The 72089-nt window shown below is 39.4% G+C and overlaps 1 long non-coding RNA gene across 2 annotated transcripts; it reads left to right on the forward strand.

Moving 5' to 3' along the window:
• The first annotated feature begins 15573 nt into the window (after positions 1-15573).
• Positions 15574-37954, forward strand: LOC139084532 (uncharacterized). Of its 2 annotated transcripts, none has more exons than XR_011541978.1 (4): positions 15574-15672; positions 34342-34486; positions 36400-36540; positions 36677-37954. It is a non-coding gene; the product is annotated as an uncharacterized lncRNA (long non-coding RNA). The 2 variants fall into 2 exon arrangements; XR_011541979.1 differs by lacking the exon at positions 15574-15672 and adding an exon at positions 25862-26130.
• Positions 37955-72089: the final 34135 nt, after the last annotated feature.

A 72089-nucleotide genomic window follows, 5' to 3' on the forward strand; every position in this document is an offset into this window, starting at 1 on the left:
TTTTATTTAGCAGTACCTTGGGCAACTGTATTTTTTCCCCCAACTTACCTCCTGAATCTCAGTGGGCATTGAGGAGGTGAGGAAGAGCAGCTCCATGAATAGGAAATGGAGATATGGATAGACACACTTGAGTTACAATTTTCCTCCACAGTTTTTCTGTGGGTCAAAGTAGAATGTCCACCAGCCTCTGAGTGAGTCCATGTCAGGCATGGTCTTTGCAGAGTTCCTGCCATACACTAAGTGCTCAGTAAATGTTTATTGAATGAATAAATTCTGTCTCTTCCTGGTGAGCCCTCACTGTATTCTCAGGTTATGGACTCCTTATGGCTAAGCTGAAATCTGAGGTGACCCCAACTTTTCCCTTCAAGTCCCTGATACTAAATATCACAGCTGCACTACGTTCTCGGTGAAGTCTTTCCTAAGAGCTCCAAGATAGAATTTGTCACTCTACTACTCCACCCTTGGTTTACACACTTCCTTATATTATTTGTATCACTTTTTACCACTTAAAAAATAACTTTGTATGCTAGACTACAAGCTCATCGAAAACAAGTGCTGTATTTTATTCATCTTCATATTTCCAAACCCCTGGCACAAATCCTAGAGCAGAGTAGGTATTTAATAAATATTTGTTTACTTAATGAAAATGAATGATGAACAGTTTCAGTAGGCGTTTTAGTTGTACAGTGTGGAAAGGATCATTGTTATGGATGATAAAGCCCCAAAACTAGACAAAGTGGACGACTGTGAACCAGGACTGAAATCTCAGGAGGCAGAAGAGTTACCTGTGTGTTGGTTGACAGTGGCGACAAAGGTGATACGTAGAGAGAATTGGCTTTAAAAGAAGAGAGGCAGAAAAAAACCAGAGAGGCAAAATGAGACCAAGGCATATACTGAACCATCATTCCTTCCCTAAGGAATGTCAAAGAACATACACTGGAAGGAAGGTTGTGGAGGGATCATGAGAGAGACTGCCCAACGTCCTCCATCTTCTCAAAATCAAAATTTCTATGTTTTTACTCATCTTCATCTCCTTCCTTCTTGTGTCAACAGAAGATGGGCTGCTCTTTCTTTTCAAGGGCGATTTCTCCCTGTGCGGCGTTATCTTGTTCTCTCCGGTCTTCTCGTTCCATTGATTACGTACCTTCTTTCTTCCACTTCAATCTTCTGTTCTATTCTCGCTCCTTCTGCTTCCAACAAATATGCCTGAGTCTTCCTTACTCTAAAATTAGCCCTTCCTTTGACCTTGCTACCTCCTCTGAGCTTCATTGTTAATTTTTGGTTTTCCCTCATTGTTAATCAGGTTGTCTACATTCCTGCCCCCATTTCTTCACCACTTAACTTACCTAGTTTGGTGGTATTGCTGTGCTGAAACTGCTTAGCCACCATCAATGATCTCTTAATAAAAAAATGCAGTATAATTTCTTAGCCCTCAATCTACAAAACCTCTCTGAAGCATTTCACACTGACTTCTTGCCAAAATGACCATCAGCATTTCTATCTAGCAATACTTTCTATATTAATTAGTTGGTTAATTAAACAAATATTTGAGTGGCTGCTGTGTACCAGTACCATCCAAAGAGAAAAAAGTGGTGAGGAAAAACAGACTAGGTCCTTGGCCCTGGTGGAGGTTAGAGTTTAATTGAGGAGCAAGACAGTTAATGAGTCACATAAGTGACTTAACATTGCAGTTGTGAAAAAGGCCACCAAGGGATCCTTCAATGGGGGAATGTGACATTATCAGGGAGGTCAGGCAGGATTGCTCCTGTGGAAGGTCATTTAAGTTGAGATCTGAGGGGTGTGCAGGAAATAACCAGGCTAAGGGAAAAATAGAAGAGAGTATAAGCAAAGGGAGTAACGTGTTCAAATTGCCTGTTGTAGGAAGAAGTGTGAAGAGTATGAGACTGAAATAAGCCATCTTGGTTGGAGTGGAGAGCACTGGGGGGTGACTAAGTGGGTGCCGGGAGGGAGATGCAACAGGAACTGGGTCCCCAGGGCTTTATAAACCATGTTAAGGAGTGAAGCAATGGAAAGATGTTAAAAAACTTTAAGCAGGTAGATGGCCAAGTCGGATTCATGTTTTGCAAAGGTTGTTCTGGCTGCAGCATAATACATTGGTTGGGGGGATTCCCAGGGCTTACCAGCTGGTTGAGAGGCTGCTATATAGTGCAGGCAAGAGATGATGGTAGCTTGTAGCAAAGAAGTGGCAGTGAAGGATTAAATAAAATAATTGATCTAACAGAGCTTGGTACACAAAGACAGTCAAGAAAAATTAATGTTCCTTCTAGTTATTGGTAAATATCTTCAGTAGTCAGACTATGCTGTGGCACATTTGTGGACCATTTGTCATACAACTGCACAACGGCATTCTTTTTTCCCCCCTTGACATTTCCTGTCTTATCTGATTTGCTGACCTCAGCATGCTCCCCTGTCCTGTCGTTCTCACAGCATTTATCATACCACACTACATTTACTGGTTTACTTGTTTGTCTCCTCCAATAAAATGTAGGCTCCTTAAATATGGGCAACGTGTTACACCAGTGGTTCTCAAACGTAATGTGCATAGGAGTCATCTGGGGATTTTGTTAAAATGCATATTCTGACTCAATAGGTATAAAGTGGGGTCTGAAATGATTAATTTTTTTTTTTGAGGAAGATTAGCCCTGAGCTAACTACTGCCAATCCTCCTGTTTTTGCTGAGGAAGACTGGCCCTGAGCTAACATCTGTGCCCATCTTCCTCTACTTTATATGTGGGACGCCTACCACAGCATGGCTTTTGCCAAGCAGTGCCAAGTCCACACCCGGGATCCAAACCGGCAAACCCTGGGCCGCTGAGAAGCGGAACGTGTGCACCTAACTGCTGTGCCACTGGGCCTGCCCCTCTCCTCTTTCATATTTAATTTTATTTATTTGAACCTTCTTTCTTTTTTTCTTAGTGAGTTTGGCTTAGGGTTTGTCAATTTTGCTTATCTTCTCAAAGAATCAGCTCTTAGTTTCATTGATCCTTTCTACTGTTTTTTTAGCCTCTATTTCCTTTATTTCTGCTCTAATTTTTTATTTTTTCCCTCCTTCTGCTGACTTTTGGCTTTTTTCTTCTTTTTCTAGTTCTGTTGGGTGTAGTTTAAGTTCACTTACATGAGATTTTTCTTGTTTATTGAGGTGGGCCTGTATTTCTGTAAATTTCCCTCTTAGAACTGTGTTTCCCGCATCCCATAAGCATTCGTATGCTGTATTTTCATTTTCATTTGTTTCCAGGTATTTTTTAAATTTCTCCTTTGATTTCTTCATTGATCCAGTGGTTGTTCAGTCTCCAAGTATTTGTGACTTTCCCTGCTTTTTTCTTGTAGTTTATTTCAGTTTCATAGCATTGTGGTTGAAAAAGATGCTTGATAAGATTTCAATCTTCTCAAATTTCTTGAGGCTTACCTTGTTTCCCAAGATATGGCCTATCTTTGAGAGTGGTCCATGTGCACTTGAGAAGAATGTATATTCTACTGATTTTTGGAAGGAATGTTCTTTATATCTCTATTAAGTCCATCTGGTCTAATACTTCATTTAAGGCCACTATTTCCTTATTGACTTTCTGTCTGGATGATTTATCCATTGATGTAAGTGGGCTGTTGAAGTCCCCTACTATTATTGTGTTGCTGTGATTTCTCCCTTTAAGTCTGTTAATAGTTGCTATGTATACTTTGGTGCTCCTGTTTTAGGGGCATATTTATTCATAAGTGTTTTGTCCTCTTGGTGGAACGTCCCTTGTATCACTTCATACTGCCCCTCTTTGTCTCTCATTGTCTTTTTTTTATCTTGAATTCTGCTTTGTCTGATATAAGTATGGCAATACCTGCTTTCTTTTGCTTGCCATTTGCTTGGAGTATTGTCTTCCATCTCTTCACTCTGAACCTATATATGTCTTTAGAGCTGAGATCTGATTCCTGGAGGCAGAATATTGTTGGGTCTTGTTTTTTAATCCATCTAGCCCTCTGGGTCTTTTGATTGGAGAATTCAATCCACTTACCTTTAGAGTGATTATTGATATGTGAGGGCTTAACACTGCCATTTTATCTCTTTTTTCCCAGTTGTTCTGTATTTCTCTTGTTTCTCTTCCCTTGTATTTCTGACTGCCATTTCAGTTTGTTGGTTTTCTGCAATGGCTTTCTCTTTATTTATGATTTTTGTCTCTGCTCTGATTTTTTGTTTAGTGATTTGGTATGTTGTTGTTACCATGAAGTTTGCATAAAAGATTTCATAGATGAGATAGTCCGTTTTCTGATAACCTCTTATCTCCATTAGCCTAAGTAGGTTCCATCCCTTTTCCTTTTCCTTTTCTGAGTTATTATTGTCACAAATTATTCTGTTTTCTGTTGTGAGTTTGTGACTCAATGGAAGTGTTTATAGTTATTTTTGATGTTTTCCTTCCCTTTATCTTTTATGTTATAATTAAGTGTTTGCTAGCCTGTTCTGATAGAGAACTGCAATTTTCTGCTTTAACCTGTCTATTTATCTCCTGGCTCAAAGTTTTGTAAACCTTTGCCTTTTTGTTTCAGCTATGAGGGCTTCCTTGATCATTTCTTGTAAGAGAGGTCTAGTGGCAATGAACTCCCTCAGCTTTTGTTTATCTGGGAAAGGTTTTATTTCTCTGTCGTCTCTGAAGGATAGTTTTGCTGGATAAAGTATTGTTGGCCGAAAGTTTTTTTCTTTCAGTATTTTGAACATATCATTACATTCTCTCCTAGATTATAAGGTTTTTGCTGAGAAATCATTGGAAAGCCTGATAGGGGTTCTTTTGTAAATTGTTCTCTTCTACCTTGGTGCCCTTAATGTTTTTTCTTTGTCATTGATTTTTGCCAGTTTTACTATTGTATAACTTGCAGATGGTCTTTTTGCATTGATGTAATTAGGAGTTTTGTTGGCTTCATGTACTTGTAAGTTCAGTTCTTTATCCAAGTTAAGGAAGTTCTCAGCTATTATTTCTTTGAACAAGCTCTCTGCTCCTTTCTCTCTCTCTTGTCACCTGGAATACCTATAATCCTTATGTTGCTTTTCCTAATTGAGTTAGATCTTTCTCAAAGAATTTCTTCATTTCTAAAAAATCTTAGATCTCTCTCCTCCTCCACCTGAAGCATTTCTATATTTCTATCCTCTAGATCACTAATTCTGTTCTCCATAATTTGAGCTCTATTTTTTTTAAGGATTCTAGATTACTTTTTATTTCATTAATTGTGTTCGTCATCTCCAGAATTTCTGTTTGTTTTTTTTTCAGAGTTTCAATCTTTTTGGTGAAGTATTCCTTAGGCTCATTAATTTTATTCCTGAGCTCATTGAACTGTCTTTCTGAGTTTTCTTGTAACTCGTTGAGTGTCTTTATGACAACTATTTTCAATTCCTTGTAATTTAGATTATAAATTTCTGTGAGTTCAGGATTGGCTTCTGGAAGCTTGTCATTTTGCTTATGCTCTGCAGTATTACTGCAGTTTTTCATGGTGTTTGATGAACTTATCCTTTGCTAGTGCATTTTGGTAATATCAGGTCACAGATTCTACCTGTCATTGCTGGGGAGAAGCAAGAGCTGTGTTTCTGATCCCTTCCCATCTGCTGGAAGTTGTGTGGGTTCAGCTGCTCTGTGCTTGTGCAGGTTGGCCACAGCCACTTGTTAGATAGCTCTCATGGTGGTGGGGCCTCTTTTGTGAGTGGGTGGTTGCTCAGACTTGGCCCAGCACTGTGCTTGCTGGTGGTTTGGCTGAGCTGCTGTGCTTGGTGGGCAGGGCACATCTGTGGGGGCTGAGCTGCAGCCACTTGGTGGGGAGCATTCTCAGTGACGGGGCCACTGGGACACTGAGGGTGCTCCTACAGGCTGGGCTACCCCTCCAAAGGCATTCATGCATGCACTGGGCTGCCCCTGCTTCCTTGTGTAGTCATGCCAGCTGCTGTGTGAGGATCTGCAACCTGGATCACTGCTGCCGGGGTGGGAGAGAGGTGTGCTCCCCAAATTCCACTGCTTCCCAGGCATCCAGTCCCCTCACCTTCAGATATATAGCTGCATGGCTCTCTCAGGTGTCCTGTTGTGCTGTGTGGGTATGCTCTGTTGGTTAATGAGTCTGTTTAGTTGTGATTTAGAGGAGGAGAGACAAAGGGAACCAGTCACTCTGTCATGTTGCTGATGTCACTCTTATGTTTGCTTCTGTTTAAATCTTGCTCCACTTGCCATCCCCAAACCCAGAACCTCCAGACTATACATATCTTAGGGGGAAGGGAGTCTAAATCTTTTATTCTCTAATTACTGTGTGTGTGTAATAGGACCAGGTAAGTATTCATAGAACAAATGAATCAGTGAATGTAGATGAATGAGCAAAACTTTGTGGAAAGAGATAGGGCCACAGCTTCCCATCTTGAATGCTCATATATGAGATAGCTCAGGGGAGATTTTAACTATCACATATTTTCCAGAATCTAGACACGTTAGTGGGTGACTGGGCAATTTAGATAGAGAAGAGAAAGTGTCAAGTGTCAAGTGTCAATCAATGATGTGAAGGATTGTGCTCTTTGGATATTTAAAGTAAGAAGATGGAGCAAAGTATGTCATAGTGTCACACCTCTGTCCTCTTGGTTGTTCCTCTTCCTACTCAAGAAATATAATCACCATGAATCATCTTGACACCTGTTTTTGTGAAAATACTCCATGTGAATGTAAAAACTAGTGTTCCAGAGGATGATTAAGTCTTTTAATCGGCAGTCATCTAACTGAAGGTCAGGGAACTTGGAAGTCTCCTGAGTAAAGTGACTTTGTTTCTCACGATATAGTGTCCCAGGTTCCAGAATGAGGTAACTGCAAGCTAAATGCAAACTTAATCTCAGAACACGGTGACATACATATTGTATATAAACTCAGAGTTTGCTTTAAATTAACAAAGAATTCTATCTAAGCTAATTTTTGTTTTGCTTTATAAATAAAAAATTGATGGTCCAAATTTTAAAAAGGAAAAATAGTCTACCACTGGCTTATTTCATGACTGTGTTCATGAAAAATAGGCTACAATTTGCCCATTTGCAACTTAGACATGTGTAATTGTTGATACGTGAGCATGGGAAAGTATTTTTTGCTTCAGTAGATCAAACAGTGTTTTCTTTATATTATTAATTTATCTGTCATTTAAAAAAATAAATGAAAGGTAAATTTTCTCAAGGGTAGATTTGTTACAGTTTCTGAATTAGTGGGATCTAACCTGAAGGTTTGTCCACATTTGTCCACCATCTACCTTTTCCAGTTTGGGTTTCCATGCTCATATCACTAACCAGATGAACTAGGTGAGATCAAATCTGTATGCAAATAATATAATTTATAAACATCTAATAAGGCTCCTTTGCCTTTGTCTCCAGAGACAGTATTCAAGGAAAAATTGAGAGTGGGTAAATATTTCATTTGTCTTTGAAATAGAAAAGAGTATTTACTTCCTTCTCTCCACTAGGACCAAAAAAAAAAAAAAAAAAGTTGAGTCATAGCAATCAAGACTCGCCAATGTTTTGAGAAATACATCTATCAAAACATTAAACTGAGCAGAGTTCAGAGCCTTGAGAAATGCTGAAGAGGTGGCAGGCGGGAGGCTGGCTAGATGACAAGGGGATGGAGATTTATGTTGTGTAAACCAAAAATGGTACTTTGGGCAGAGTTTCTTCTGAAAGGGTTATTTTAGGATTCCAGGTAAGTCAATCTTTGATACTCCTTTCTGTCCAGCTCACCGCATCCTCCTCCTCAATTGTCTTTCATTTTTATGAGGTGCTATTTAATAAATTGTTGTGATAAGGATCTTTTCCGTCTCTTGGCACATGCACTCTCTCCTGTACCACTCCCTCCTGCTCCTCCACCCACAACTTCCTGCCCTAACTTCTCTCTCTGCTGGTGATCTCAGTCCTTCTAGCTCTCTTTCCCACTCACTTTTTGTCTCCCGCAGCCTGGCCCTGCTCATCACTAGGGCCTCATGAACAGGTGGAATCTTTAGCAATCATGAGAGTGACAGGTGCTACTCTGTACATGACATGGGACCTCATGTGTTCCTTCTCAATGTGGTAATTTCCCCCCATCACCTAAGGGAACTGTTCTTTCAAAGTGTTTGAGCATTTTAAAACATACCAACAAAATGCTGACATCACCAGCAAGGGAAAATTGCCATCTTAATTCTGATAGAATTTTAGGAGTATGTTTATCATAGAGAAAGACAAGTCTTTTTTCATCTATCTATTGGTTGATCTCTTCCTTACTCTTCTCACCCCCAACATCTCTGCTCGCCTTTACTCACTTCCTTCAAACTTTGTGATTTGACTTTCAAACTCTAGTTTTCAGTGAGGGAAATAAATAAATAAAAAGCTTGTTTATTATTCTGTCATTATTGCTTTATCATCATGGCATGAAATACTGAATAATGAGGATGCAGACACCCATTTTATGGGCCTTATTGCAATCTTCCCTGTATAATTAATATCTATCATTAGATGGAAGTCATATCATTTGCAATTTGATGCAGCTTTCTTTAGGATTTCTTGATGACTCCAAGGTAGTTTATGTGCTAGTGCACCTGTTGCTTGTAATCAGGTTTTATTAGATAAATAGACATCTAGCCTTTCTGCATGCTCTCCTTCACTACTCATCTTCTCGAAGGGCCACTTGCAGTGGTGAAAAGCAGCCTTTATTATAGTTCCTTTGCATAATAAGGCTGTCTCTCCCTTCTTCTAGCTCTTTGCCTCCCACCAGAAGGAAATATTGCATCTGTCTCACTGTAAGGGCATTCTGGCTGGATGGCCTTGTTACAAAGCACAGAAGTTGGAGGCATATAAATCTAACACATATCCATGAAAAGACCTTGTCTCAGGCTAGGCTCAGGGCACTCTGCTTGAGCTCTGTTTTATCCTATTCTTGGAAACAAGAGCTGTTGCTAACATTAAAAATACAGCTTCTTATAATAGTTTCTTATCTCTTCCCTTAATTGCACAGACAAGCCAGAGAGAAATTGGGTCACACATTCAGGGTTTAGTCTACACGGGAACATGCTCTTTTTCTTTGTCTTAGGCTCCGAGGTAGCTAAGGTTGTTGCTAATCTCATATAACATGACAACGCCGCCACTTGAATCCCAGGGCCCTCGGAGGTACTTGTCATTGCTCACAGTGGGCGAGAGGAGCCTGTGAGCGCACACAGAAATGAATGCCAATCCATCACCACTACTGAACTGGCAATTCCAATGTCATGCCCTCCTGATGGTGGGTCAATGGCTCTGGCCTCAAGGATGAAGGATGGCTCATTCCTTCATTTGGCAGAGCTCTCCCCTGACCTGGAACACTGAGGATGAGTAAGCTCATTGCAAGACTCAGAAGGCCTGGATACCAAAAGCCTTACCACCACCCACACAGTTCATTGCACAATTTCCTTATTTATACAACTCCAGAACCCTCTGTCTTTTCCTCTGGAGCTGCAGTGTTTCACTAATGCAACAGGTAAGAGGAATGAGACAACATGCTAATGGACACTTGTGTGAATATCAATTGTTTGTATGATCTATGTGTGGAGGAGCCAGAAATTCCAGTGACCAATCCTCCTTTCGCAGATAGTTTCTTTTTCTTTTCTCTCTCTCTTCAAAAATTCCATTTTATTTTTTTTAGGATTGGCACCTGAGCTAACAACTGTTGCCAATCTTTTTTTCCTGCTTTATGTCCCCAACTTCCCCCCGTACTATCTTAGTTGTACATCTTAGTTGCAGGTCCTTCTAGTTGTGGCATGTGGGACGCTGCCTCAACGTGGCCTGACAAGTGGTGCCATGTCCACACCCAGGATCCGAACTGGCGAAACCCTGGGCTGCCGCAGTGGAGCACGTGAACTTAACCACTCGGCCAAGGGGCTGACCCCCAAAATTACATTTTTCACCTTGCATACCTAAGGAAATTTCTCACTCGTTTTTGTTAGAATAGGAACAGAGATTTGTTAAAGGTGTTTCTGGGGAGCTAGTCCATTAAGTGGTTAAGAGTGCTGAAGTCAGACTGCTGGGGTCTTAATCTCTTCTTTTGCATGCTTTGACTTGTGGACAAGTTACTTAACTTCCCTGAACTGGATTTTCCTCATCTATAGAATGGGAATGATCATGGTACTCACCTCATAAAGTTATTCTTGTGAGTGACTCATGTGAAACACTACGTGTGATGCTGTAGAAAGCAAGAGCTTTGGGGACAGACAGACTTGGGGTTAAATCCTGGATCTGCCTTCAGCAAACTTCTGAAATGTTAGGCAAAAATATTTAACCTCTCTGAGCCTCAATTTTTTCTTAAAAATGGGGTAACGTTTCCTATTAGAATAGGTTTTGGTAAAGATTTTATGAGTTAATATCTATAACATATGTGCCTTATCACAGGTGCTCGATAAATATTAGGTTTCTCTTCTCATGTTAAATTATTAGAAACAACATGGTAGAACTTTAATAGGTTTGAAACTTGACTCTACAATTTAATAGCAATGTGGCCTCAACTTGGACAAATTACATCTATTTCTGAGTTTCAGGTTCCTCATCTATAAAATGATCAGATTGCTGTGAAAACTAAATAAACACAAAACACACTATAGTTATATGAAGCTCATGGCTCATAGTCAATATAAGGTCTCTCCTTCTTCCTTTGGGTTACTAGAAGTCAAATATTTGAAAAAATAAAGTAAAGCATGCACTCACTCCTATGTTCATTGCAGCATTATTTACAACAGCCAAGATATGGAAGCAACATAAGTGTCATCAATAGATGAATGGACAAAGAAGACACGGTATATATACACAATGGACTATTACTCAGCCATAAAAAAGAATGAAATCTTGACATTTGTGACGTGGATGGACCTAGAGAGTATTATGCTGAATGAAATAAGTCAGAGAAAGACAAATACTGTATGATTTCTCTTATATGTAGAATCTAAAAAACAAAACAAATGAACAAACGAAACAAAACAGAAACAGACTCATAGATATAGGAAACAAACTGGTGGTTACCATGGTGGAGAGAGTTTGGGGGACTGGTGAAATAGGTGAAGGGGATTAAGGGGTGCAAATTTCAAGTTGTAAAGTGAATGACACATGGGAGTGTAATGTACAGCATAGAGAATACAGTTAATATTCTAATAACTTTGTATGGTGACAGATGGTACCTGGACTTATGGTGATTATTTCATAATGTACATAGATAGTGAATCACTATAATGAACACCTGAAGCTAACAGGATATTGCATGTCAATTATACTTCAATAAAAAAATCAAACAGCAACAACAACAACATTTTGAACTCTGATAATAGGAGAAGTTTAGATAAAAAGGACTATTACTTCCTATCTCAGATAAACGAACATCAACCAAACCATATATGTATAGACCTTCAAGTCTACTGCATGTAGAGAGGATTATTTGTAAAATGCAGCGGGTGAGCATAAGGATATGATTAGGAGTTGAAAGTCCTTTTGTGATAAGCTTTCAAGAAGAATCTAGGGACAGCTGCTGGTTTGACTCTTGTGGATTTCAAAGTTAGGCAACAACTAGCATCTCTTCTCTTGGGTATGTGACAGTTTCAGAGAAATCTGACTTACAGGGATGGAATGACATCTTTCTAGGCTTATAAGTGGTCAAAGGGAGTCAAGCAGCCCCACCCCTCCTTTGGCATGCCTTGGTACTGAAAATTTCCACTTTACATGGAACTTGAGACCTTATCATGAAACCTTGCATTTGAGACTCTGTTCTTTTAAGAAAATGTTAGAAGAAATTACAGAGGGAGCTTGCACAGCTGGTGACTGTTAGCGAGCAAACCAAACCAAGAAAAGCAGGCCAACATAAATTCTCACCAGAAAACAGAGGGTGTGAGTGCCCTCTGGCCAAAAGAAATTCAGTCAATCTAAAGCAGGGGAGCTGAGGGACTGAGATGAATTCTGTTAAACTCTTATGGCTTCTCACTTCAACTTTATGAAGAAAATTTAATCAACAAAGACCCTCTACGTTGTGTCCTGGGTCCTCATTGTGGGGTTCTGAATACTTTTAATGAACTTACAATATTTTCTAGAGTCACAGACCAACAACTCGTTGATATGCACTTCCCTATTCTGTATTCCTTATGAAAATAATGGAGGGGCTGGCCCCGTGGCCGAGTGGTTAAGTTTGCGCGCTCTGCTTCGGCAGCCCTAGGTTTTGCCGGTTTGGATCCTGGGTGCGGACATGGCACCACTCATCAAGCCATGCTGAGGCAGTGTCCTACGTGCCACAACTAGAGGGACCCACAACTAAAAAATATACAACTATGTACTGGGGGAGCTTTGGGGAGAAAAAGTAAAAATAAAATCTTTAGGAAAAAAGAAAAAAAAGAAAATAATGGAATCTTGAAGTTGTCCTATTGCAGAGAGAAGGGAAGGCTCCAGACCCAATGGGCTTTTGGAATCAAGATGCACGGGCTTTGAAAACGAGTTTAGAACTAGACACAGCTATACTTTGTACTATGATCTGTACTTGTGGTGGTAGTTTTGGAGGGTAAAAATGTCGGGAAGCGATAGACATATCTTAAACAGAAGTGTGATTGTTTACATAATAAAAGTAATCAGCTCATTTTCGAAAATGTAGAATGTGAGGAAATGAAAGATCTTCTGAGGGACCGACCTGGTGGTGCAGCAGTCAAGTGTGCACATTCTGCTTTGGTGGCCCCGTGTTTGCCGGTTTGGATCCTGGGTGTGGACATGGCACTGCTTGTCAAGCCACGCTGTGGCAGGCGTCCCACATATAAAGTAGAGGAGGATGGGCACGGATGTTAGCTCAGGGCCAGTCCTCCTCAGCAAAAAGAGGAGGATTGGTGGCAGATGTTAGCTCAGGGCTAATCTTCCTCAAAAAAACCCACAAAAAACAAAAAACAAAAAACAAAAAAACTCCTGATATGGCACCATTTAGTCTATCATTGTTAGCATTTTGGTTCTCTTTCCTCTGGTATCCTTTTTGGAGGCTGGGGGAGCCCATTTACTTCTTTTTTCTAGTTATGATCATACTAATTATACATCTTTGAATTCTGTATTTTTTATTATATAGGTTTCACTGTATATACACATTAAAAATCACTCCTCATTCCCCGCCCTCCCCTCAGCCTCTGACAATACCATTCTTCTTTTTGTCTCTATGAATTTGACTACTCTAGGTATCTCATATAAATGGAATCACATGGTATTTGTCTTTTTGTGACTGACTGACTTCACTTAGCATGATGTCTTCAAGTTTCATTCATGCTGTAGCATGTGTCAGAATTGTCTTTTACTTTTTTTTTTTTTTTTTGCTGGGGAAGATTCACCCCGAGCTAACGTCTGTTTCCAATCTTCCTCTTTTTGCTTGAGGAAGATTTGCCCTGAGTGACTATCTATGCCAACCTTCCTCTATTTTGTCTGTGGGCTGTCAATGAGTGGTGAAGTTCTATGGCTGGGGACCAAACCCGGGCTGCCAATGTGGAGTGCACCAAACTTAACCACTAGGCCATGGGGCTGGCCTGTTCCTTTTTTCTTGAGGAAGATTAGCCCTGAGCGATCATCTGCCGCCAATCCTCTTCTTTTTTGCTGAGGAAGGCTGGCCCTGAGCTAACAGCTGTGTCTGTCTTCCTCTACTTTATATGTTGGATGCCTACCACAGCATGGCTTGACAAGTGGTGCATAGATCTGCACCTGGGATCCAAACCAGTGAACCCCGGGCCGCCTAAGTGGAGTGTGCGAACTTAACCACTGCGCCGCTGGGCCAGCCCCCCAGCCCCTTCTTTTTTTAAAAGGCTGAATAATATTCCATTGTATGTATATACGACATTTTGCTTATCCATTCATCCATTAATAGACACTTGGGTTGCTTCCATATTTTAGCTATTGTGAATAATACTGCTATGAACATGGGTGTACAAATATCTCTTTGAGACTCGTTTTCCAATCTTTTGAGTATATACCCAGAAGTAGAATTGCTGGATCATATAGTAAATCTATTTTTATTTTTTTGAGGAACTGCCATCCTCTTTTTCTCAGCAGCTGTACCATTTTACATTCCCACCAACAGTGCACAAAGGTTCCAATTTCTGCAATCCTCACTAAAACTTGCAGTTTTCTATTTTTTTCATAGTAGCCATCCTAATGGTGTGAGGTGGTTCTGGTGCTTTTTGAACTGCAGCACAGCTTTTACAGGGAGGCCCAGCTAAGGTTCGCGGAAGTGTCAGCTCAGAGATTCTCACAGTAGTAACATTTCAGCTGTCTGGGTCTGAAAGGCCTGCCTTTAACATGATTGGGGAATGGGTAGAGGAAGGAGTGAGGGACTGACAGCACTGTACGACTCAACTGCACTGACTACTGAGCACACTGACGTTGAAGAGGGAACGCGAACGAATGCCAAGGGAAGAGAAACAGTCCTTTCCAGCTGCCCCCTGCGAAATTCTCATAGATCATTCTTTGTCCTTACCGCAGTGAAATTAAGCACTTAGTTGGGTGACTTAGTCTGTTTTTTTTTCTTTCTCTTTCAACTGCAGGATTCCCAAGGGCAGGAGCTGGGTCTGTCTGGCTCACCAGTGTTCCGCTAGCACAGCAATCAGCACAAAGTAGATGCTTAATAATGATCTGATAAACATACGCACAAGAGCATGCCTCTTGTTTCTTTCTTCATGGAAGCTTTAAGGACATATGTCATAGAGGAGAAATGATCATAAAAATGACACTTTAAAAAATAGACTCTAGGGGCTGGCCCCGTGGCCGAGTGGTTAAGTTTGCGCGCTCCGCTGCAGGCGGCCCAGTGTTTCGTTGGTTCGAATCCTGGGCGCGGACATGGCACTGCTCATCAGACCACGCTGAGGCAGCATCCCACATGCCACAACTAGAAGGACCCACAACGAAGAATATACAACTATGTACTGGGGGGCTTTGGGGAGAAAAAGGAAAAAATTAAAAAAATCTTCAAAAAAAATAGACTCTACTTTTTAGAGCAGTTTTAGATTCACAGTAAAATTGAGCAAAAATTACAGAGAGTTTCCATATACCCGCTGTCGCCACACATGCACTACCTCTCCCACTACCATCATCCTCTCCAAGAGAGGCGCATTTGTTACAGTCGACGAACCTGTATCAACACGTCATCATCCTCCAGGGTCCACAGTTTATTCTAGGCTTCACTCCTGATGTTGTGCATTCTATGGGTTGGACAAACGTATAATGACATGTATGCACCATTATGGCATCATACAGAGTAGTTTCACTGCCCTAAAAACAATGTCTTTAAAAATTTCTTTTTAAAACATCATTTGCTTTTAGCATTCAAAATTGTTTAAAAGTTTGAGAGGAAGAAAAGACCATGTTTGATGACTATCAGCAGAGGGCTTCAATGGGCCCAGGATGCCCGGAACTGAGCAACACAAAGCACCTCAGACCGGACCCCATGGAGCGTTCCTGGGGAAGCCGAGCCATCTTGCAGAGTGGCGTCGGTAGCCAGCATGGAGAACCAGCTGCCTGTGCAGGAGCCAGGGTAACTCTAGTAACTGAGTTTTGATCAGAAGTCAAGGGTCACAGGGCTCAGGGAATCCGGTGAGTATTTTCTCTTTCAACGTGGACAAAGACAGGCAGCAGGAAGGGGGCCAAACTCTGAGATGGCACGTAGAGGCCAAGATTTTCTGGTAAGTACTGGCTGAAGTGGCTTGCTTAAGCCTTTTAATTAGGGGATTTAATCCCCTAGCAGGTGAAAAGGACCGAGGGCTTTTTCCATGAAGCGCTTTGCCAAATTCTAAGGTTAAGCACAGTCCGGAGGCTATTAGCCTCCTGCCAACCTAAGAATGCATTGAAATTAATGTGAGGGAATTAAAACCAAGGTTAGGTTAAGCTAAGAAATAATTAAAAACAGTTTAAGGGAATCAGGAAGTTATGTGATGTGTACCTAAGTGGATCTTTTTCATTAAGTCTTGTTTCAAATAATATAGAGATTTTTATTATTGTTAATATGCACATGTGGAGGGGTTCATGTTATTTTCGTAAGATTATGATATTATGGAAAGAAGCATACTGGAAACAGAACTCGGTGCTTAGCACTGAGAAGTTAATTATCTACCCTGATGTGAAGAACCCCTGACCTGGGGTCCCCTAAGAGGCACCATCACCACCTGGTGGCCCTTGATGATGTTGCGACTCTGCAGGCTCCGAGGAAGCTTTGACCTTCTGGAGAGCCCTTCTTGCAAATGCAAATTCTTATAATGAAAAGGATTCTCGCTGTTGCAGTGCGGTCAAAGATCTAATATTTCCTGAGCATCTACTTTACAACAGCAGCCACTGCGGGGGCTCTGTGTATTTCATCCTCCCAGCAGCCCTTCGTTTTTTGGATGAAGAAACTGAGGCATAGCAAGATTCAGTGACTTGCCCAAGGTCGGAGAGCTAGGCCCGCTGGACCTGTGGCTTAAAATCAGGTTTGCCTGACCCCAGGGAAAAAGCTCTTCCCAATGCCTACTGTCTGAATTGTGCATAAGAAAGGGTAGTGAGAGGCTTTATGATTTTTTAGGATGTGATCTAGAATTTAGACCCGTAGATAATGTGTTCATTTGGGGAGCATTTAAAAATAAATATTTTAACATTCCAGATCGAGATACTGTTGGTATTCCGTTTTGGAAAACTGGATGCGATCTTTTGCCAAGGTGGTCTGTGTACACAAGAGAAATAGGAGAAAGTTAAGTCTATGAGAACATCAAAGTCTACAAATTAAGATTTATTTACCAAGTATTTACTGAGGAACTGTTTTATTCCAGGCATGGAGATATACAAATGAATTGTGTATGATTCCTGCCTGCAAAGAACTTACAAGCTAGTTATAGACATGTAATGTCACACTTTTAAACCTCTATTCTAGCCCAGAACTCTAAATAATCTCTTGGAAACAAGGGAAAATGTTAAATAATTAACAAGTGATCCCACTCTTATTTGCCCTTCCTTCTACCTCAGAGACCCCTCATCTTCAATGTTTTTTTCTTGTTCAGCACTCAGGTTCTGATTTTAGCTCTTTTCTCTTTCTGCCCACTGTTTCCTGAAGACCTTACTAATTCCCATTGCTTCAACCACTGTCTACTTTAATAATTCCCAAATAGATATCCTGACTTTCCTCCCAAGTTGTTTCCAATGGCCTATTACACTTCTTTTTTTTTTCCTGCTTTTTCTCCCAAATCCCCCCAGTACGTAGTTGTATATTTCAGTTGTGGCATGTGGGATGCCGCCTCAGCATGGCCTGATGAGGAGTGCCATGTCTGAGCCCAGGATCTGAACTGGCAAAACCTGGGGCCGCTGAAGCAGAGTGGGCAAACTTAACCACTCAGCCATCGGGCCGACCCTTCCAATGGCCTATTACATTTCTTACTCAACAAGCTCAAAATCCCTCTATTCTCATTTCAGTTAAAATTGCTATCATTCCCTCAGTTCTCCAAGGCAGAAATCTGGGCAGCCTTTTAGATTTTCCTTACCCTTTTACTTTCACATTTAACTGGTCGCCAAGCCTAGAAAGGACACTTGCTAAACAGCTCTTAAGTCTCTCCCTTTTCAAAATTCCCACTGTTTAGTCTGAGCACATGTCACGTTTTACCTGAAATACTGCACCAGCACTCCTTGCTCCAATGTCACCCCCTCCAATTCAGCCTATTCACCTTTAGCAGAGGAACTTTCTCAAATGCACATTTGAAGTCATTATTCCCAGTAGAAACTCCTTTAATTGGCCCACCCCTCCTACAGCATAAGATGTGGGTAAGAGCAGGAACTTGGGAGCCAGAACACCTCGCTGGAAAGCCCTGCTCCATCCTTGAGAAGCTTACATTTATGCCAGAACCAGTTAGTTACTTAATCTCTGTGTCAGTTTCCTTGTTGTAAAATGGGAGGTGATGGTAGCATTTATTGCATAAGATTTTTGCAAGGATTAAATGAGTTAGTATTCACTATACACTTAAAACAACACATGCTACATAGCAATCTCTAAAGAAATGTTTAACTAAATAAGCTTCAAGCACGTTGCTATAATAAATAAGACCTGTAGCAACTTCTCTGATCTGTGTTCACTTTTCCAGTTGCCTTAATTCTCTCCGTGCATTTATGTTCTGGCCATATTGAACTGCAAACTCAGTGCTCTCATATACCTCCCGACCTTCGCACATTCTATATCTTCTGCATATGATTCCTTTCCCCACAATCTCTTGAAGACTACTACTTATGCTATTAAGTTCATCTGGGGGTCACCTCCTTCATGAAGACTGGAAAGCAGTTAGCTTCTTCTTTGTGCTTCTGTAGCGGTGTGTCCATCCATTACAGCACTTGCCACATTGCTAGGACTAGTAGTTTACAAGTACGTCTAACCTGCTAGAGTGTTAGGTCCCCAGGTACAGCAACAGACTTTGTTCTATCCCTTTTTCTGTATCTCCAGCACCCACCCAAGTATCAGGCCCAGATACGTGCTGCATACTTGTTTCTTATTGTTATTTGTTTTTGTTATAATATTAAAATTGGAAGGGATTTAAAACACCTAGCCTAACTTCCTTATATTGAACACGTAGAAACTGAAGACAAGGAGACAAACTTTTGCCTGAGGTCTTCTTGCTAGAGAGTCATAAAGATGGGACCAGAACCTAGTTTCCTTTCTTCTCTATCAATGCTTTCTTCTCTACATTATGCCATGGAACTCCTGTTCCTCCGCTGTCTACAGGTCTGCAAGCAGTTGTGAACCAAATGACCTATATATAGCTAATTTGCCAGCTCAATACACTTGCAGGAATTTCAAACTCTGAGACGAGACCACACTCCACCTGGTGGCAATTTACCTAAACTGCAAGGGCCTCTTCCCTAGTTTGTGACCATTCTTGGTTTCTCTGTTTTTATTGGTTCCTCTTTCTAGATTTCTTTTGCGGGTTTCTGTTCTTTTGCCTGGTTAGTAAATATCAGGGTTTCTTTGGGTTCTTGATCCTCCTTTTCTACACACATCTTTTTGGTGGTGGGGGGATTTATTTGCTCCTGAGCTTCGAATACTCTCTGCATGCTGATGACCCTGAAGTCTTCATCTCCAATGGGAGTCTCTCTCCTGAGCCCCAACCAGGGCCACCATATACGTTTGAACAGTTTGAACACTCCCCTTCCCTGGGAGGTCGTTGTCATCGTAGTCCATGCAATTGCACCCCTTGGTGTTGGGTAGTACATGAGCAGTATGCATTAGCCTTTCTTTAAGAATCTCAAACATAACGTGACCCAAACTGAACTCATTGTGCCCCTCCAAAAACTATTTGTTCTCCTGGATTCTCATATCAAGGGGTGATACATCCTTCATTCCTTTGTAATTGTTGGCTCTTGTCTTCCTGATTGCCGCCTCATCCGCTCAGTTGCCAACTCCTATGGATCTGCTACCTGATAACGCTTGTAACCATTCACTCATCACCCTCAGCTGTCTTACCTTAGCTCAGACCTTCGGGATCCCTGACCTGCATTACTGCAGCGGCCTTCCAACTGGCCTCCCTCACTCCAGTTTTGCTCATCTTTAATCTAATCTCCACACTGTTGCAAAAATGGACTTGCTAGAATATGTATTTGATCATGTAATTTTCTCTTGAAAACCCTCTAACTGTGTCCCATTGCCTCAGGGTTAAGTTTAAATTCCTTGCAGTGGCTTACAAAGTCCTTCAACACCTGGGCCTTAATTTCCCTCCCAGTCCCCTTCTTTTGCTCCCCGGTTCATTCTCTGTTTTGGAAGTAGTTCTCCTAGGGAAACGTGATCACTTTCAACCTCACAGCCTTGCTCACCACTCTTCTCAGTATATTCTCCTTCCTCCTTTTTACCTGGCTAGCCCTGATTGGTCTGTTGGCACTCAGCTGAGCCATCACCTCCGGGAAGCCCTCCTTGATGTCCCAAAGCCAGGTTAGGTGCTCTTCTGTGCTTCTGGAGGATATTTACTGGCCCCTCTGCAAAGCCTTTATCTTATTGTATGGCAAATTTAGCTGCTCATTTTCTCATCTTTCACATTAGATTTATCTTCTTTGAGGCCCAGGGCTACTTCTTGTTCATGGTTATATTCATAGCACTGAGTATCCATCCAGGCACATAGTAGGTGGTCAATAAAATTTTTTTTGAAGTAAACAAATAAATGATAAGAAGAAAAGAAAACCTCATGAGTAGTTCCTTTGTGATTCCAGGTTTTCAAGTGACAGCTAATGCCAGCAGTTTTATCAGAAGGCACAAAGTATGCCGGCTGAGATCTTCCTGAGAAGTGGCAGCATCCCACGCAGGGTGGACTAGCTTGTGCCATGGCTAATGGGCTAGACAATGTAGGTTGACTTTAAGGATGGGGAAGTCCTCTACATTGAACATCTTTTTCCACATGCACACCTGAAATTCTTATGTAGAAAATTCAGTCTTTTGGCTTAAAGATTAACTTTCAGTTCAACTGAAACAGCCGCTACCCCCACTCCCATGTCCCCAGGCCTATGACCTTGAAAACAATCAATTACACTCTAATGTAAATTAGTCTCAAATATTCTTCCATGAGACAGCTATAACAGGGAGCAAGCATGAAATTAGTGGGCATACGACAGGGGAAAGAGGGACCATTTTAAAGTCAGAAGAAATGTTCAAAACTGGGAGGCTAAAGCAATAGAGACAAAGTTTGAATATTTCGTAATTTTGTCTAGATTGGCCTTTGTGTGTGCATCATTGAAAATCCACCAGCTCTACTGAATGTCCTTGGCTCTCAGACAAATCAATTCTCCTGATCCCCAAAGAGAAAAATAGAATGAGTTAGCAAGAGTGTTTAAGATGCTATGATTCTTAGTGTAAAAAAAAGCACGGAAATAGAGAATAAATTTAATCTTCTCAAAAATTGTCACTGTTAAAATGATGTATTAGAGCAAATTTAAAATTCTATAATTAAAATTAACTTTAAGGATATTAGAGATATAATGTAAATTAAAAGGCCAAAGATTTTTTTCTTTGTCAAATGTAAAATTCAGATTATCATTTTGAATAATTTCTATGGAAGTTGCTTTCGAAGTCATGGTTTTTAAAAACAGTATTTAAGTCAGCTGTGTATATAAACAATGGCGTATCAGATATTGCAGCTATTTAGGAAAGCTTCCACATTCCTAAAATAATTCTGAAAACCCAAGAAACCATTTTGTAGTATCGGCAAAGCCATGCAAAGCTTTATTCTTTATATATAGGACTTCAGCCTACTCTAGATCCCTTGAAAGATGGACTTGCTTAGGGTAAAAGTAATAATTTTTAATATCACCTTTCTATTAGTTCTAGTCTAATGCATAGGGAGGCATAATTCACTTCTGTAACAATAAGAAAGAGAGAAATATGTGTATGGATGGATGTCATCAGTAAAGGCCTTTGGCTAAATAAGGCACAATTGATTTGAAGGACATACATCTGAACGGGCCGCTGAGTGGCCCAAGGATGGAGAGGAATGCAGAACTGTCAGTGTTCACTGTAGATGGTTTCCCCCCTCCTTCCCCTCTCCCCTTCTCCCCCTCCTTCTCCCTCCTCTCCCCCCTCCTCCTCTCCCCCTCTCCTTCTCCTCTTGTTGAGGGAGATAAATGATAGATGAAAATATATGTGGTAATTGGAGAGGAATGAAGTTACACGAGATGTTAGAAGAAATATAGGTGGAGGTACAATTAATTAAACTAATTAAATGGACTAAATATGCCAAAGCAAAGCATGATCAGAGGGAATGTGAAAGAAAAAGAAAACATTTGAGACAACAATAACAAAGGATGAAAAATTGAGACTTTTTTTGAACTTGAAATAAAAAAGAAGCAAAATGATCTCTGTCTACTTGCCATCTGCTTAAAGAACTGTAAGATTTGGAGTTTGGTAGAGGCAGAGGTTAGCACAATTTCATTGGTCAATATTAAGCGATTTATGCAACAAAGCCAGTAAAAAATTATGGCTGGAACATTAACCTACATCAAGCAGACAGATTTATGAAGTAGAACTTGCAATGTGGAAAAGTTGACTATTAAAAGCAGATGAAAAATATGGACCAGTACGTGTTCCACAAGGTGTAGTTTTGTTAAAAACAACAATAATAGCAACAACGTGAAACTGTTGTACCAGCCCATCTTAGTATTTTAATTTTAGTATATCTTTTCAAAGTGAAATCAAAATGCTGTCGTGTCACTTAAAACAATTGTTTGACCATAAAACAACTTTTAGAAGTTGGTTGTAAGCAGACTTCCCTGGGGAGAAGAAAAAAAATGCATCACAAACTTGAATCACGTGGTATATCATTAACCAGAGACATGTACGTATCTATTAAAAAATACATTTTGAAAAGCGTTAAATTTTGTAAAATGCATCAACCCCTCAGGCCTGGAGTTGAAGAATGAGTCACTTCAAAAGCAGGGAAGTGCTTGTGACTTAGCTTTTAACTCTTGGAGAGGGGCTTTACTCAAAATAGCCGTACAAATTTAGCAAAATTGGCACCTTCTCTTCAGAACAGTGAAGCTGCAGGATTCCTGAGAAAACTGGGCACAGCTGACGCTGAAGCTTTTAATCAATGAGTGTTGTGAAAGGCAAGAATAAAATCATTATGACCTTTCCACTTAAAATGACATCAACAGCCACTAATCATCCAAATGTAGAGATGACTATGATGTGTAGATGGAGCCTAGCTGCCAGCCTGGTTTGTTGCTTAAGTGTTTGGAGAAAGAACGTAAAACATCACAGGGTGATATGAAGCTCATCCGTGCCTGCCTCACCTCCCTGCCTCACAGCTCCCTCCTGTCCCATCTCCCACAGCTTCAAGACTGTGTGGAACACAGTAGTCTTGACTTTCCTTACAAGATTAGCCTCCTAAAAGCAATGACTTAATTATAATCAGGTCACCAAAATCACTATTCTCCCAGGTACCCAGACTTCCATTTCTGAGTCTTCTTAATATCTTCTTCGATCTCATCTCTCACATCTTGAAGTCATTGTGCTTTCAGGTTCTTTTCAGAAATGTCTGAGCTTCGTTTCTTCCCTTCTAAGTCTAAAGCCACGCCAGTGTGAGACCTGATTATCTCATGCCTAGAACTCTAAAATCGCTTCCTGGATGCACTGTACTGTGACAATAAAAGTATCCCCATAAATTTAAAGTGTTTTCATTACACTTGGTGATAAGTCTATAAGTGCTAACAATTTTTCATGCACTAAATTATCTATAAAATTATTAGTTGGATTAAATTGAACAAAAGCATATAAATGTATTATAAAATTTGATAATTATTAAATATAAAATGTAAAGTCTGTTGAAAATGCATCTGTTATTGAGATGGATGGAGCTGGCTTTTTCCTCAACCAGTTTATGAATCTACAGATGAATATTATTTATCATTAGAACGTGACAGAGTTCAACTTCAAATTTCTCTCTCTCTTTCTCTCCCCTCTCCTCCTCTTCCCTCTCTTCTCACCTTTTTACTCCCTCCCCCTCCCTGCCTTCCTTTCTGTCTTAACCTAGGCGTAGGTACTCAGAAAACTGGATGACAAAAGTTGGTGGGAATGGAAGGAGTCTTGATGTAGGAATATCACTTAATTATTTGAAGTTCTTCTAAGTTGCATGTGAAAAGAATATAGTAATCTATAATAAAAATATTTTTAATTATTTAGCAGCCGATAATTTCATAATGACCACTTAGTTTTGTATAAGGCAAAAATCGGAAAACATCTGATTTGCAAACAGATTTGTTACCTAACCATTAAAATCACTTAATTTCTCAATATCTGGAAGTGTATTAAAAAGACTCTAATAGGGGCCGGCCCCATGGCTGAGTGGTTAAGTTAGCGTGCTCTGCTTCGGTGGCCCAAGGTTTTCCCGATTCAGATCCTGGACACAGACGTGGCACTGCTCATCAGGCCATGCTGAGGCAGTCCTGCATGCCACAACTAGAAGGACCCACAATTAAAAATATACAACTATGTACTGTAGGGCTTTGGGGAGAAAAAGGGAAAAGAAAATCTTAAAAAAAAAAAAAGACTCTAGTAGATCAGCTATTATTCCTATTAATCTTTAACTTACAGGTCCCTTGTTTCTGGAGCTAAGGTTACATGAAACTGGGGTAAAAAATAACCCCGTAAAATTGGACTTTTGTACTTTAGGAATTTATCCGTCATTTCTGGACACAGATCTATATACGAATACCAAATTTAAATTATCTAGGAAGTCATCAAAAATTCTTTAAAAGTTGTGGTACTTGAGTATTATTATATATAAATGAATTTTAATTTTATTTCATGATGAAAAATGATTTTTTATAACTATATATTTGACAGAATTGGAACAGATTTAAATCTTTAAAAGATGAACCAATCCTAATTCAGTGAAGCTGGTTTTCTAGAATTTAAGATATTGTATCCTAGAATTCATTTCAGAAACATTTCGTCTCACATCTGCATATAAGGAGATGGTCTGGCTTTTAGACTGCACCTTTATATTTTTGTAAAAATTGACCCAAAAAACTGCTTGGCCACTATTAATTGTAGGGCATATAAATGATGTATTAAATTATAAGATGCATCAAGTTAAGAGATGAATGAAATATTATTGTTAAGTGCATGATTTATGGTAGAAATCTATAACATAACCTGTTTATTTTGATCTTCAGACCCAAAGCACACGGAATAAATGAACATAGTCAAAGGCAGGCAAGTGGGAGGTTTGGGCCAAGTTAAAAATGAACTTTGTGCCCGAGTATTTACAGTATCTAATGTTTTGGCAAAGTTTAATAAAAATGTTTCTTGTACCTGGGTGAATTATATAGGAAAATATAAGACATTAACTTACCTATCACCCATATATCCCATATTTACTCAAAGATATACTGTCATTTTATAGAAATAATCATGGGAATTTTGGCCTCTTCTGGAATCCTTCAAAATATGCAACTGAGACCCTCTGGCCTGGGTTCCCTTCAGCAGCAGAGCCTGAGACAGGAGCTTGCATGCAGGTGGCTTATTTTGAGAAGTGACCCCAAGGGATAGAAGTGGGAGATACGAAGCGTTGAAAGAGGGAAGGAGGAAAAGCCAGTCCAAGGGTCTGTTGTGGAGCTGGGTCACCACCGTGGGCAACTGCAGCTCAATCCTGCTAAGGACCCTTTGAGGAGTCGTGTGAAATATGCCTCAAAATTGTCCACCCAGAGGATATATTAGAGGAGAGTTTATCTCTGGCTCTTGTTCCTATTGGTCAAGGGTCACATCATGGAATATTAACTATCTATCTCCCTTCCAGGTTTGTGCATGTGTCAAAGGTGGGTGTCCCACATGGAAGCAAAGGAGAGGCCCTGGGACAGAAAGTGAGAGATATGAGGTGTCGCTGAGGTTACACCAGTGTGTGCAGCTCATTGGCGAGAGTGCACAAGTGGGCCTAGAGGATGGGCGATGGGGCACAAGAAGTGTCTGGTTGACATCTTGGCACCAAATCCTGTTATTACTCAGAAAGGTGAAAATACAGAGAGGCTGGATTTGTAGCAAATTGGTCTCCCAGCATATTTGTTGTTTTATTTTGTTTTGCAAATAATTGCTAATCTAAGAAACATAGGTGAGGCCTAGGAATCTTGTCATGTGTTGTCACCCAGGTGGAATAAGGTGACATTCTTTCAATTTTTACCCACGTTCTTTGCTTTGCTTTCCCATGACCTCCCTCAGAAGTGCTAGATCCTTTGACACTAATTAGAGGGCAGAAGAAGTGAGACTTAAAAGAAAATTGGCTTCACTTCTGACTCCCCATTCTACCATATAATGAATGTCATGATCAAAGGCAGCCTCGCCTACACCAACGTGTAGGAATTTTCCTGTTCTTTGGCAGTCTGGAAGTTTTTACACCATAGTTCAATTCACAGTGGGTTAGAGGTAAAACTTTTATTCCTGATGTGGGAACCCTGCAATGCAGGGTCACTGTGAATGGGGAGGCCAGGAAAGGAGAACCAGCATAACCTTCCCCAGGCGCTCAAGCAAGTCAGCTTTAGAACAAAACACAGATGGAAGTTTAGGATATGGAATTTGATTTCCTTACAACTCTCCATGTCTGTGTACACCTCAGCAAATTTGTCTTTTCCAAGGATTCTCTCACCTTAGTTGCCTATCTGAGGTACGTAACATTATTGCCTGCCTTGCTGTTGCTTCCTGGAGAAAACCCTGCATCCAATACCTAGAGGGGTTTGGTCCGACTTTAGTCCATTGCCAGCAGTGAGCTCTCATGGGGAGCTGGGCTGGGGAGAAGATTTCTGAAGGGTGGAGGTGATTTTCTTTATAAATCTTAGTGTTCTGGAATTGGTGAGTGAATAAAAGCAGATATCCTTGTCTTTATGCTGAACGGTATGGCATTTGAATGCTTGTTCAGATTCTTTCTTGGAACTAGTTTCTCAAGCAATCACAGGAGGTTATTCACCAAAGTCAATGAAACTGAAATGTTCTTTGTCAGCAGGAGAATATGACTAGATGTGCTCCCATTATATCTATTGGAAGCGTTTCTCCTGATCCTCAAAATGTATTATTACATTTCAGATGACATTAAGAGAGGAGTCTTTAGTCACGGAATTCTAGTAGGAGGGGAAAAAAGTAGTTTTGATTATTTTCTTTATTATTGTTGTTAAAATGTGAATTGTGCCCTTCAGTTGATGAATTCTCATTGAAGCTTCAATGGAAGGGGAAGATGAAATAACATAAATGATAGCTATAATTAATTTTATACTAAGCTTCCTTGATGAAATTAATATTGTCAGATGGAAATGTAATTTAAGCAAAATATGCTTATATGCTCATGTAAGCTGAGTTACACATTTGGACTTTAAGAAAAAAATCACTCTTGCATTTCGTAGAATCGCTTACAAAATGATTTAGCTTAATTGTTTGTACAGCTTTCTAGACATTATAGCTCTTTAAAGGAAATAAGGGCACATGAGGTGAAGAGGCAAAAGACAAAGGGTCATTTTAAATATGGTTCTATTATTTTGGGAAAAAATCATAATAATGCAGGATACTTCTAATTCCCAAAGGAACTATGTTTTTAACATATATAAATATACTCTGGCAGTAGTTTTGCATTCATAAAAAAGGAAAAATTCTGGCAATTTAAAACAATTTAAAACTAAACTGAAATAAATTATATTGATTTGCTAAGTAAACTTTAAAACATACTGACCTAAAAGGTCAGCAAATGTTAGTGGAAAGTATACATGTCAATATCTGTTGCATGCCTGAATTCTTTGCCTTTATATGACATTTCAAGCAATTTTCATAACTGGTCAGGAAAAGTAGAAAGTAAGAAACACCAAGACAGCTCACTGATTTCGGATAAAATCTTCGATGTTCTCAAAAAAAATACCCGTAAGCATCATAAACTGACATTGATTACTATTCAGAAATCAGCATCTGAAACTTGTTTCTTAATAGGAACCCAAGTATTATGTAACATATAATGAAAATTTGAAATATCAGTCAATGGTGAATATTTCTCCCCTAAAGAATCTATTCCCGGTAGACAGTCAATACAATACTTACTCAATTAGCTAATTACAATAATTAAGGGCTCATACACGGGAATATAGAAACGCCGATTGATGTGCCGGAAGAGAGGGTGGCGTACTGGTAAAGTCAGCATTCTTCTCTCTCCTTGCATATAAGAATACGTGATCATGATCTACTTTACTTCCTCCAGAACAAATTGAATCTGTACAGCTGTGTTAAAGATATGGTATATTTATGAGAACGTAAAGACCTCGTAAGTGAGGTTGCCCTAGTCTTTGTGATTAAATGCCTGGGCTGTAAGTCTTTCTCTTCACCATTACAATGTACTTTCCACATATAGCGTAGTATAGATGTGTCAAGCAACACTTGGTCCTTCTTCTCCTACGGCCATATAGGTTGGTTGTAAAATCTCAGGCAGCAAGCGCCAGTAGGAGGAAGCAAAGAAACTAGCGTTTATTTAGGGTTTACCCCATGTGGCAAGCACTGTGTAGCTACTTTCCATGTGGGGCCTCATATTGTTCTTTCAACCTCCTGAGAAGTGGATATTATTTCCATTTTACACGAGGAAGATAAGGCTCAGACAGATTACACAATTAAAACATAGTAGAATTAATTTTCAAACCAGGTTTTATGTTATCTCAGTAATGATTTCTTGCATCTGAGATTGCAATGATTTCCTCTTCTTTTTTGTTACTGATCTTTGCCTTCTAGCCTTGCTGGATCTCTAACACTTCCAATTCATGATTTCCCAAGCCACATTAATTACTTTCCTTTTCAAATCTGCTCCTTTCCTGAATCCATCCTTCCAAGATGGAAACCTTAACTATACTCCTCCCCGATCCTTCTCATCCATTTTGTGTAAACACTCTTTAAGTCCATCAGTATCTTGCTAAATACATCTTGAATCCAGTCCCTTCACATCTTGGATGAAGCACCTAGGTGACAGGTTATTGTATTCTTTTCAACAAAGTAGTTTAAGTCATTCTAGGTTGACATCTGCCTCATAAACTCAATAAACTCTAATGTAGCTAATTAGAGGCCTATTACCTAGCAGGGACATCTCTGTTGCCAAGCCTCTAGGTGGCACCCCAAGTCTTGAGGCATTTAAGAAAAGACAGCCCAACTTTATTACAGATACTATTTGGGTGACCTGAGACAAGTACTCCCTTCCTAAAGCATTGCTTCTCAAAAGGGAATTTAGCTGAAACATGTATCTGAGAATCTCCTGGTGTGCAGATTCTTGGGCCACTGCCCCAACCCCACTATTCTCACCTAATAAGTGCAGGAAATAGAAACCTCTCTAGGTATTTTAAACACGAAGAAATTTAACACAGGGGTTTAAGGGCTTACAAAATCATTAAAAGAGGTATAGGCTATAGGCTGGGACCCCAGAATGATATAGAACTGACCCATAGGAGAGCTGCTGCTTTTGAGGCTGCCACGGGACATATGAGTTCAATTCGTCCCTCTTGGTGTGACCCAAGTTCAAGAAGTTACTGTTGCCACCATGGTCACTGTTGTAATGGCCTCTTGACACCCAAGAAGCTGGGAAGTGGGCACCTGTGGCTGTGAGTCATGGATCAGAAAGCCGGAATCAAGAATCCACTACTGAGCCAGCTGCCACCACAACTCCATGTCAACACCAGGAAGCTGGAATGGCCCTACAGAAAAACTGTTACTACAACCTTGCTTGCCAAAAGCAACAACCAAGACGGGCGGGGAAACTCCCTGTGCTTCTCTTGCCCTCCCAAATCTTGTGTAAGTCCTTCTAACAGGCTAAGCCTCATTCACACCCAGAAATCTAGTGGTTTTTAGCCCTCTAACCTGTGCAACTAGAAGGAGGCTGGGAGGGCAGTTGAGAAAGCCAATCTATAGTACCCGGCACGCAGTGATTACCAGTTTCAGAGGTATCTTTATATGGCCTTCCCTACATTATATGTGTAGAATATAACTTATATATAAAAGTATGTTTAAACATATTGTATTGTGACTTGTCTTTTTAAACTTTTTTTTCAAAATATGTCTTAGAGATCTTTCTTTATCAGTATGTGTGGATGTAACCCATTATTTTTTTTAAACAATGCCTGACAGGTGCATATAGATTATTTCCAGGTTTTGCCAGAGCAGAAACTGCTGCAGTAACATGGCTGGACCTACATCTTGGTGCACATGTATGAGTGATTTTATAGCATAGACTTCTAGAATTCAGAAGCTATCCATATTTAAAATTTTGGTATTGTCAAATTGCAAGAGCAAAAATATCGTAGTAAAGTATCTTCCTATGAGTAATTTAGGAGGTTCTTGCTATGACCATACCCTTGCCAATACTGGATATTTATTTTTTGCCACTCTGAAGGGTGAAAAGTGATATTTCATTGTTTAATCTACATTTGTGGATTATGAGTGAGGTTCTCTCTTTTTGTGTTTGTTGGATATTTGTAGTTCTATGAATAGCCAGTTCATATGCTTTACCCAGTTAAAAAATTGAATTGTCATTTTTCTGTTCATTTAAGGAAACTTTTCATATTAAAAATAATATTCCTTTGTCTATAAATGGTTTCAAATATTTCTCACAAACTGTCACTTATCTTGTAACTTTGCTTTATGGTATCCTTTTTTATTTTGTACAGAAAGTTTATGTTGTTGTATGATTAAATCTGTCCATCTTTTTCTTTACAGCTTCTGTATTTTGAGTTGTATTAGGAAGGCCTTGCGTAGCCCACGATTATTGAAATATCCTACGCTGTTTCTTTTTGCACGCTGTAATAAGGCTGTCAGACTCAAAGTTTAGGGCACAGTCCTCCAAGACTGCCGTCGCTTTAGGTGCTAGCTGCAAGTTTGGGGGTCTCCAGGGCCACCCTCACTTCTGACCAACTGGCCACAAATTCAGAGGTTCCAGGTTTGATAATTCACTAGAAAGACTCACCCAACTCACTGAAAGAGCTATCCTTATGATTCCAGTTTTATTATAGCCAAAGGATGCAAATCAGGACCGGCCGAAACAAGAACTGCATAGGTGGAGTCTGGAAGGGGTCCTAATGCAAAGCTTTCAGTCATCTTCTCCGTGTGGAGTCCTGGATGGTGTTACCTCTTTTCAGCTATGATGTGTGCCAACTCTCTTGTTATTGCTAACCAGGGGAGTTCACCCAAGCTTCTACATGGAAAGTTTCTACTGGGGTTTCCTCATGTAGGCATGATTGATTGAATATGGGCCAAGTGGTTGAACTCAATTTCCAACCCCTTCCGCTTTGAGGGATCAGGCTGTGTCTCAAAGCATCAATCCTTTAATCACATGGTTGGTCCTTCTGGTGTGGCCAGTCCCCATCTTGAGTTATCTCCTTGGCGCAAACCATCCACCATGAATCACCTCGTTAACACAAATTAGGTGTGGTGTGAGGGGCCCCTCATGAACAACAAGGATACTACAAGCGCTGGAAAAATCCTAAGTGGTTACCTCCATTCTCTCCAAGAGCTGGAACAAAGACCAGACTTCATTTTGGGTAAAGTTTATTCTTTACCACACGGATGTTTTATAATTTAAACAATTTTTAGATTTTTAATATTTTTGGAAGGATATTTTTATGGCTGGTGTGACATTCAACTTTTCCAAATGAGTAGCTAGTTGTCTCCACACCACTTGAGTATTCTATTATTTCCCATTATTTTGAAATGCCATCTTTATCATAGACTAAATTTTCATATATATGGCTCTGTTTCTGGATCTCTATTCTGGTTCTTTTATTTGTTTTCTGTACCTGCCTCAATATCACACTGTTTGAAGTACTATAACTTTATAATATTTTTTTAATAGTAAGCTTTGATAACTAGTAGGTCAAATTTGACTTAATTATTCTTTTTCCAAAATATCTTGGCTCTTATTGTACATTTTCTTTTACAGAAAAAGTATAATTCTGTCAGATACCACAAATAAATCTCAATGGGATTTTAATTGGGATTATGCTGACTTTATGAATCGCTTTAAGGAAGTTGGTATCATTAGAGTACGGAAATTTTTCACTCAGGATGACGGCATGCTACTCTATTTACTCAGTTCCTTTTTAAAATGCCCTTCAGTAAAGTATTATTTCCTGTCTGTACTTCTTGAATGCTTTTAAAGATAATTTCCAGGCATATTGCTGCTTCGTATGCTATTGTGACCAGATTTTTTTTTCTGTTCCTGTTTCTAATTGATTATTGCCTTTGTATAGGAAAGCTATGGGTTTATGTCTTAAATCTAGTGCATTATTAAATTACATTTATTAGTTTTAATAGTTGTTCAGTTAATTATTTTAGATATTTTTAGATAGATAATTATATCATCTGCATAATGATACTATTGTCTTCCCATGAATAAATATTGGACGATGGGGGTGCAGCAAATAACGTGAAATAGAAGTATTGCTAGCAGGCACCACCGTTCAGCTCATAATTTTAATGTGAATGCTTCCAATATTTCACTTTTAAGTGAGACATCTGTGATATATTTCTATATTATAATCTTTGTCAATTTTAGTAAGTTGCTTCTATTTCTAGCATACTGTAAGTTTTAATCAGAAATAAGTGCTTCATTTACAAAGTGCTTTTGGAATTTAGCAAGATCATTTTATGTTATTTCATTTGTAATATGTTATTGTGGTGAATTACATGAATACACTTCCTAATATTAAATCATTTTTCTATTCCTTAGTTAAACATAGTTAAATCATATATAGTACTGTTTAATACACTCTAGAACTTAATTTGTTAAAGTTATATTTAGGATTTTCATAAGTTGTTTTGACCAATAGAATTGTTTGGGATTCTCTTCACCTGGAATTGGCATCAGAATTATGCTGTCCTCAGGGAGTGAGGTTGGAAAACTTTCCATACTTTTCTATGCTTTGGAACAATTTAAATAATATGGGAATTACAGGTTTTTTAAAGTTGGTAGAAATCACTTGTAAAGCCAGCCAAGATTTATGCATTTTGCAGGAATAGAAATTTGGCCTACTTTTACATTTCTTCTCTGTTGTTGAATCATTGAGCTTTAAGGTTCTTTTTGAGTTGTTAGTCATTTGTATTTTCTCTAAAAATTGTCTTCTACGTAAATTTTCAAATTTTTTGTATATACTTGTGTATTTCTTTTTGTTATTTCAAAAATTTCTCTATATCTATACCTATTTATCCTTTCTCATTCTTATTCTTTTTCTAATTTGTATTTTCTTTCTTTGTTTTGTGAGGAAGATTGGCCCCGAGCTAACGTCTGTTGCCAATCTTGCTCTTTTTGCTTGAGGAAGATTGTTGCTGAGCTAACATCTGTGCTACTCTTCCTCTTTTTTGTGCGACGCTGCCACAGCGTGACTTGACGAGTAGTGCTAGATCCATCCCAGGGATCTGAACCTGCAAACGCTGGGCCCCCAAAGCAGAATTCACAAACTTAACCAATATGCCACTGGCCAGCCTCTGTATTTTCTTTCTTTTTTCTTTAATAATGTGAATATATTTGTAAAAGGCATATGTAGCTGATCTTTTCAAAAAACCAGCTTTTGTTTTTTTTTGATCAAGTTTACTTTAAAAAATATTCTTTGTCATTAATTTATCTCTTTACTATTAATTTCTTCATTTTACTTTTTTTTAGGGTTATTTTGTGATTCTCTTTCTAACTTCTAAGACTGAATATTTAATTTATTTTCAACTTATTTTATTTTCTAAGGAATTCATTTAAATGTATACATTTTCCTCTTTGTCCACATCCTACATATTTGGATCTGCAGTGCTTTTATTTTGTTAATTTCTAAATAAATTGCAGTTCAGTATTGATTTCCTCTTTAAGAATTATTTAGATCTGATTTACAGGTAATTGAGCTTGTTAATTTTTAATTTTATTGCATTGTGATCAGAAAAATATGGCTCGTATGATTCATGTGATTTCTTTTTGAGTAGAATTTATTTATATTTTCTTTGTGGACTAATAACCTTTTAAAAGTATAGTAAGAACATTTAATATGAGATCTACCGTTTTAACAGATTTTTGAGTGTGTAATACAGTATTGCTAAATATAGGCACAATGTTGTACAGCAGATCTCGAGAACTTACTTGTCTTGTATAACTGAAACTTTATTCCCATTGAATAGCAACTTTCCATTTCCTCCTTCCCCCAGCCCCAGGCAACCACCATTCTACTCTCTGCTTCCATGCATTCAACTATTCTTGATACCCCTTGTAAGTGGAATCATGCAGTATTTGTCCTTCTGTGATTGGCTTATTTCACTTAGCATAACGTTCTCCAGGTTCATCCATGTTGTTGCATATTGCAGGATTTCCTTCTTTTTAATGCTGAATAACATCCCATTGTATGTATTTAACAAGTTTTCTTTATCCATTCACCTATCAATGGATTTTTATGTTGTTTCCACATGTTAGCTATTGGGAACAATGCTACAATGACTATAGGAGTGCAAATACCTCTTTGAGATCCTGACTTCAGACTACTGTATTTTTAAGTTTTGTAAATGGTTATGGGTCTTTTGAAGAGTAACTGGAAGATGAAAAACAGAGATGGGGAAAATTGTATGTAGAGAAGTTTTGAGGGGCGATAAGGAGCTCAGTTTTGGACGTTTGTGTTTGAGATAGCTCTTAAACATTCAGATGGAGCTGCCAAGTAAGCAGTTAGATGTACAAGTCTGGAGAATAGTTTTGAAATCCGGACTGGAGATACAAATTTGGGAGTCATTAGCTTATAAATGGCATTTAAAGCCATAAGATTGAATGAGTTCACTAAGGGTGTGGATGTAGGTAGACAGAGAAGGCAAGAGGATCAAGGATTCAGCCCTGAGTTTCTCCAACATTAAGGAGTTGGAGGGAAAACAGGGGAGCCAAGCAGAGACATCGAGAGAAGAGGAAAACCAAGAAACTGTGATGCTCTAGGAGCCTAATGAAGAAAGGTTACTAAGAAAGAAGAAGAAATCAATTGCTACAAATGCTGCTGATGGCTCAGGTACGAAGAGGACTGAATATTGACTGCTGGCTTTTAGCAGTGAGGGGGTCACTGGGACCTTGACAAAAGTATGCCTTTCTTCACACTTCGCCCCTGCCTAGATGCACTGCTACTTACCTCTGTATCTAAATTACACTTACCCAGGAGTTGGTAAATGTGTTAGCCGGCTCGGGATGCCATGATAAAATTCCACAGACTGGGTGGCTTAAACAAGAGAAATGTAATTTCTCACAGTACTGGAGGCTGGAAGTCCAAGGTCAATATTCTGGCCAATTTAGTTTCTAGTGAAGGCTCACTTCCTGGCTTGTAGATGGCCACCTTCTCACTATGTCCTGACGTGGCCTTTCCTCCGTGTGTGTGCGTGTGTGTGTGTGTGTAGGAGTGTTAATAGCGAGGTGGGGTAATGTTGGGGGGGGAGGTGGAATGTTCTCTGGTGTCTCTTCTTACAAGGACCTTAATCCTATCAGATCAAGACCTCATTTAACCTTAATGACTTCCTTAGAGGTCCCATCTCTAAATACAGCCACGCTGGGAGTTTAGAGCTTCAACATATCAGTTTTAGGGGGACAGAAACATTCAGTTCATAAAGGTAATCTACAGTTATGGGTTAAATCTGGCTCACTGCCTGTTTTTGTAAATAAAGTTTTATTGGGACCCAGCCATGCTCATTAGTTTATGTGTTGTCTTGGCTACTTTCACACTACAGTGGCCAAATTGAATGGCTGCAACAGAGACTACGTGACCCACAAAGCCTAAAGTATTTACTATCTGACCCTTTACAGAAAATTTGCTGACCCCTGTACTTAGCCTGGCATTCATCTCAGTTCCTTTGAGACTACATTGATCATTCTTCTGAACTCCTGTGGAACTAGTTATTTTCTGATACACTCATCTCACTCTTCTAATCCATTATCATGTGTTGTCATTTTTTAGGTGGGGGCATCTTCCTCCCCAGTTTGATTAAAACCTCTTCAAAGGCAGAACTCTGTGCTATTTTTCTTTGTTTCCACCACAGTCTTATGCACACACACATACAAAAGATGTAAAATAAATATTCATTAATTCATTTATGTTATATACTTGCAGATTTCACTGCTTGCTCTGCCCATAACTTCTTCTAGAAAACTTGCCCCACCAACAGCTTCTGGAAAGGCCAAGATTAAGTGCCATGTGATTATAGCCCTGGTCAGCTTGAGAGTTTGCATTAAGACACTGAGTGGATGCCGTTGCCATCCTATCAGACCTCAGACAAACAAGAGCGGCCTCTTCCAGGAGCTATGCACCAACCTCCCTCACCTTGGTCCCTTGCCCTTCTCCTGAGAGCATTCCCCCAATAAATCCTTTGAACAGGAATGCCTCATTTCAGGCTCTGCTTTTAGGGAACCCCACTTAAGAGCTAAGACAAGGGCCTTTAACTCAGACCAAGACTTCAGGGACGTTCATGTCTCAAGCAATTTCCAAGTCGGAATCAAATCTCCAGAATAATATTCTACTGTGTTAGACAGGGAGGAATTCTTGCTAGCATCCTCTCATTGAAGGACAATGGAGAAGGGAAATCCTCCCAGTGGGCAGAGTCTTTCTCTTATATCAAACTTAAAGCAGTTCACTAGCCTGCTAAGGAAGTGTCAATAAGCTGAAGTAGTTGGTGTTTGCTGAACCTGTCCTATAACTTACCATAATGTGATCATCTCACCTCCAATGCCAGTAAGGGGCCCCAATGCTACAAGATGTGAGTCTGTGTCTGGGGAGATGGGGTGATGAGGCAGAATTTCTACTATTGGCTAATGTGTGTGCTTTAACCTGATGTCATCTCATAGACCGTTTTCTTTTTTTCTTCTATCTAATTTTTGTTTGTGTCCTGTTTTTCCTCTGTTAAGATATATTTGGAAGTGACGATTAAATTTACTGTTTAGTCCCTAGGTTGCAAAATTGTGAGATTGAGCTAGAGGAGGAAAAGGCTTCATTTGGAGAAAAATATCTCCGAGGCATCATGTTGGGACAGAGTAGCCAGGTGTGATGTGATGTGACTTTGGATTGTCCCTTGTCGGGTTGAGGTAAATGTGATTACGGCTTTAATGTGGATAATCAGAATATGTTAGGTGTGCACACACACCTTTAAAATTGCATATGTGAGGGCCGGGGGATGTGCCAGATAAATTTGATTGACTGCATTGCTTTGTCCCTTTCTAGAAAACCTACTGTGCTTACAGCTACTGGTTGGAACAGCCCTGCCTAATACATGACACTCTCCTCATCCATTCCCCGTTGTGGCTAACTAAACCAGGGATGGGCTCTCAGTCAAGACCAGCTGATCCTGTGACCAGTGACCAGATTCCCTCCTGAGAACTGGAATTAAGAAAAAGAGACTGTTGTTGATGGTTGGTTCTGAGCCTTGAAGCTTTAAGTTCATGTAGACTCAGGGATTGAAGAGGACGATATTGGGCCATCTGCAAGGAAACGAGACCCGCTTGGAGAGAGGAAGATGAAGATGCTAAGAAAGGATGAAGTGATAATAACGATAAGAGATGGTAAAGAAGGTGCAGAGACACCATGAAAGAAAGAGACAGAAAGGAAAAAAAGATCAGAGAGAAGAAAAGACTTCCCAGAGTGACTAAGACTCACCTTTGTGCCTCACATTTCAAATTCCTATCTTCCGTCCCCATGAGACACATGTTTTACTCTGGCACCCAACTCAAATAACAGGTACCAACTCTGCTCTCTAGAAGTTTATAATATAGAAGAGATAGCCCTCAGATGAGCTATCATATACTGAAGATTGAGGCATTAAATGCAGGACAATAAATACAGATAAAACATAATAATGCATTAAAAATAATATTCTATTTTACTTGCTGCCCTTAGAAAGTGTGAGATTTGCTCACATTCTCTGGATAAGCCTCTTTTACTTTCTTGATCCAGCATGAGAGAATTTATGTTCCATGTAACGAAAAGAGCCTTGGCTACAATAAGTCAATTAATGAGAGACGTTTTCTAAAGCTTGGCGGAACAGACTCATCAGGATTCTAGATCCTTAGGGAGTAGGATCAGAATCCACAGTGACCCTATTAATTTGGATGAGAAACTGGAAAAATGGACACTGAAAGGTGGTGTTAATATGCAGGGGAAATAAAAACAACCTTTCAAAAAATAACAGGAAGGCAAACTAGGGGCTGGATCTGGGCCAGCCGTGGTTTAAAAAGTAAAATTAGTTCAGTGATAAACGTAAGCAGAACATATTGACACTGGAAAAAATGTTCCCTTTATACTCGACATTGTCAAATTCTAACCAATAAAATATAGTAGTGCATAGTTGCCTATGGCACCCTTCTAAAAAATTTGATTTCTGTTTTCTAGAGTCTTATAGGCTAAAAGAGACAATGTTCAGATGGACTTCTACATAAAGAAGACATGAAGAGTTTAATGTGGAAGTTTAAGTACAAATAAAGTGTTATAATACTTTATAAAAAATGTCCTGTTAACTTTTAAAAGCACTTTCAATATCTGCCATGTTTTTTTGTTTTGTTTTACTTTGTTTTTTTGAAGAAGATTAGTCCTGAGCTAACATCTGTTGCCAATCCTCCTCTTTTTGTCGAGGAAGATTGGCCCTGAACTAACATCTGTGTCCAACTTCTTCTATTTTATGTGTGGGATGCCTGCCACAGCATGGCTTAATAAGCAGTGCGTAGGTGTGTGCCCGGGATCTGAACCAGTAAGGCCTGGGCCACTGAAGGAGAGCACATGAACTTAACTGCTAGGCCACCGGGCCTACCCTATCTCCCTTGCTTTTAATGACAACCAATGTAGACTTTGGAGAAAGAGCTGAGTTCAGAATCTGACTGTGTTGCTCACCTGCTGGAAGCCCACAGACAAGCCATTTAGCCGCCTTGATTCTTAGTTTCTTGATTTGAAAAGTGGGGATGATAGTCACCATCTTGCAGGGTTGCCACCTTTAGACCTGGTGTCTGAGATTTAGTTGGCCATAGTTATTGCCACTCCTTAGGCGTTAGCTCTCTTTCCTTATGTCTGGGAGCCCCTTTGTGCATCAGGGTTTGCAATCACCTGGGTAGAGGTTGTTACTTACAAGAGAACTTCAGAGTTATTTATGGTACGAGGAAATATTAAAAGAATGAAGGAAAAAATATATGGCACAAATAAAACTTGATTAGGTCACTGTGTGTCCTTGGGCAAGTTACCTAACCTCTTTGGGCTTCAGTTTCTTCATATTTTAAGGTGCAGGTGTTGAGGTGGGGTAAAAATGGGAGAGTGGTTGCTGAAGATGATTTCTAATATCACTTGCAGCTGTAACACTGATGACTCTCTAAGACCAGGAGCAAATTTAATTTTTTCTTTGACACTGAGGGCTTTTACACAAAAGACAATGGTGAGCTTTAATACGTCTTTCTGAGGATAGAATTAGAGGGAATAGACTGAACAAAACCTCCCTTCATTTAGGTTAGAGATAAGGAAGACTTCCCAGACTGTGGGAATTATACATTGACGTGAGTTCTAGCAGGATGGATTTCTCTCTCCCTGGTCAGAGTAAGATCCTTTACACGAAGACTGTTTCCAGTGAGCGAGTGAGAGTGAGGGGAGTGTGGGGTGGGGAGAGGGATAAAGGGACTAATGGCCTTTCCCAACTAGCCCATGGTCCTATGTGGACTTGCCAACTTGTAGTCCTGGTTTTCACGGAGTTTATGCTCCTTGGAGTGTAGGCAAGCTTGGTGATGGTCACTGAGTTAGCACAACTACCAATGTGCTTTGCATTGGGGCCCAACAGGACGGTTTGGTAGGTATTAATTAGCACATGGAATAGAACAGGTCTAAGACTCTCTGAGATTCCCAGTTTGTTTTTACCATTGTGGTTGAAAAGGTAGTAAAGTTCTAGAGAATGGTAATGTTCTCAAAGTCGTTAACTGAGGGCTAACAAAACAACCACTCCCCATTCAAGTTCCCAAACTGAGCAAGCAAGGCACCTGGTGGGGAAAAAATCATGGGGCTGACAGGGACCCGGCGACACTGTGATCCTCAGCATTGCAGGCTGTGCTGTCAGCCCTTCGGGAAAGGACCCTATTCCCTCATTATGATGGCAGTGTGTCAGCTACATTTAGGCTAGATAACCACTTTGATGTTGCTCTTCTAATCTTTACTTTGTATTTTGTTTTATTTCCTACTGTCTCCATATTCCACTTCTCTTGTATTCAGCCTCATTGTCTGAGCTTGTTTTTTGTTGTTGTTGTTACTTGTTTGTATATTTTTTGCTTGATGGGATTTTTATAGTAAATATTTCATTACATCTCAAGACACTCTTATATTCACCTACTATGGTTTAATATTTTGTTCGCGCTTGTTCTCAGCCAATCTGACTTCAACTTGGAACTACTATAGCCCCACTAGGGGGCCTCAAGTGCTGTAGTCAGAGCCCGCTGTTGGCTGCTCTCCCAGCAGAGTTCTAGAAAGTTAAGACTGACACACACTTGAGAAAAGACAGAGCATGACCAGGACCATATAGAGCTAAAGATCCCTATGTTCTGATGCTGGATACTGGGGAGTATTGTTTTCTTTCAGAAGCAGAGAAAAAGTTTCAGGAAAAGACTGTCTCAGCGACATGTGGCCTTGAGAGATGCTTGAGAAAAGTTGTTCCGGGCTTTTAGGACTGGCTTGTATGAATCCTCCTGCCTCGATTCTCTCCCCGTTTCAATTTATCTCATCCACTACTGACAGATTAATCTTCCGAAAACTGTGCAGTCATCACATCATTGCCTATCTCAGGAACCGTCAATGATTCCACATTATCTAGACCCAAACCTCCCAATCTTTCAGAGTGATAAGGACTCCTTTTAACGTAAAAAAAAAAAAAAAGAACAGCCACGTGACATTTTTAGAATCAATTCACTACACTTTTAAGTGAATTTGAATTTGTATTTAAGTGTTTACTTCAGCATCTATATATTTAAAAAAAGGTCCAGGCAGGAGAAAGTATCATCAGTTTATAATGCTTGGCTCACCTCTGGATTCCTGGACCCCTTGTGATAACTTCAGGCTTCTACGAACCTTGAGTCGGAAATATTAGCCTAGAGGACAATACTCTAAGCATTGCCAGGATGTTTCATCAGGCAGCATTCTCTGATTCCATGGACTTTCCTAAAGTAGACAGCTTTTCTGGTGTGTCCGTTCTCCTGTCTCTCTGTAGCCTCCTGGACCATTCTCCAACCACTCCTCCCCACCCCTCACCCCCTGTATTTCCAATTGCTCCATTTTCATCGATGTTTTCTTTGTAGCCCCCAAATATGCTCAGGGATCAAGTAATTTAAAGTATCCCCCCTAATCCTAAATATCCTCCCTAATTCTTAGCTTGTCAGGGCTCTATTTTCTGCCCTTCACAGCCACATTCCTCTGCAGGTTAGTGAACACTCATTTGTTGAATTCCCATCCACACTTCAGCCTCACAGCCCCTGCCTTACTTTACTCTCTCATCATTTTGCACTTATTCTCTCTAATTATATAAGATTTAGATTGGTGCCTAAGTAATCCTTCTAATAGATATAACATGTAAGAACTGTGCTAATGACAGAAGTCAGAAATAGAGAGTGTTCAACAAGCAAACAAACAAAAAGCTTTAATGGTGATGTAATTTCTAAGAGTAAAAAATTAAATAAAATTGAGCTTGCTTGGTTTGTGGCTCTTCTCTACCTGGCATCTGTGGGCGGCCTTGCCTGCATGGTTCTTGCACCTTATTTTTATCTATGCTTTTCCAAACTGCTTTGTCTTCTTCAGAATTCCAAAGACGATCATCTGGGAAAACTGAAGCCACTTACTGTCTACTATTAAAAGACAGCCTTTTCAATTACCAAAGCATATTTCTTATAATGCCATCTCATTTTGGTAAAAGAAAAACAACAAAAACGTGATTATCATCATTGTCCTTTAAATAGTAAATTCAACCTTGTTATCATTCTTGGCACATAGTAATTACTCAGAATGTATTTATAAAGTGTAGAATGGCGGTTGGTCAACAACTCTTCTTTCAGTTCCTACCTGTCTCTTAATTTGTTTATTTGATTATTCAACCAACGAATATTGAGTATTCACTATGTGAGAGATGTTGTACCAAGCATTTAGGGGAAAATAATAAACATGCTAAACATGGTTTGACCCTCAGGATCAACATTCTGGTGAGTGAGACAGACGAGTGATAGACAATTATTACACAGTGAGGTGAGGGCTGTGATAGAAGAATGGCGGAGGTGCTGAGAAAGTCTCTGAAAATGAGATGGCGTGGGACGGAGCTCAAGGAAGACTTTGTGGGTGAAGTGATGCCTAAGCTCAAACACGAAGAAGGAGTGGGAAATAGCCATTTGGATTTAATTTGGAATGGCGGTCTCCCAAGAGTTATTAAGGCTTTGAGGCATAAGGCTGCCTATTGAAAGCTTTAGAGATGTGGCTAGTTGTGGGAAGAAAGGATGGCGTTAGAAGTGACTCAGGATTGCATGAGATGAGGAATCTTGATTCTGGTGTTGGTGCTTTGGAAACACAAGTAAACTTATGAACTGTAATTTAAAAGTTTAATTGCCTAGCATACCAAGAAAAAAATTCACTTTCTCACAAACATCCCTAAAAAAGATTACCTTCTCTCCCCCTTATTCATGTTATTTGTCGAATTAAAGGTGGTTTTACAGTTTTAATTTAAATGGTTCAATAAATATTTGTTGAACGAGCAAGTGCTATCTTGTCTAAATCCTTAATATTTCTCAAATCTGTAAATCTTGCCGCTCTCCACGTCATCTTTAAAATTTTTCTTTTAGAACCCTTCAGTGTCTACCAGGAGACACTCTCAAGTGGTCACACATGAAAGGGCACAAACAATCATCATGACACAGCCCACCAGTTTTTCGTCTCACCGCTCCCTACTGCCTTGCAGCATACTTGCAGGCGTCCAGAGGCCATGCTCTTTCTTGTCTCAGGGCGTTGCATCTATTCCCTCTGTCTGTAATGCCCATTTACCCCTCCACCCCCATCCTCAGAGATCTTTTACTGCACACTGCCCATCTCTTCAGGGCTGGGTTAGCTGTCCACGTGTGTAACCACCCCCACGGAACCCTGTGCAGGTCCTTCACAACACCACTTAAGCCACTGCATTGTGAAACAGCAAGAAACAAACAAGACATTCATTTCTTTCCTTTGTTAGACTGTAAGCTTATTAAAGTAGGGACTGTGTCCTATTTATCTTCAAACTCCCGGTGCATAGCGTAATTCCTGTAGACACTCAATACATACTTGTTTAAAGACTGAATAATAATTGCGCAACATGTTTCATTTTCTTGGGACTTTATTTATATGTATTATCACATTGGCTTTTCAGTACAACTCTTGTACCTAAGTATTATTATCTCTATTTCACAGTGGGAACCTGGGTATCAGTAGGTTAAGGGACTTTGCCAAATATCTATAGCTACTTTATTTTTATTTATTTATTTATTTATTTTGAGGAAGATTAGCCCTGAGCTAACTGCTGCCAATCCTCCTCTTTTCGCTGAGGAAGACTGGCCCTGAGCTAACCTCCGTCCCATCTTCCTCTACTTTATATGTGGGATGCCTACCACAGCATGGCATGTCAAGTGGTGCCATGTCCGTACCCGGGATCCGAACTGGTGAACCCAGGGCCACCAATGCGGAATGTGCGCACTTAACTGTTGCTCCAGCAGGCTGGCCCTATAGCTACTTTATTTATAGTTTCACACCCAAGTAAGAAGTTTCCATGGGTAATTCAGGAAGTGGTTGCTTTTGGATATCTGGATGTCTTTGCTGTGGCATCCTATAGAAATCATGTCACTTTTTCCTGATTACTCTAGAAATGTTAAGCATATTATGATTTTAATTCTCTTGGGAATAGTCTTAAACTATGTCTACTATCAAAGGAAGAAAGATAGGAAATTCTTCTAAAGTGAAAGTGTCCTCCTCAGGCCTATTCAAACTGAATAGTCCCAGGGCAAGTAAAATAAAATGGTGGCCAGACTGTGCCAGAAATCGCATAGTACCTTACCTGTGAGCCACAGCTGTGAGCAATGTTGAAAGATAAAGCAGCTACCTACGTACTAAAATAAATAAGTGGTCTAAACTGAATAAGTAATCAAACTGAAAAAATCTGGGAAAAAAATATAAAATATAGTTAGCCAATAATGTCTTAGGCCCTTGCTATATCTAACTAAAGTAGAAAAATTTGACCATGCTCCAGCTAAACATATTTTCTGTCAGAGACAGATCTATAGATGATGATAATTTACATAAAGAAAACTGATTTAAAAATTTCCTTGAGAATTTTCCATTTTCCCCTCATATTCCCTTTGCTACTTCTCTCTCCCCACTCCGTCCACTCCTCTTCCTAAGTATTATGGACAGATATTATCAGGTAGTTCTGGGACATCTCCTATTTTGAAAAATGATGCTGTGGTTTGTTTATTCTAGGTGTAAATGACCCAATCTATCTCCTCTTTAGAGGTATTGTAGAGATAATTGCATAGAAAGGAATAACCCAAAGAAATAAATCCCACAGAAGTAGAAAGTAGATTTTCAAGCAATTTGCATTGCCAGGCAGTGAAATTTTGAGGTCAGGAGACTTTCCCTTGTCCTTTAATTTATACCATGTAAGTGACAGTCTGTCCTGAGTATACATAAGGCAGCCCTTTCTAGGGATATGAATATCCTCTACTAAAATTAGGGCTAATCTAAGGTGGGTCATAATCTAGAGAGCTTCCTGAAAGCTAGACTACTTGGGAACCACATAGAATTGACTATATTGAGATTGATTCTAGTGTGGCTTAGGAGGTCTTGGATTAAATTGGTCAAGATAGAATCATTTAAATGGCCATCGAATATGATAAGCTTTCTGGTTGCTCAAATCAGCTTCAGTGGGGTTGGGGGAGGACTACATTGGCCTTTCATTCCAGTACCATTGAGCCCCTATAAGCTAGGATTTACTTGCGGGCAAGGAAATGGTTAAGTAGCAAGTCTGCAATCTATTCTCTCAAGTTACAGGGGAGACAACCTAAGGGAAGAAATAAGATGACTTGGTCTAACGGCAGACTTCCTGCAAACAAAATAGCAGTATTTATTAGCAGGAAAGTCCTTAACTATGAAATGTTTTTAGCAGAATGAACCTGATTGTCTTGGATTTCTGATGGTAAACCGACCTAGAATCTATGGATTTTGGGGCATGGCTCTTGGAAAATGTAAACAATGTAACTAACTGAGGATAACATAGAAATGTTTCATGATCAAAATGACTCCTTCCGTGTAAGTGACGCCATCATCGTTTAGAGACATCACCTGGTAGATCTGGGCCTAGAGGGCCTCCAATGTGGCAAAAAATATAATCTGTGGAACTGAAGTCATGGGCTGGATCTGTCCCCGCTGCTTCACCGCAGTCGTACTTGTATCCTTGAGATTATTAGTAAAGTGTGATATTGAGGGTCAGATATTTCTTTTGTGTGAGTCTGCTTTGATAATATGATTTTTTGTTGTTTCAACTTGTCGCTTTTGTTGGGATGTTACTTGTTGGTGATTTTTGGATTAACTTTAGCTCCATTAACTGATTAAGATTATTACATCTCATCAGTATACAAACTGAACCTTGTTTCAGTTTTCTTTTTGTGAAATGGGATTGATAAATCCATGCACCACATTCATCTGATTTCTCCAGAGAAAATTCATGAAAATTGATCCAAAAATTATTTTGACGGTGTTGTTCTGGGGTGGGTCCTTGAAAGGAAGAAGGAATATAAAATGATGTGCTTCATATTTTACTAGTGTCTGAGGTATCCCCAAGAGGAAATTGTGCCCTGAGACCTAGATCTGGCTGCATTTCATCTTTAATCTTCCATGTCAGAGTTCCGTTTTGGGAAATTCATAAAAACTGTCCCTTATGGAATAATTTATTTATAAGAATTAAATCTCCTGCAACATTCCATATAGTAGCCATTTTCCTAGACAATAAGGGCAAAAGAATTCAAGAACTCTAATGGTACAATGGTAATAGAGGTAATTTAGTTCAATACTCATCCTTTCCAGATGTTGGAACTGAAATTCAGGAAGGCTCTGATGCTTTCCCAACCTTACGTAGCTGTTGAAGTTACACCTGGGTCTTGAACCCTCTTTCTGATTACAGAACTTGCCATCTTTTTCCTCGCAGGAACAACCCACGCCTTTTCTCAGTTCACGTGATCCTGAAGAGGGCTCCAAAGGTGGGTAGGTGGCCAACGTCTAGTCAGTCAGAGTACTTCATCTTCCTATGCATTCAGGAATGGATTTGTGACCCGAGTTGGGTCAACAAGAGTCATACTGGGACTTTTCCCAGAGCTAGTGGGGAAGAGGAGTTCTGTTTATGCTGGGGCTACTTAATGAGGAGAATGTGAGCCGGGAGGTTCTTGGTGCCAGCCTGTGGGGAGAACAAGCCTGACAATGCGTAAAGAGGAAAGGGTACAGAGAGAGAGATATTGACCCCGTTAAGCCACCTAAACCCTTTCATTTCTCCATTACATGAGGCAGTGAATTCTCTTTTTGATTAAGTTAATTTGATTTGAATTTCTTTTCCATGTAATAAGAAGTGTTCTAACTTGTACATCACATATTGTGATTTCAAGTCCTAATATAAAAATTTCTAACATTTTTATTGGTGTGAAAATTTTTCAGTTTTGTAAGGAGAAGACACAATGTAACAGCATACGTTTAACTGTGGCTTCAAATATAACTTTGGAAGAACAAAATGGCTTCAGTTTCTCCAAACAATCCTGGCGAGCGAAGAATTCACCTCTACTCCATTCTTACGTGACTTTCTATTGTAAGAATTATGTGATTGATTTCTTCTGTTCATATAACCATCTCACACTAGATTATAAGCTTCTTGAGGACAAGGCCTGTGTATTTGCATGTTTGTGTTTCTAGGAACCACTAAAAACAACATTGATAACGCCTAATGCTTGTTGAGTGCTTACTATGTGTGCCAGGCACAGATTCATGTGTTTTACTAATTTATCCTCACAATAAACCTGAGAGATGGGTCCCATTTTATCAAAGAAGAAATGTACCCATGTTTATAACTCATTGCTGCCGAGACCAGCTAGGCAGCCAGCTGAAGGGGCGGACGGAATTAATAGACAGAACACAGTCTACATAATAGACACAACACACTCTACATTATTTAATGGGACAGAGGACCATCAGCCTCAAGGACTGAGGTGACATCCCTCTGATCGCCACGTATTTATTTGCAGGCCCCGAAGTACAAGCATAGCAGGAACTCATGCCAGCTGCGATATGCAAGTCAAAGCTCAGCAGTTCTAGTCTTTCCCCCTTCAGTGTACCCCGGCCCTACACAAGGCCATTCTCTTAGTGGGTATCCTGGGAACAATCTGGCAAGTTATGCAGATGGTGTTCCCTTCCTGTGTAGGGGAGGAAGACATTTCCTCTTCCCAAATGGGGGTTCGTCTGGCCGGAGAACGAATTAAATTCACATGAGACAGAATAGCAAGAGAAAATTAAACAAAGCTTTATGAGGAACCATGGCCCGGGGCCTTTCTTCCCGAAGGAAGAAAGGGCACCGAAGAAGTGGGGTGCACATAGTCATTATATACCCCCAAACCGGGTGTTTCACATGTGATTGAAATGTCCCTCCCACAATAGTCACAAGATTGCCCTGTGGCACAGTGCTTGATGGACACAGCAGGTAGTGGTCGGCTATCTCGGTGGGTGTAGCAGGAGGCAAGTCAATTGTCTGGAGCTGGGCGGTCACAGGTGAGCACAGCAATCAGTTCCTAGCCTAAGGAAAGGTGTTTAATCCTTAAAGAAATGCCAACAGTTGGGAGGGGGAGGGAAGTCAGTTAGAGGAGGTTACCAGACTAGCACAATAAAATGCAGATTTAAGTCCTTGCCTTTGGTATTGATTAAGAGCTTTTGGAGAGAAGGTCATCGCCTTTCTTCTTCCTGGTACGGAGAGGGAGACACCTTTTACAGATAGAGATTTACCTTACAAATGTAAAGGTGTCCTAACAAAGGGCAAGTTCCATTCCTCAGAGCCTCCTTCCCTGTCCCAGTTTATCAAAAGCAATGAGCCTCAAATAATCCTGATGCCAAAGAGACATATCTTGGGGTGGCCAATTCCAGGTCCCCACACCTGCAAGGACCTGGCATTCCTAAGCCCCTTGCCTTCATGTTTGATAAGACACTCCCTTCTGGCCTTTGATTCCAAAGCACAAACAATCTAGCATAGCAATTTATGAGAATCAGCAAATTGCATATTTCTCAGTCACCCATTTTGTAATTTGTTCTTGCTGAGCTTAAAGCCTTGCAATAATGTTGCTGTGCTCTCCTGCAACAACTCATCAGTGGTGGAGCTGGGATTCGAGTCTACACAGTCTGCCTCTTAACTAGTGCCCTGCACTGCTTTTCCTGATTTATAGGTGTGTCCAATAAACAGTTGTTAAATGAAGGAATAAATAGCTCTGATGTTGGGGTGGGAAAATTTATGATGCCCATTTTACATTTGGGGAAACTGAGTCAGTATTGAGAGGAATTAGAGCCTGCATCTCTTGACTCCTCCTACTATGGCATTCTTTTCATTATCTAGTGCTTACCTATGGGTCAAAAATATAGACACACACTTTAATGTGATATTCCAGGTAAGATTTTGGGTTCATCAGATAACTTATATTTTCACAAGACTATTTTCTACATCAAAACATTTTAAAGAACTATCTTCTTATTTAACAAATAAAAAATAAAAGTAATAATGAGAAAACCACCTACAATACAAAAAATTTCTGAGCATTTTCCAAAAGAAGGAAGAAAAGAATTAATGTAGTTGAGGGCTGATCAGTTCTCCATAAATATAGCAGGTGGCATTACTTATGTTGTTATATATCATGTTAATAACTTGAAAACAAGCTAAACTGAACATAAACTATTTCTTTTATTTGTAATTTAGAAAGCCTAGAATAAGTGGCTCTAAGACAGAGATAGGCCATGTTCCCCGTGAAAGATTCCTGAAACTGAAAAATAAGGTCTTTTAACATTTTGTGATATAACTGTTTTTCTTGGCTTAAGCGTAGGTTTTAAAAAATGGTGCTCATTGTTTTGCTTCTAGTTCTTTTATGCATGGACAACCGTGCTGATGATGCATTCAGTTTAGGAGAATTTTCCAATTGAAAAAGTGCGCTGGAGAAGTTTAAGCGCCATGAATCACCCAAACCTCATCTAAGTCTCCTGAAGGCAGAGGCTGTGAAAGGCAGTCACAGAGAAGACATATGGTAGTTGTGCTGCCTGATTCAACTAAATAGAAAAATATTTTGTGAAGACATGAGCATTTCAGGCGTCTGACAGAGTGGTAAGGATAAATGTCACATTCTGTCAGAAAACCAAAAACCAGTGACCTGCCGCTCACCTTCCCTCCTCCTCTTTCTCCCCTTGGCGAGGGGCAGACCTGGAACCCCCGTCTTATTCGTATGTAAAACACAAACCTAAAGTCTCTTGGTCGCCCTTAGGAAAGCACTGAAAATGCAATGGGGCATTTTTCCCCCTAATTATTTCCTAGTGGCTTTTGGACATCCAAAACAGTTTTAATCAGGTGAATAAGCCGATACATTTTTCCCGGGTGAAAGAAGTAGATTGCTCATGATACTACTCATGATAGGAGCAGCGGCAGCGAGCATCTTCTGTCCAGAAGATTGGCTGTCTCCAGCCTCCTCTGCCCTGTAAGGCCAGGAGCAGAGTGGGCTAGAGCTTTCCCCTTTGCCTGTCCTTTAAACCAGCATTTAACTCTGAAGAGAGTACATACTTTACTATTTCTTGATTATTAAAATATAGTAAAAATGCCTGATGCCTGGGTCCTCTTCTTCCCAACTTTACTGGCCCCTAATATATCCTCGAAAAGTACTCTCTTTTGGGGCTTTGAAGCCTTTCCCTGCTCATTCCTCTGAGGTGGGAAATTTCAGCTCGGGAGAATATCTAAGTCGTGTTGGGGAGCTGATGGCCTCTTGAGTCTGCAACTCTCAGTAAAGAGTTACATAGTGAGGGGTTTACTAGTCTGTCCAAATTTCTCCGTATCCACTCTGTTCCCAGTTTAAAGAAGGAAAGTGTGGACAATGTGGATGGTTTCACAGGTGACCTGAGTATAGATTTGCAGTCATTTTTTTTTACATTTTTCTTTGGCCCCCCGGTAAGCAAAAAAAAATCTTAGGGGATACTTTTCCATAGTGCCCAGTGCATTCCCTAGAATTTGGAAGGTACTTCTCTGAAGGGATGTGTGTGTGTTCGGGGCTATTCTGAGCACCAGATTGGTGGGCAGGCTGAACTCTAGGCCTTTAAAATCCCTACGTCCAGTTTAGCCTTATCTCATCAGAGCCACCTCATTTAGGGGCTGAGTAGCCACTGGAGCAGCTAATAAGCAGAGGCTGCTATACTCTGCCTTCCTCAGTTCAACACGCACTAGCTCATCTCTTTATTATGGTTATTCCACAGGGGCTCTCTTGTTTACGATTAACACCTATTTTTTTAATTGTCTCAATTCGTAGCAAGTAATTTGACTGTTTCACAAAGGACAAGTAAAAATGGCATTACTTTAAAGGTCAAAGTAGAGACTACAAGGCCAAAGGCAGACTTGACTGGCTACAGGCAATCATCGTTCAGGTGAATGCGGTCTGGAGTCTACTTAGGTGCCTTGGCTCCCTAGGTGTACTTCGAAACTCTGTTAGAACAATTCTAAAGCCTACAGAAATATCTAAACATCAGCCAGTAGACCCCTAGTTGAGTAACGATTTTAGTCTGTGGTCCCAGGTAATAAAAATGATGTTGGGACAGTTTCTCCATAAGGTCTCTGCCAGTTCTCTCAACCCTCCCATTTTCTGGAATGCATCCTTAGCACCTAGCTAGTGGCAAGGCTGTACGACATACCAATGTGCAGATATACTCTGAATCACAAGCTTAATTTTCCTTTGCCAACAAACGAATCACTACTCTCTCCAGATTGCACTACCAGTATGTCCCAACTGTGCAATGATTGAAGTGGTGATGGTTTGATGATACAGCCCTAAGGTTACTCAGTTTTCTGTATGTTGACTTTGTTTTCCCAGATAAACAAAACTTCCTCTACTTTCCTGTTCCCATTGTCCAGAGTTGGGAATACAGCCTGCTCTTAATAGATGCTCGCTGAACAATAGTATGCTTCTATGTTGCTGTAGGTGCAAACAAGACACACACATTTTCCTTTGAGGGCTTAGTTTTTAACAATAATCTAGCTTAATGGATTATGAAATTGAGGGTCAAGAATGATCCACTAATAAAGAGAAGGAGCAGGGGCTGGCCCCATGGCCGAGTGGTTAAGTTCACGCGCTCCGCTGCAGGTGGCCCACTGTTTCGTTGGTTCGAATCCTGGCTGCGGACATGGCACTGCTCATCAAACCAGGCTGAGGCAGCACCGCACGTGCCACAACTAGAAGGACCCACAACGAAGAATATACAACTATGTACTGGGGGGCTTTGGGGAGAAAAAGGAAAAAAATAAAATCTTTACAAAAAAAAAAAAGAGAAGGAGCAAAAAGAGGCAGGAGAACCACAGCCTGCCTGGAAAACCACAGTATGATAGCAAGAACTGACAGCATCCAAGGGTCTGGGTCAACTCCCAGTGATGCCATTGACGACTGGTGAGCCCTGATGAACTTGCTTCTTCTCTAAGGGTCTTAATTCCTCATTTGGAAATAGAGATAATGCCTCTCCTTATCTCACAATGTGGTTGCAAGTGCAAAGCATAAACTGTAAAGAGCACCACAAGTGAGGTGGTGGTTCTGGTGATTGTTATTGGTCTGCTCCTAGTCTGACTACTCTCTGACTCTCATCATCTCCTAAGAGAGGTCCTTGGTATTTCTAATAAGAACTTGGAAATATTCAAAGGTGATTTCAACCTAATTTTTCCCATTCCTCCTCACTAATATCTATTCTTTTCCCCTTCTATCCCATCTCTAAAAAAGTGAAACGCACATGAGCCTGTTTCTTTTCTCTTCTGACAGGTGAACTATGTGCTGGCATGAAGTGCAGTCTATTCTTATTATTCTCAATAGTTACGTTCTATACAGTTGCCGAGAACTGAATTAATGAGTATTGAACAATTGCTCCTAGGGGAAATGCAGGGTTAGGTTCCTGTGAGCCTCTGGCCACAACATTTTTGTCAACCAGTCAATACATAACCTTGTTTTATACATGTTTTTTGTTAGACACTTTATTTAATATATATTGTTGGTTCATTAACGTTGGACTCATGGCCAATAGCACTATAACTCATTCTGAATGAAGCTTCTGTAACACACGTATTTTCTCTACAAGGCACATCACAGGCTTCTTGCCCTTAGGAACACTAGAAAGCACTATGCTTGAGGGCCATTTTAAACAGTGAAATCACCAACAAAAAGCACAAGAATGCAAAAAAGTGACACTAAATAAACCACGAAAAGGACGCTAGTATATAATGTGAGAGCTGAAACAAGAAGGTAGAACGTCACCCTATTTGACCTCAGCTGGGAATGTGTGTGTTGGGCTACTTTAATTTTTGCCTCTCTGCACGTGTGTGCAAATGGCCATGAAAGTGTTACAAGTTCTGATTTTGGGAACACAAATAAATTTTTACTGAGTAGGCAGATTTGCAAATATGAATCCACAAATCATAAGGATCAACTCTATCTCTGGAGGGCAGAATTAGGATTGATTGGTAGAAATTACAGGAGAGCAGTTATCAGATCACTTCAAAAAAAATGTTTCCCTATAATTACAATTGTCCAGCCAGAGAACAGACTTGCCAGTGAGCGCCTGTCATCGCACAGGTTCTAGAGAAAGGGGCTTGATTTAGATTGGCTTGGAAAAGAATATAGGTCCTGAGAGGAGGCCACAGCTATGAGATGAGCCATGATTGAAGAAAGAATAGAAGAAAGCCAAATATAGTTACCATCATCACAGATTATTCCCTAAAATCAATCTCCATTCTCTCATACCCAAAATGGAATTTCAATCAGGCCAATAGCTAGTGCTTTTAAAAAAAAATAAAAAGGAGTGGTCCTTTCAATGGGAATGTGGGCATAAGTGTCCTTTATTCTTGCCAGCTGTCAGATGTCAGAAGTCACAAGCAGCACTTAGTAGATTATAGAACAGTGATGAAGAAAATGCTAAGAAATAAGGAAAGGTCATTGAACTGGAAGAATAAGTTCTTTAGTAAATCATCTGAACATAAAAGACAGAAGGATCTGGGGGAAGAAGTCACTTTCAAAATTGCTTAACCTTGGCAGGCAGAGAGGGTGCATCTCCGTGAAGAACTGAAATATCCAGAGATCTGCATTCATAGCAAGCAACCTGTGTTCCTTTGCTTACAAATAAAAACCAAAATGACATCCTCTCCCCCAAATAAAACCGACTGTCTTAATAATTGGGCACTGTAAGACGATGCAGAAAAACTTGATGCTTAGGGTTAAAATGTATTTTCAAAGGCTGGGTTAGGGAGGAGAGACCACAGGCACCTTCAGATATCTTCTCCCCTCCACTTCCTACAGCGGCAAGGGAAATTCTGGGAACTTTTAACTGAGAGCAGAGAATTTTTTTTAAGCAGACCCAAATAAAGTAGCAATAAATTCCCTCAACTCTGCCTCAGTCTGGCTTGTCTTCTTGCACCCGATTGTGGAGGTGCTCTTGTGAGGTTTATTCCCATTCACTTTTGCTGGGATTTCATAGATTCTGGACTGGTGGGGACTTGGCCCGTATCCGTTCATGGGGCTGGGCTGGCTTTCTGATTTCTCCCCCTCTTGTCCCACTCGCATCTCTGGACAGACACAGGAAGCCATGCAGATTCTCTGAGGTTGAGTTGTTTTTTTTAAAATTTTTAAAATCCCACATATGGAGCGTCCTTCCTGGGTCCCAGCAGGTTACTCTAGCTGTCCCCTCCGCAGGGTCCTGCAACTCACCCTCCTTAGCACCCAGCATGTATTCCCGGTTTGGATGCTCCTGGGCTGTTCAGGTCAGCTTCTTTTCAACACTTTGTCTTTAAGTTCTGCTCATTTCTGGAAGTTAAGTATTCTTTTTCTTGCTTTCAAGCCTAGTTGTGTGTTAAGGAAAAACAAAATTTTATCTAGAATTTTTGTATATTTAGAATAGGGACTGGGAGGTCTTCCGGTTCCTGCCCCCATCTGCCATAATGAACAGAAATCAGTAAACAGTATCCCCCCAACCCAAATTGTTAATTTTGAAGAATGTCAAACTTTCACAAGAGTTGAACAAATGATTCAACGACTACCCATATGCCCTTCACCTAGATTCACCAATTGTTAACATGTTGCCACATTTCCCTTTTCTCTCTCTCTCTATTTATATTTTGCTGAACTATTTGAAAAGAGGTTGTAGATATCACACCACAACTCAAAGATACTTCAGCATCTACTGAGGAGGATATTCTCTTTCATAAGCACAATATTATCACCACAAAATTGACAAGATTCTATACATTCTAATACATAACTCATCTTCTAATGTCCCCAATTATCACCCAATATCTTTTATAGCTTTTTAAAAAGAAATTTATGATTCCATGAAAGCTCACACATTGCATTCGGTTGTTATGTTACTAATCCAGGTAAGTCTCTAGAACAGTCCCTCCATCTTTTTATATTTTTCTTGACCCTACTTTTTAATAGCCCAGGCCTGTTGTAATGTAAAATGTTCCACATGCTGAAATTTTCTGATTATTTCTTGATGGTGAGATTTTTTTTTTATTGTTGTAAAATATATATAACATAAAATTCACCATTTTAACCATTTGTGAGTTTACCATTGTGAGTTCAGGGCATTAAGTATATTTGCATTTTTGTGCAACTATCACCATTATCTAGCTCCAGAAATTTTTCCTCATCCTAAACTGCAGCTCTTTGGGTTGTAAAACAAATCTCAACAAATTTAAAATAACTCAAATCATACAGAGTATATAGTCTCTGTTAACAATGGGATCAAAGCGGAAATCACTCCCAGAAAGATAACAGGAAACTCTCAAACACTTGAAAACTAAACTCACTATAAATAATTCATGGGTCAAAGAGGACATCACAAGGGAAATAAAAAAATTAATTTAACTGAAAAAAAATTAAAATGCAGCATATCAAAATATGTGGAACACAGCTGAAGCGATACTAAAAGGAAAATTTATAGCATTAAATGCATGCATTAGAAAACAGGAAAGGACTCAAACCAATAATCTAGCTCTCAGTTTAAGAGTTTAAAAAAGAAGAGCAGAATAAACTCAAAGCAAATAGAAAGAAGGAAGTAATAAAGATAAAGAGGAAAAAAAAGAAATTGAAAACAGAAAACAATAAGAAAATCAATGAAACAAAATTCTGTTCTCTGAAAGATCAATAAAAGAAAAATCTCTAAAAAGACTGACAAAAAATAGGAGATAAGTCACAAATTCCCAGTGTCAGGATGAAACAGTGGATAGCACTACACACCCTGAAGACCTCAAAAGGATAATAAGGGAATACCGCAAACAACACAACACACATAAACTTGACAACTTACAGGAAATGGACCAATTCCTTGAAAATACAAACTACCACAACTCACCCAATGCAAAATAGATAATTTGAGTAGCCCTGTAACTATTAAAGAAATTTAATTAGGAATTTAAAAACTCCTGAAAAGGAAATCTCTACACCCAGATGGTTTCACTGGAGAATTTTAACAAATATTTAAAAGAAGAATTAACACCAATTCTACACAATTTTTCTAGGAAACAGAAAAGGAATTAACACTTCTCAATTCATTTTAAGAAGCTCATGGGGCCGGCCCAGTTGTGTAGTGGTTGGGTTTGTGTGCTCTGCTTCAGCAGCCTGGGGTTCACAGGTTAGGATCCCAGGCATGGACCCAACACTGCTCATCAGGCCATGTTGTGGCAGCATCCCACATAAAACAGAGGAAGACTGGCACAGATGTTAGTTCAGCGACAATCTTCCTCAAGCAAAAATAGGAGTATTGGCAACAGATGTTAGCTCAGGGCCAATCTACCTCTCGCACACAAAAAAAGAAACTCCTATTACCTGACACCAAATCAAAGGCAGTATAAAAAAAGAAAATTACAGACCAAAATCCCTCATGAATATAGATACAAAAATCCTTAAAATATTAGCAACTGCATTCAACATATAAAATGAACTATTCACCATGACCAAATAGGGTTTATTTCAGGGATGCCAGGTTGGTTTAATATTTTAAAAAATCAATGTACTATACTACATTAGCAGGTTAAGGAATAAAAATTACATGATCATATATATGGATATATGAAAAGTTACTTGACAAAATGCAACACTCATTCATGATAAAAACTCTCAGAAAAATAAGAATAGTGGGAAAGTCTTCAATTTGGTAAAGAACATCTACAAAAATCCAATAGACAACATTATAGTTAATGGTGAAAGATTGAATGTTTTCTCCTTAAACCCAGGAATAAAGCAAAGATGTTTGCTTTTACCACCCTTACTCAATGTAATATTGAAAATTCTAGCCAACACAATAAGCTGAGAACAGGAAATAAAAGGCATACGGTTCAGAAAGGAAAAAATAAAACTGGCCCTATTTGCACATGACATGATTCTCTCAGTGGAATATCGTAAGAAATCTAAAAACTAGCTAGAAATAATAGGTGAGGCTGCAGGACATAAGATAGACATGCAAAAATCGGTTGTATTTCTATAAACTAGCAACGAACATATGGACACCCAAATTAAAAATACAATATCATTTACAATTTCGCAACCCCCTCTCCTCCGTGAAATATTTAGGTGTAACTCTATTAAAACATGTACTGTACAGGACTTGTTTCCTGAAAACTACAAAATGCTGATCAAAGATATCAAAGAAGATCTAAATAAATGGAGAGAGAAATCGTGTTCGCAAATTGGAAGACTCAACATAGTAAAGATGTCAGTTCTCCCTAAATTGATATACACATTTATTGCAATTCCTATTTAAATCTCAGCCAGATTTTTTTGCAGATATAAACAAGATTGTTCTAATAGTAATATGGAAAGGAAAAAGAATCAGACTAGCTAAAGCAATTTTGAAAAGAATGAAGTGGAAGGAATCATCCCACATAATTTCAAGACTTATTACAGGGCTACAGTAATCAAGACTATATTGGTGGAGGGATGGACACTTAGACCAATGGAACAGAATAGGAAATCCAAAAATATACTCACGCAAATATGCCCATTTAATTTTTTTTTTTTAGGAAGATTAGCCCTGAGCTAACATCTGCCACCAATCCTCCTCCTTTTGCTAAGGAAAATTGGCCCTGAGCTAACATCTGTGCCCATCTTCCTTTATTTTGTATGTGGGACAACTGCCACAACATGGCTTGAAAGTGGTGCATAGGTCCGTGTCTGGCATCTGAACTGGCAAACCCTGGGCTGCCGAAATAGAGCAAGTGAACTTAACTGCTATGCTACCAGGCCAGCCCCTATGCCCATTTGATTTTTGAGGAAGTTGCAAAAGCCAATGCACTTGCACATTCATAGATGACAAAATGAATCTTGACCTAAACCTTGCACCCTATATGAAAATTAACTTGTAGTGAATAACTGACATAAATGTAAAACATAAAAGTATAAAACTTTTAGAAAAACCATGGAAAAAATCTTCAGCATCTCTAGGAAAAGAATTGTCAGACTTGGTACCAAAAGAAGGATCCAAAAAAGGGAAAATTAATAAATTGAACTTCATCAAAACTAAAACCTTTTGCTCTGCCAAAGAGCCTCTCAAGAGAATGAAGAGGCAAGATACAGACTGGGAGAACATATTTGCAAACCACAATTCTGACAAAGAACTAATATCTGGAGTATATGAAGAACACTCAAAATTCAGCAAAGCAAAAAATAATTTTTAAAAACTCAATACAATAAAATGGTGAAAATACTTGAAAAGATATTTCACTGAAGAAGATATACAAATGGTAGATATGCACATGAAAAGATATTCAACATCATTAGCCATTAAAGACAAGTAAATTAAAACCACAATGAGAGCTCACTACTCACCGTTAAGAATGGCCAGAACAAAAAATAGTGACAACATGACGTGCTGTCAAGGGTGTGGAAAAACTGGATCACATACATTTTGGTGGGAACATAAAATAATATAGCCTCTCCGGAAAAGAATTTAATAGTTTCTTAAAAAAAATTAAACATGTAACTACCATATGACCCAGCAATTGCACTCCTGGGCATTTATCCCAAGAAATGAAAACTTACATCCACACAAAAACCTGTACACAGATGTTTATAGTTGCTTTATTCATAATAGCCTCAAACTGGAAACAACCCAGATGTCTTTCAATGAGTGAATGTTTAAACACACTGACACATCCATGCCATGGAATACTACTCAACAATAAAAATAGCAATTTTGGTACATAGAGAAACTTTTGTAACTCTCCAAAGAATTATGCTAAGTGGAAAAAGCCCATTCCCAAAGGTTATATATTGTGTGAATCTGTTTATATAACCTTCTTGAAATGACAAAATTGTAGAAATGGAGAACAAAGCAGGGTTGCCAGTGGTTAAGAAAGGAGCAGAGGTGGATGGGGGGAAAGGGTAGGAGGGAAGTGGTTGTGGCCATGAGGGATCCTGGAAGGAACATAAATATTCCGTATGTGGACTGGATCAATGTCAATGTCCGGGTTGTGATAATGTACTATAGTTTTGCAGGATGTTACCATTGGGAGAAACTGGGTATAGGGTACATGGGATCTCTGTTATATCTTACAGTTGCGTGTGAATGTACAATCATCTCCATATAAAAAGTTTAATTAAAAATTTATAGTCACAGATCCTACTCTCAGAGGTTCTGATTAAGTCAGTCTGTCAAGGGACCCAGGAATCTGCATTTCCAATCACACCACATATGATGCTGATGTAGGGAGACTTGGAACTCACTCTGCAAAACACTATTCTACACCATTTCAATGGAAGTAGGTAAGAAATGTCCTTCTGATATTTCCAGTTCAAATTTAACACCACAGTATCATCTTCTTTACCATCTTTCACTCTGTGTTTGTGTCTTTTTTCCCTTACAGTGAAAATCTAGATTCCCAACAACATTAATGAATTTCCTTATTTGTTTTATCCTATAATATACATAAAACAATTAGAAAATGATCATACCAATATTACCCTAACGGTAAGTCCACTAAGTAAAGCATAAGGTTACTTTATAGTTCTTTGTCTTTGGAATCTATCCCACAAAAATTTATAGTCAGAATACTATGTTCAAAGTTTACTTGAATTGATTCTTTTCTCTGTGAGGTTATTTTATTTTATTATTTAAAATCAATTTGATATGCATTCAGGGTCCTTTGTTTTTGTTTGTATTACAGTTTAACATGTACTTTTTTCATTCTTTTTGATTTTAGTTTTTGAATATGTAAATTATTTACATAATTAAAAATTCAAAATAATTTAAAAAGCTATGCTCAGTAAAGTCTTATTCTCATCCCTTTCCTTGGCATCTTCTGTCCTCCACCTTCATTATAGGTCATCAAATTTGTTAGTTTCTAGTTCACAATTCCTATGTTTCTCTTTGGTAAAAAAAAAATTATTTTTATTTTCTCTTTTATTACACAAAAGGTGACATAGTATGCACATTCTTTTCCATCTTTTTTTTTTTTTAACTTTTCCTTTTTCTCCCCAAAGCCCCCTGGTACATAGTTGTATATTTTTAGTTGCGGGTCCTTCTAACTGTGGCATGTGGGATTCCGCCTCAGCATGGCCTGACCAGTGGTGCCATGTCCATGCCCAGGATCCAAACCAGAAAAACCCTGGGCTGCTGAAGTGGAGCACGTGAACTTAATCACTAGGCATGGGGTCAGCCCTGGAGGGATGTATTCTTAATAAATACTTGATGATTGAAATCTAATTGAACATCTTGCATTGGAACTCTGAGGTATATTTATTTATTCTCTGCTCTATTCCATAAAAATGTTAAGGCAGCTAACACCGTGGGGTATATTTTAAGGGAAAGGTAGTGTCCCCTAAGCTATGGGATATCCTTTGCTGGTAAAAACTTATATTTTAAAGCAAATGCATTTTACATAGTTTGAGTTTCATTATCTTTTAAAGGCTCTAGGTTTTTTTCTTCAAAATCTTTAGGCAAATTCTTCAAAATGATCTGTAGCCTACTATGGATAGTTTTTGGTTTGTGTTTAACTTGCTTCTTTGGGAGCATCTATTCCCGAGCAGTGAAATCTTTCCTCTCGTCGTAACTCCAGGGCAGTCTCAGAAGTCTTCTGATGGCTGGCTTGCCTACGCTGGGGACTCTGCAGGCCAGATCGCTTCACAAGAGCCTCTCCAAATAGCAGATCTCCTCGGAAAACACGATATCACTCACAATGGGAGTGGTTAAAAGAGGAGTGCTGGAACTTGTACAGGATCAGTTGTGGAGCTTGCTTTGCTTCAGCTTTCAAAGCACAAGAACCAGATCTGACTAGATGGACGCAAAACGCGTGTCAATTAGCAGGAATATACTAACTGATCACAGTTGCTTTCAAAAACCCTTGTATAGAGCAAGGAAATGTACCAAAAGGTCTTTAATTAAATTTGGAGAGATAAACATAAAGAATTTAAAAAGACAGTGAAAATCAGGGATGTTACTCCATCTTGACCATTACCTGGTCAATCACAGGACTTTGCTATTTATGTAACATGAGGATTCTGTTATGCTTGTATCATCCAAATGCAGTGCTGAAAATTTTCTCCAACTAGATGTTTATAAACAAATACATATAGTAGTTTAACAATTATAATCAGGCATGATCTTGCTAGTATCTGTTTTATGTTGATGATCAATACAAACTTCCATTTATTTCATTTTTTTCTCTAGGATTTTACACTTTTGTCCTTTTCTACATTAGCGTATTTTTGGCTTTGCATACATTTTGGAGCTAAAATCCACACCATCACATTTAAGTTGTACAAATTTGTCCAACTGCAGTCAGAATAAAGATATTTATTTGATAGACATTTAAGTTAACCTATAAAGCAGTAGTGTGTGTGTTTAGCCAAGAGCAGAAGGGTTAATAATAATAACAACATTTATTAAACGTTGCATTAAGTGTTTTACACTCATCTCATTTAATGTCAAGTTTATCCTCAGATAAGCAAACAGACTTAGAGAGATGAAATAACTTGTCCAAGAAGTCGGACACATATTAACACAGCTCATTGGAGGCTATACAGAGATTCCAAAAGCCTGAAGACAGCACCCTGAGAGCCCAGACAGGTCAAGCTGACCTATTCTTTAGAATGGCTATTTTCCACTCTTTGCTTGCTCATTATCACTCTATAGGTCAAAGGATAATTATTTCTCAAATGTTGGTATGTAAATATAGCTGTTTCCAAGGAGTAAGCTGTGGGAGACCCAATCTCAATCAATATATCACACAGCTCAATTTCCCTGACCAAACATGGGAGAAGAGTTCAGTGAAATACTTTAGTTTATGGGAAAGCCAATGGACAAGAAGCAGAGGGATTATCCTCCATCTTTTTTTGCTAAAAAAACTTTTCTAAGTGAAAGACACATAGGTTCCAGGCAGGATGAAGTTATTTCAAACCCTAGAGTTACGCTTGTTCCTATTACAGTTATATCATAAGTTATGGTGGTAGTTGTTTAAGTCATCCTCCGTCTCTCTTTTGTTGTTACCATATTTGCTGAAGATAATGAATGGATAAGAACTAGATAGAAACTAGCACCTAGTACAAAATCTGAGACACACACAGAAAAAAATACCTTCATCAGGCTGAAGTATGTGCTTGGGGAATGGAAAGATGGTTTCAACAGTTGATAGCGGGAAATCCAGGCAGGTGGATAAAGTTATTCAAGGAGTATGATGACAGGCAGCAGGTAACAGTTCTGGAAGTTGGTCTCTGTCAGGGTGGTTCAGAAAGAGGTCATAAGTAAGCTGAGCAGAGCATGATGTCTACAAGTTTTGAAGCAAGAGGCATCAGAGCTAAATTGTTTATTTACTCACTCGCTCATTAGGCATTAATTAAGTGTGTTCTATGGGACAGCCACTATACTAGATGTTACAATACAAGATGAGTAAAACACATCATCTTCCTCACAATCCAGTGATGGGAGCAAAATCTAAACAATTGCATTACCAGGGGTTTTGTTAGAATATAGGTAAAAATAAAAGTTTTCTGAGCCCAGTGGAAGAACATGACTAAATCATAGTGGGAAGTCTTCATAAATGAGGTAAAAGTGACCTGTTCTTTGAAAGGTTCATAGGATTTGGGCAGGTTAAGAAGAAGGAAAAGGATTACACATACAGAAATATAAGGAACCTGTAAAGGGATATTAAGGGATGAAAAGGCATCTTGTATTTGAAGAACGGTAACTACTTTTAAGGGATTGGAGTGCAGAGTATGTCAGGGGAAGTGAAAAGATATGTGACTTGTGATAACCAGATAGGTGTTTATAAAATACTTTGAATCCATCCTCTAGTTGGTGGAGAGCCACTAAATGTTTTCTTCATAGGACTGGCATTTGCTAGAGATGTATTTACCACGAAACTAAAGATGCTAAAGCTTCAGGGTCCTTCATTTGCATAGGACTTTCCAAGACCCTGGGAAGATACTGAGCAATATGCCCATGGTCATACGTTTCTGAAAAATTTGAAAAAGAAATCCTTTATTTTACAGAGGGACTTCTAAATGGGATAATCTTCAAGGTCTACAAAACCTGGATATGCCCCTGGTGTGACCTGTGCCTTAGAAAGCTCTCCCTGACAATGGGATGGATGGTGGGGATGGAGGGGAAGAGACTGGTAGGTGACTCTTGCAAAGGTCTAAGAGATGTTGAGAACTGAACTAAGGCAATGGCAGAGATGATTGCAAGAAGGGGCAGACTCTTAGGAGGGAGGATCAACAGGATTTGTGACAGGTGACTATGGGGATGGAGTGGATGCAAGGAATTCTTGGAAGACTCAGAGTTTTAATGGAAGCCTAGGAGGATGGTGTTACCATAACTGCAGAATGGAATATATATATTTGGGGGCGGAAAAGACACTGAATTGTCTATGGTAGGGGAGAGGATCGTGAAAGAGGGTTGTTCAATAATGTTAAATAATAAAAAAAGTTGGAGGAAAGTGAGAACTAAGGATTGTCTATTGAATATGGTAATTAGGAAGTCACTGGTTACCTTAAGAAAAAAATAAAGAACCGATTCATTGGGTGGTGTGAGTAGAACTCAGACTGCAGCAGGAAGTGGATTATAGTCCTCCTTGTACCTCTCACCACTTTCATGAGTTTGAAGGTACATCTCCAGGTTCTTTTGGAGAGTGGGTGAGAGCTAAACTATCAAATTAAAGACAGGTCCCATTTCAAGAGGAACTGAGGAGGTGGGCAGGCTGTGAGGAAAGGGATTCAGGCACAGGGGGACCAAACAGAGACTCTGTAGCAGAGCTTGGGAATTTTGGCATCAGAAGCCCAGTTATTGGAACACAAGGAGCTGGAAGGACTAGAAGTTAGGCTGTGTTAGTGCTGAAGAATTTCAATAACTCCACAAAATGCCCCAAATCCCCCAGATAAAGATAAAGTTGTTTCCAGAGTCCAGGACATATTCGAGCCTGCAGTTTTCCAGGAAGAGAGCTCAGGATACAGCAGGCAAGAGGAGGGGATCAGGAAGACATAACCAGGAGGAAGAACTTATGGTTGAGGAAGAGATGCGAGGCAGCTCCTCTCGCTTCCAGGCTCTGGAATCTGAAGTCAGCACTTCCTCAACTCAGGGGAGAGATTCAGGCCCATTGCCTTTGCATTTCTAACAATAGTAGTGCAGTCTTTTGGATTTATCACGTGACTATTCTGAAGTTTTGGAGAGGAAAAACTGGAGACTTTGCTGTAAAGATTCCTAAGGGGAATCAAGAAAGACATAGTATTGGTTTGGGGACTATTCAATAAAGTTCTCAGCAGCAAAAACCAGAAGAAACACAGCTGGAATCGTTTTATGAATTGCAGGCAAATTGTAAGATTGAATTCAGTCAAGATAATTGGTTTTTAAGTACATCCTTTTCTCTTTCTCCTGTTTGATATTATTAACATGAAGTCTTTTTAAATGTCAATAATTTAAGTGGAATTTAATTTCTTTAATGAAATTGTTTAATAATTTGAGAATATAAGAATAGCTTTTGAGCAGCAGCACGGAAGGGTGGTGGAGGCAGGGGGAGTGCTCAGCCTTAGAGGGGGGAGGAAGGTGCCTTCCATCTCTCCAGGGTGACTCTGGGTGATGCCCATGGAGTCCCTCTGAAAGGCCTTCTGTTTGGAGTTCCCACAGGTGAATGCAAGGGGACTGCATGCCAAATGCCATTCAGGAAATGTAAAGTCTATTAAAATAGGCAGAGATCCAATAGTATTGGATAATATTCCCCTGCCTAAAAAATTCTAGAATTTAAGTAAAGTTGGAATCTGGAGAACAGATTGGACCGTCACAGCCCACAGCCTGGTATTTAAAGACCTCCCCAGTTTACTTTTTGCAAAAACACTGAATCACATTCAACTCGGAATCATATTCAACTTTTTAAACATACGTCTGAGTTTCTCTATCATGTAATTTGTGGAGTTAAACTTTTGGAATCTGGAACCAAAGAGAGGACTTTGCACTTATCCCTATTTAATGTTACCTTGTGATTTTGAACTAGGCCAATTTTCCAGGCTGTTTAGAGCTTTTTGAATACTAATTCAACCATCCAATATATTACCAGTTTTTCCTAGATTTGTGCTGTTTGCAAATATAATAATTATGCCATTGGCACCCTCATCCAAATAATTGAAACTGTGGAGAGGACAGGGTTGAGGACAAAGCTCTCCAAACCCTGAAGAATTTCCTGTGGGTTGACATGGATTGATTAATTAGTCAGGAAATGGAAAAAAAACACGTTTTATGGAACATCTACCATGTACCTGTTACGACAAATGATTCCTTGCGTATATATTATCACATTATCACAATCTTTAGTCACCATAACACAGCTAGCAAGTGTTGAGCTTGATTTTTGATTCTACATCTGTCTAACTCCATGCTTCTACTAGTAAACTATATTGCCTCTAGTTAACTTACTCCAATTTACATGGTTGTTCAACCTCCTAGCAATTCACCAAACTGCGTTTTCTTCCAGCCCACATTTCTGCATCTTGTGCATAAGGACATCGAGACAGGCCCAACTAAATATGTGGCTGAAATTCAAATACGCTGTGTGAATTTCCCTCAGTCATATTGAGACTAAGACAGTATTGGGTGTGGTAGAGAACAGTCTGAAGTGATGTGGTTCGATTATTTCACAAGATGGTACTTATCTCTGGTTGGTGACTTTTTGATAAGAAATATATTATATATGACACAATTATTAGAATAAATAGAAATGTGGCTTTTCATAATTCTACATGTATTATGTACTGTAATTTTTTCTATGGCTGCATTTTTTTTTTCAGAGTTTGGAAATTTGAGAGGCCTTTATAATGGGGAGTTCTGTGACAACTGAGGATATTCCCCTCAATACTCCCAGCTGTGGTGATAACAGGAATAATAACAACCTTTAAATGCTTCTTCTATATCAGACATTGTGTAAAATGCTTTACATGTATGAGGTATTATCTTGCTTATTTGATATAACACCTTCTGAAATGCTTCCTATTATTATCTCCATTTTAAAGATTAGGACACAGATTGAGGAGTTAAGTAACGTGCCCAAGAACTGTGGTTTGAACCCAGGAAGATGGTCTCCTCCAGCCTCTGTGGCTCTTGTCACTGTTGGGAGGGAACTCTTCAAGGATCTCTTGTATTTCTTTTCGTCTTGTGAGCAGAGGAAGTGACTGCCTTGTTCTGAATTATCTTTTCAAGGAGTTTAAATAATGAATAGCCTTAGAAGATACAGTTTTTCCCTGTGACATAAAGGGCAGGTTTGTCTACTGTCCAGTATAATAAAGATAATGTCTCTCTCTGGGGCAAAAGTTAAGTAGGCTTACTATCCATTATAAAATATTTGGGTTCCCTAAGTTCAGGATTCCTCTCCTGTAATACAACTCACTGTGTGTACAGACATCACCTGGCCCTCACGGCATCACCTTGTGGGGATCAGGTCTAGGGTAACTGGTGCGAATGCTGATCCTCTGGCTACTGCTATTGTGCTGAGTGATAAGATACTTTGTCTCTGACCCAAGATTCTCATGTCTTTTTCTATGAAACTGTGGCAGGCTAACTTGTTAGCTTGCAAGTAAGGTAAAATCTCAGGCCCTTCCTAGGTCTTGACTGCCTCCATATGGAGAGGATATAATTCTCTCATCTACCAGTCCAGAAACACTATCCAAAAAGACACATAACAATCTGAGAGAGAGCTAGTTGCCTTCTGATGATCCAAGTATCTTTGATCATGTACTCCTAGCTAGTATACTCCTGCAGCAGCCTCTGCTCTCCCTCTCCTAGATAACTAATAAAATGTGTAAACAAGAATCTTAAGCAGCCTAGAAGTGTAGTTCTGGTTAAGAATATCTTGAAGCAGAGCTTCCAACTTAAGTTTGCAAAATGGAAGGGCATTTTACTGGGTTCCCTTGGTTGGTGACCTTAAGGAATGTGAACTCATCTTCACGGATAAAATGAACACAGAAGAAAAATCACTCCATCTGGCTTTGCTGTTATCGTAGAGCTTGACATGAATCTATCAACAGCAGACACTGCCTAGTGTCAAGAGGTACAGGATTTCAGGAAAAGAGCCATTCTGGGATAAAGAATACTTGTTTGAGAAAATCTTAGAAGTTTTTTTGAGAAACTGTGCTTAGTTTATTCAGAAAAAGTGATCATTAGAGTGTAAAAGGATAATAATTTTATTTTTATAAAATGATTCTAAATTCTGTTCATTTCCAGAGCTTAGGGTAGAAGCATTTGGGTTTTCAATAGTTTTCAGTAGATTTTAGGAATGTTTTCCTAAACTGTATGCAAGAGACATACACTTGAAAGCTTAAACCCAAAGGTTTTATTCAAACTATTTAAAATTTCATGCACATATCTAATCTCTCCCTAAATTTTCTGCTTAGCAGCTCAGGCACAGGGCTTACTCAGGACACTGTGAAAAAAAGGCAAAATAGGCAGGCTCCCAGGCAGGGTCTGGTCAGTGGCGCATTGGATGCAGCTTTCAAATATGGGTGCATGGATCTCCTTTTTAATTTTGCAATTGAATTAATGGTAATGGATTCAGAGAACTAGTTGGTAGCTGGTTTCGAATAATTACAATATTGGCTGCAGCTGGGCTATTCCTCACTGCTTCACTGTAGACCTCCCAGAGAACAGTAGTTCTCGAACTTTAGTGAGCATCAGCATCCCCTGGAGGCCTTGCTGTTTTCGTCTCACACCCAACCCCTAGAGTGTCTGATTCATTTGGTGGAGGGTGAACCTGAGACTCTTCATTTCTAATAAGTTCCCAGACAAGGCTGACACTGCTGGTCTGGGGAGCACACTTAGAGAACCACTGGCCTAGAGCTTTCCTGTGAGACTAAACAGTGCCTCTGGCCTAAGATGGGGAGGTCTTTAGAAAGGTAAATATTTAGGCTGTTTTTCCATATTCGCCTTAGGGAAGATATGAACCCTTGTTTCCCAGGGGACCCTCCTTCCACTTCAAGCTGATTTTTGTTTTCCATCGTATTCCTATTTCACATAAGTCACAGTGAAATCCTGCCAGAACATATACTGAACTCAGTTTCAGCCCTCCATTTCTTTTTTCTGTTTTTCTTCCATCATCTTTCTTCCTTCACACGTGAAGCAACATCCGCTAACATTTAGGTGTTTTTCCTGAACAAAATAAATGTATATTATGCAGGCCTCTTGTAAACTGCAAACACGTGACCACTTAAATTCCTGCTGGAGTGGGAAGGAACCAGTTTCCTTTTGCTCTTGGTCTTTATTGGATTTCTGAGTGTCGTATATCAATGAATTGCATACTCTTTAAGGCCAAGACCCCATCTGGATTTGCACTTTTAGTAAATGCTTGATTTTTATATAATAATGGTCTTTTACCTGGCTATTGTACATTTTTCTCATCATTTATCCTTTTGTCAGTTTATTGATCCCAATGTAACCATATTTGTCAGATATGAAATTTTTCATATGCAGTTCAGTATATTATTGATATAAACAGATTGGTGACCATTGTTGGATAGCCTGGGATGACAAACAGGGTTTATTCTTTTGGTTAATTGATAGGTATATAGTGGCTGCTTAGACCCCTAGGGTGAGATGAATTTTGCATGCATCTGAGCTCAATGAGGACAGATACCATCATCAGTTATGTCCGTGTTGGGTCTAGTAGGCGAACATGGCTGTGTGTGAGTCCCACACTGGCAGACTCTAGCCTATTGTTTCAATATGGTTTGCAAATAGGATAGATCAAACAATTTGATATGAAAATGTCAGAAAGTACTGCTATACTGATACAAGAATTAGAGGAACTTCTATTTTTCTGAGCTGCAGTTCCCTTAATTATAAAATAGTGATGATAATGCCTATTTGGTAGGTGACATTGTTAAGCTAAAAAAGAACTTCAAAAAGAAAAAGTACTAGGCCTGCCCTGGTTGCCTAATGGTTCAGTTCGGTGTGCTTAGCTTCAGTGGCCTGGGACAGTTCCCAGGCACAGATCTACACCACTTGTCTGTCAGTGGCCATGCTGTGGCAGTGGCTCACATACCAAAAGAGGAAAATTGTCAGGGGATGTCAGCTCAGGGTGAATCTTCCTCAGGAAAAAAAAAAACAAAAGAAAAAAACAAAAGGAAAAGCATTGCAATGAAAGAGACCAATACTGGAGAAACTGTGGCAGGAAGACAGTGTGGTGAGGGGGCAAGAGAGCCAGCTGGGGTTTAAACCCCGCCTTTTCACTTACTAACCCCCATTTGCTTAATCTCACTGAGTTTTAATTTGCTAACGTGTAAAATGGTAATATAATACCTGTTCTCCGGGTTTGATAATTAAATGGGTTAATACATGTAAAGAACATGGCTCATAATAGGTTTTCAATACAAGAGGCCATTATAAATGAATTGCTGGTATTTAGGATGGAAGAGCTGGAAGAGCTGTTGTTTAAAATATTTGAAGATGGATGAGACAATAAATATTTTCTGTGTGGTAAGTGAATTAGGGCCAAGGAATAAAAATTATACAAGAGAGAATTACACTGAATACAAGGAAGAACCTTCTAAGAAGCAAACCTAGCCAAGCAATGGAATGAGTTTCTACGGGAGGCAGTGAGTTACCTAACCCAGAAAACATTCTGAGAGAGGCTGCATGGTTTTGGTCAGATGGTGTAAAAGGATTCCCACTTTAGAAGGGAGGTCGGAGTCTATGATATTGGAAATTCCTCAAATTCAGCTATACTGTGAATTCACCCCAGTGACTTTTGGAAAATCACCCTCTTTGCTCCTGTTTTACATTATCTCTGTAATGACTCTGGTATTCCAAAAGATTTAGATTTCCATAAAGACTCATGGGATTTAAGAGATTACTATAAAGAAAGCTCATCAATCCCCACGTTTAAAAACCAACAAACAAACGAAAGAACAATAGATATCCATTTATACACTTTTTAAAAATATATATACTTTGTTTTAAACACAGTAATAGGTGCTTTGCTTGCCCAAGGGCTAAAGTGCTGAATATACCCATTTAAGCAGTCCAAGGTTGACACTATACTAACAAGAGGACATTCTGAAAAAGCACATCAGGATATGGCAATTGAGTCCACCAGCCCCAGGAAGCAGCACATTACTGTGGCTGGATTTTTCTGGTACAGTGATCAGCAGTGAAATGATTAACAGTGTTGGCATTTAAGTGATCATAATTAGGTTTCAAAGTTAACAGCCCATTGAGATAAATAGTGGAAGTTCACACCTCTCTTAGTGCTATTGTTTATCAGACTGTCAAGTTGCAGATACAGGAAGACAACATTAATGTGGCTTTGGACACTAATTGCCCAAAGCCAAGTTACATCCACCTGGGAGGGTCCTTTGGGTATTTGTTCTGCTAAAATGTCAGGGACTATGCAGTGTTGGGGTTCTGCATTGCCTAACAGCATACAACATCGCACTGATATTTTGATGCATAGAAGGCAAACGACATGAGAATATGTTGTAATGTTCAGGAGGAATCTCCTGGTTTAAGAGTATATTTGCCTCAGTTTCTCCTCTCAAATGGCAATGAAACTGCTCACTTGTACAAAATGGTTTCTGAGAGGAATAAGAAATTTAATGACTTAACAACAACAAGCAAAAAACCCTTTGCTCAAATGAATTGGATTTCACAATCTGTATTATTGTCCTCAAGGAGTTGCGTGCACATTCCGTCAATAGAAGAACATTGAGAGCATAATTTAATTATTTCATAGAATTCTGGATTATTTGTTCACAATTAAGTTTATATGCATGATTACATGCTGCCTCATGCTCAATAAGGGTGGAGATTGTAGTTTCACTTTGCAAATTATTGATTTTCTTTTACAAAAGACATTTAATAATTAAAGGCAGCAAAAATGGGGAAAAAGAATCCCCAAGCTTTAAAAAAAGAAAATGCTACAGCATTATTGTCGTGGGTGTCTCTTCATGAAAGAAAGTTTCTTAAAAGAGCAAAGTCATTGGTCATTCATTATCATCATCAACGTGAAATAGTTACTGAATATCGTTAAAAAATATACCATCAAACAAACTCAAGGAAAAGTGAATTTTGGTACTTCGCATTTCTTTCCATGTCACCTTGAATAGAGCTTTTCTTTGTTTTGCCCTTTTTTTCATCCCACTACCTGACAGGTTGGAAGATGGATCACGGCATTTTCTTTAAGTCTGATTGCCACCATGGGCTTAACAATGACCAAAGAGATGATGAAGGAGCCCAAGGCATGACAGGGCAGGAGAAGAGGAAAGAAGAGCGGGAAAGAAAAGTATAAAAGAAGAGTGGAAAAAAAGTGCAGGAGCAAGAATGTAGGGGAAGGGATTAAACAGATAAACTGGATAACAGGGAGGTGTCATCAGCCGCCTCAGGTACTGGGACCATTGTTTGCTTACATCTCCACTAGAAACAAGTGTCTAGCTTCTGCTGTTTTGAAGGAGTTCTGCCTTGGGAAGCTTTTCATGAAAAGAATTATGCCAGAAAGAAATGGCTCCAATCTTTCTGAAAGAATAGGAGGTGTTTGTATTTCCTACTGTTGAGTTATCCAACTGGTCTACCCTGAGGTTCTGAAGCCAATCAGCAGAGGCTATTTACACAGACCTGAACCAGGGTGGACTCTAGGGCAGATCCGGATATTTAATGTAGTCTGTCATCTAGTGATTGGGGAAGAGTCACGTTTTATGGTTATGTAAATAGGAGTAGACTATGAACTCCCTGAGGCCAGCTGTTGCACCTAATTAATTTTAATATCCTCAATCTAAGCTCAATGCCCTACATAGACTTTTTTTAAGGGTAAAGGCAGAATTTCCGGCAGACACTAAAATACATGAATCCTCACCTTTTGTTAGGAAATGTTAAAAGCCACTGCGTAATTATTATGCTCATGATTTTCATATCGCACATTAAAAATAATTTATATTTTTCAAAATGCTTCCATAGTACTTTTGGACCATGTTGAACCCTATTGAGCCTCTTACAATTTGAATGCATGTCAGTGTCAAGGACAGGAAGAGGATACACCCATAAACTATGATATGATGGTCAATTTTATGTGTCAAATTGACAATGGCACAGCCAGTTATTCAATCAAATGCTGATCTGGTATTGCTGTGACGGTATTTTGTAGATAAGACTAAAAAGTATAATCAGTTATTTCAGGTAAGGAAGATTATTTTATATAATCTGAGTGATCCCAATCTAATCAGGTTTTAAGAGCAGAAGAGGCTTATGTGAGGAAGAAGAAATTCCCCCTCTGGATAGCAACTTTAGCTGTTGCCTGAGAGTTCCGGCCTCCCCTTCCTATGGGCAGCCCCACAGATTTCCAACTTGCCTGGTCAGCCTCCATGAATGCTTATGCCAATTCCTTTCAATACATCTCTCTCATTTTTTAAAAACAACCCAGCTTTATTGAGATATAATTCACATACCATTTAATTAACTTATTTAAAGTATATGGTTCAATGGTTTTTGATCATTATATTATTAATTTTTTAAATTGTGGTAATTACTTATAACATAAAATTTGCTGTTTTAACCTTTCTTTTTCCTTTTTTTTTTTTTTGGTGAGGAATATTGGCCCTGAGCTAACATCCATTGCCAATCTCCCTCTTTTTTGCTTGAGGAAGATTGTCCCTGTGCTAACATCTGTGCCAGTCTTCCTCCAATTTTTGTATGTGGGATGCTGCCACAGCATGGCCTGATAAGCAGTATATAGGTCTGCACCCAGGATCCAAACCTGCGAACCCTGGGTTGCCAAAGTGGATTGCACCTACCCAACCACCATGCCGCTGGGCTGGCCCCTGTTTTAACCATTTTTAAGTGTACAATTCAGTGGCATTAATTACATTCA

This window comes from Equus przewalskii, chromosome 7 (genome assembly GCF_037783145.1).
Source record: "Equus przewalskii isolate Varuska chromosome 7, EquPr2, whole genome shotgun sequence".
Taxonomy (NCBI): Eukaryota; Metazoa; Chordata; class Mammalia; order Perissodactyla; family Equidae; genus Equus; species Equus przewalskii.